The sequence below is a fragment of the Pantherophis guttatus genome, chromosome 2 (genome assembly GCF_059756535.1).
Source record: "Pantherophis guttatus breed Tessera chromosome 2, ASM5975653v1, whole genome shotgun sequence".
Taxonomy (NCBI): domain Eukaryota; kingdom Metazoa; phylum Chordata; class Lepidosauria; order Squamata; family Colubridae; genus Pantherophis; species Pantherophis guttatus.
Window position 1 is genome coordinate 149,939,329 of NC_142064.1, and position 69,026 is coordinate 150,008,354.

At 38.8% G+C, this 69,026-nt stretch overlaps 1 protein-coding gene across 1 annotated transcript; it reads right to left on the reverse strand.

Moving 5' to 3' along the window:
* Nucleotides 1-8,703: 8,703 nt before the first annotated feature.
* LOC117663131 (uncharacterized) lies at nucleotides 8,704-37,914 on the reverse strand. The gene is made up of 5 exons (XM_034413060.3): nucleotides 37,723-37,914; nucleotides 32,947-33,158; nucleotides 14,526-14,650; nucleotides 12,783-12,929; nucleotides 8,704-9,449 (listed from the first exon to the last, which is right to left on the reverse strand). Exons 1-5 carry the CDS (start codon nucleotides 37,863-37,865, stop codon nucleotides 9,135-9,137), a joined length of 942 nt encoding a protein of 313 aa, XP_034268951.2. The 5' UTR covers nucleotides 37,866-37,914; the 3' UTR covers nucleotides 8,704-9,134.
* Nucleotides 37,915-69,026: the final 31,112 nt, after the last annotated feature.

Sequence of the window (69,026 nt, forward strand, 5' to 3'; positions counted from 1 at the left end):
GGAGCCGAAAAGACTCAGCCTTGTCAATATTTGAGTCTTCCCGGTGAAATAAAGAACATTATCTGCCCTTTTAATGACAGTTGAATGTGCCAGTTTAGCTGTCATCCAGACGAGCTCCTGCGGTTACTACAAACAGTGCAAATTACCCAGTGTATTTATTGTTTTCCCAACATTATGAGCACACTAATTTTTCTCTTCAGCTCCCCACCTCCCCTGCTGATTCAACTTTTTGTCCTGACAAGCAAAGGCCCTAAGTGACAGCCAAGGTGCCCTTCAACTCTGGAGAGAGAGAGAGAGAGAATGAGAGAGAGAGAGAGAGAGAGAGAGAGAGGGAGGGAGGGAGGGAGGGAGGGAGGGAGAGAGAGAGGGAGGGAGGGAGGGAGGGAGGGAGGGAGAGAGAGAGAGAGAGAGAGAGAGAGAGAGAGAGAGAGAGAATTAGTTAATGAAAAACCGAGAGACATAATTTCCTTGAGTGCACTGCTTTTGCCTCCCCCTTTTTTCCTGCACTATCACAAAACATAATGAAAAGAACAAGAACAACCTTAGCAATAATTGAAAGGTGTATGTGTTTGTGTGTAGAATTGTGCTCACCTCCTGGATTAGCTCAACTTGCTTTCCCTGTCAGAAACCTGTTCTTTAGCAATGATGGCCACCAAGCACTGATTCCTATGTAAAGGTTTCCCCTGTCCAGTTGAATCTGAGTCTATGGGGTGGTGCTTATCATCTGCTCAATACCATCCCAATGGTGAAGCATAGTGGTGACAGCATCATGTTGTGGGGATGTTTTTCAGCAGCAGGGACTGGGAGAGTGGTTGGGGTTGAGGGAAAACTAAATGGAGCAAAGTACAGGGATATCCTCAATGAAAACCAGTGCTGAGGACCTTAGACTGGGCTAAAAGTTCATTTTTCAACATGACAACGATCCTAAGCACATAGCCAAGAGAACACAGGAATGGCTTAGGGACAACTCTGTGAATGTCCTAGAGCGGCCAAGCACTGACCTGAACCCTATTGAACATCTCTGAAGGGACCTGAAAATGGCTGTCCACCGACTGTCGCCATCCAACCTGACAATCTTGAGAGGATTTGCAAGGAAGAATGGCTGAAAATCCCCCAATCCAGGTGTGCAATGTTTGTCGCATCACACCCCAAAAGACTCAAGGCAGTAATTGCTGCCAAAGTGCATCAACAAAGTACTGAGGGAAGGGTCTGAATACTTGTGCCAATGTGATATTTCAATTTTTTTTCTTTTTAATAAATTTACAGACATTTGTAAAATTCTGTTTTCAGTTTATCATTATGGGGTACTGAGTATAGATCAACGAGAAATAAAAAGCACTTCAATAACTGTAGAATCAGGCTGCAGCATAACAAAATGGACAAAAGTGAAGGGGATCTGAATACTTTCCAAATGCACTGGATGTCAGATTCTGAGGATCCCAAGGCCATGTCTTTTAGAGGAAGATGAATCAAGAGTAATGGCCTTCACTATTTGTCCTATCAAGGACTAGTAGATAAAAGTCCTAATGCAGTCCCCATAACAACAGAAGCAAAACAGAAATTTTAAAGATGATGTCTGTCTCTATTTCTCAGATGGAATGTATCAGTTTGAGGCATATCAGTATTATGGATTTAAAATTAGCAGTTGTGCAAACCCTGTGATTTGTGGTTCTGAGAAGACATTCATCTCTTTAACAAGCCTCTCAGCAACTGGACAGAACTACAGTTCCAAGAACTTGTGTGTGCAAGACCCAGGGCAATTAAACTGTTACACAGCTTTTGTATAGATGTGCTGTTCACTATCATTCTTCTCTCTTGGGTTTCAACCTGGAATTCCATTCATGGTAGCTGCTAACTCTGCACTGCCTTCTAATATTATTATTATTATTATTATTATTTTAAAAAAATATATTTTAAACAAGATTTAAAAGGAATCTGGAATACAATGCGCAATATGCAACCGGAGTTTGCTCTGCATTGTACTGCTTATTTCCAAAAGAGAATTCTGTAATGTAGTATATGTACACATATATGTGATCAATATATTTGAGGTACTGAATCTTCTCTTGTTAAATCACATCTATTGTGATTTAAACATATACACATATAAGACAATCATTTTGTTGTTTTAATGGCAGCTCATAGCAAATAATATGGAGCCTCCAAATGGTAGTAGCCAACTGTCAGATATTGCCTGCATATGATGCACCAGAGACTAGAAGGGGTTAAGTCTTTACAGACATCACATGTGACTATATCAGCCAATGAACTCTCTTATTGGACTCTTACCTAGAAACCACTTGGATATCTTCCCTTTTTTTTTCTCTCTCTCTCATCTATCTCTCAGCGAGACAACACGTGAACTTCTCTCTCCTCTCAACGTCTGAATCATATAGTTAGGGTAAAAATATAACAGGACACCCTGTTCATTATCGTATGCATGTATATATTTGTAAATAATAAAAACAATCTTTTGAACCTGAAGCTGTATTGACCAAATAACTTCCTCATAGAACCAAATGAGCATGACCATCAATATACATCTGATACCAGCCATAACTAAAACCCATGTAAACCTATTAAAACTTAAATGTAGTTAATATTGTAATTTATAAATAACCTAAAAATTACCAAAAATCTTGATAAAGCCATTTCTTTGTTTGGCACCCACTTGGGTGAAACTTCCCAGCCTCTCCAATGGCATATTCTATAAGTGACTTATTTTTACCTTCATGACTAGCCATAGCTCCAGTCAAAATTCTTAACAATGCTTATAACATGTGACTGCCTCATTTTCTTTCATTTGTGTCGTGATTGATCAACAATTTTTATCCTATGCAACAAGGCTTTTTTCAGGAATTCAGATAGAGCTGGTTGGATTGTCTCTCACAAACGGAAGAAGCAATGTTTGTAGAAATATACAGTATCTTACATTCATTTACAATATTTGTAGACCAACAAATAGACCAATATTTGTAGACCAAAGCTGTGAGACTCTGGGTCATATGCAAGAAGATAGAAAAGCAAATTAAAACAAAGCATTACCTAATGCCATGATATCTGCACTATTAGTTCCAGACTGGTATTATAAATATAACCTTTTAATTGCTTTGATGAATGAAAGAAGGAAGACTGTTTTATGTTTACCTTTGGGTAAACCACATTCCAGAGCAGGGATGGATTGCTACACAAAAGGTTTTTTCCTAACTCAAGTCCTGTATATTTCCCTTGGTGGCTGGGAATGATGGGAGCGAGAGTTCTGCAGCCACAAGTTTTAAATGGAAACTTATGGATCTGGATTTAAAAAAAAAAATGATAAAGAAATGAATCCTGGATTTTGTGCTTGATGAGGATACATATCAGAGGTGGGTTTCAGCAGGTTCTGACCAGTTCTGGAGAACTGGTAGTGGAAATTTTGAGTAATTTGGAGAACCAGTAGTAAAAATTCTGACTGACCCCGCCCCCATCTATTCTCTGCCTCCCAAGTCCCAGCTGATCGGGAGGAAATGGGGATTTTGCAGTATCCTTCCCCTGCCACGCCCACCAAGCCATGCCATGCCACACCCACCAAGCCACACCTACAGAACCGGTAGTAAAAAATTTTGAAACCCACCACTGATACATATGCAGGACAAACATGCCCACTGCCTCGACTGTGTGATGCAGATTGCTTCTTTTGAAGCAAATCTTCCTTGACGTGTTTTTACATTAGTTCTTTTGCTTAGGGGCTGAAGGCTTCTTCCACAGCTTTTTTGCATGTAGCAGTTTCATCAGGTGCAAACTCTCTGGGGAAATTTGGAGATGTTGATTCAGTTTGATTTACAAGACACTTCCATTTAACTTCTGCCTTTTGCAAAGATTTGAATCCTAGCGCTGCTTTGATCATTAGTGCCCAGGACTGTCTCAAGGACCCAAATTATAAGTTGTCCTTGTTTGCAAAAGGCTCAGCATGTCTCAGCTTTCCATTTTTAATGTCTGAGTTGCCTCTCCCTAGTGTTCTTATCACAGTGGCATAGAGCCACTTGTCTATTAAAAAACAAACAAACAAAAAAAACACCTCTGGTTTTAAAAGAAACAATTCAACTGCAAAGCACCTTAGGAAGGAATGGAAGCTTGATTTTATCTTGCAAAAATAAAATTTTGTAATGGCATAACATTAGCATAACATAATAACATAGCACAACATTAGAAGGTTCGCATCTTGTCTGTTCTAGAAAATATGAAAGGTGGCTTATTTCACCTTTAGCACTCTCTAATTTATTCTTCATGGCTGTTAATTTCATATTTTTGCATCCGTTCAGCCACAGTTGGGAGGAGCTGTGAAGACTGAAAGGCAGGCACTCTGAATAATGCAATCAGAAAAGACAAGAAGGCCTTAATGGGTTTAGTTCTAGTGTGGATTTTAGTATACATGCACTTTAAATTAATCCCTGTAAATCTGTATTTGAGAACAATGGTGAAATAGACAAGAGTCCCCAGATTCTTTGAAAGCAGTGATGTTTGAATTAATATAAACCAGATACTGTTCATATCTCCAAGGAAGATGAAGAATAAGGCTTTTATTGACTCATAATCCATACACATGAAAAGCAACTTTTGTTGTTTTTTGTTTGCTTTTATGCAGTTTGGGACAAGGAACAACAACAAGAATCAACAACCAAGATGGTTACCAAGCATATAACATACTTTAATAAATCACATTATGCTACAGGCTAATTCTAAAACAATACCTGCTGGAAAGCTTCCATCATTTAAATACTCGTTGTTTCATATCAACAACTAGCTTAATCAACATTGGATATTATCTTTTAACATTTAAATTCTCCAGATCTTGAAAGTGTGTTTAACAAAATTTAGAACATTTCCTGTATTATTCCATCTGCATTTTCTCTGAAGTAGGAATACAAAACCTGAGAATACTGCAGGATTTCAATTAGGGTGTCAGCGTTCCAGAAAAACCCCAACTCCAAGTAAAGACACGGAAGCAAACATTTTTCCAAAGTTCTCTTTACTTGAATAGGTAAACTGGCACATCTGGGAAAACCCGAATCTGAAAAGCCCGGGTTTTCCTTCAGTAAGTCAAAGCTCCCAAAACTATCCCCTTTCCCTCCAGTCGATCACATGCTCCAATCAATGTCCGTTCCATCTCATTCCAGCCCCCTGACCACTCCTTCTCCAGATGCTGGATCGGCCTGACCTTGACTGACAGGAAGAATGCTATTATGTCGGCTTCCAAAGCTGACATAGGGTTGGTCACTAGGACCAGAGGTTTAGTCTTCCAAGCTTTCAGATTCGTCCTGGAGCCCATCCTCCACCCATCCATCATCTGCTGAACTGATTTATTCCATTGGGAATAAATTAGAGCGTGTAATCTTTACCTATTAGTAAAAAAGATTCATATTAAAATCTATTCAAAAGGCCAAGGATTTTATTAAAAAAACATGGGTCAGACTTAGATTTAATGAATGTTGAAGAGAAAGGAGTATATGAGCAGCAACAGGTTATTGACAGGAGTCACAGCTAAAGACTTTGACAGATTATTTTCTTGAGTATGGAAGAGAAAATTACAATGTGGAACATGCTTCTCAAAAAGGAAAGGTTATCCATTATTTTAAAAAGTTGAATCAAGATGCAATTTGCTTGTAGGAAACAGTATAAGGTCAAGAGATGTAAAATGTTTGATATATAAATCTTTAGTGAGGAATTTAGATCAGCAGGTGTGAAAAAGATTAATGGCATTGTTTTCTACATTAAATCACAACTTAAAGCAGCCTAGAATTGCCTTGGTGAGATGGGCAACGTAGAAGTTTAATAAATAAATAAATAAGCCACAGCTTTTATTGTCAGAAGAGCAAGGCTGATATGAAACTACTGTTGAAGTCAATTCAACAGTTGGATACAAAGCATTAAATCAATAATTGTTGGACTTTATGTGCCAAATGATAAAAAAAGGATTTTTTTTCAACATATGGAAACTTGTAAAAAGAAGTTACATAAACTTTTAATTTGAATTTGGATAAAGAAAATTGGGATGCCAATGAAGTTGTAATGTGAAGCTATTTTATTCCATATGGTTGGGAGTTAAACAGGAAATTCTAGAAAAAAATAAAAATCATACTAGATGAAATTAAAAGGAAAAAAAAAGGATTTATAGAAAGCATCTGAGTGCACTATTTTACATCAAATTAAACTTTTACATAAGCAAATATCCATGTTAATTGTAAAAAAATAGAAGCTAAGTTAGACAACATGAAACAGAAAAACTGGCAGTTGATTTATACATTAAGAAAGAAGGGAGAAAGGGAAATAATATTAGAGATTCAAGAAGGTAAAATTATATTAACCATGTGATTATTCAGAAATACTTTTATGATTTTTATTCAACTCTGTATAAAAACCACGAAGTTTCCGCTAGAAAAGTTTAATGAATATTTGAAAAAAAAACATAATTTACCCAAACTCTCTCGAGTTAAGAAACAAAATATGAATAGTACTATAACAACTTTTGAAAAAATCAGAGGCTATAAGAAAGATCAAAATAGGGTAGGCACCAGGCTCTGATGGATTACCAAGTTTATAAGTGTTTTGAAGATCATCTATCTACAACTATTTAAATATGTATGAACTTTTTATTACAAGGATCTCTTATGACAGAATCACGGAAAGAAATGAACATTTTACTCCCAAAGGAGGGGTAGGCCTTTACTTAAACTAAAAATTATAGACCAATTTCATTGCTCGATAATAAGATGAGTGCCATATAAATGTAATAAGCAAACAAACAAACAAGGATTATAACATATTTATAACAATACTGGCTCACAGGGTAAAGAGGACTTTACAAGATTTTATTCATGAGGACCAGACTTTTCCCTAAAAAACAATTAAGAGACAATTGTGAGAACTGTTCTGGATGTAATAGAATATTGCAACAACATAATAAGATGAAGGCAGCATTGATTTTTCTTGATGCAGAGAAAGCTTTTGATTGCTTGAATTGGACTTTCATGTTGAAAGTTTTGGAGGATATGGATTTTGGGGAGAATTTTATGTAAGGGATAAATCAATGTATACACCATAAAAGGAACATATTTATTGTCAATCATGAGTTAACTAAACCATGTGAAATTCAGAAGGGAGCAAGGCAAGGTATGGCCTGTCTGACCTCTACTTTTTATTTTAATCTTAGAAGTTTTGTGTAGAGGCATTAAACAGAATGAGAAAATAGCAGGCTTGAAAATTTAGAGAGACTTATAAATTGAGAGCTTTTGGTTTTGACCTAATTCTGATTTTACAAGAACCTCAGAATGGTATAGAACATTTAATAAACAAATTGAAACATTTTGAAGCATTAGATGGATTTAAAATAAACAAGCAAAAAAAAAAAAAGATGGTTACAAATATGAGCCCAGAAGTTTAAGAGATTCTGATGAAAAAGATAGCTTTTAATATTGAGAAGAAAGTTAAGTATTTGGGGATGATACGGACTAATATGAATGGTGTATGTTTCAGAAGGATTATGTTACTTTATGGAATTATGTAAACAAGAATTTGCTAAAGTGGGATACAAATCTCTCACTATTTTTGACAAACATTCATTTCTTGGAAACAGACTCATATTATCCACTACTTTTCCACCAGCTTTTGCACATCTCAAAATTGTTCCATTTCTCCTTTATTAAATTTTATACCAAATGATACAAATTAATAAATTTGCTCTATTTTTTTGCTTGTTGGTATAACCTTCAATTATTCACTCAATTTCCTTTTGAAAATTACTTTGGTCTTCAGTACACTTAATGTATTAATTTTCCAATCCATACTTAAATAATATGTTTGACACATACCCTGCCTGGCAATCCCCCCCACATAATAACACCCCCAGTTTTACTCTTTTTTCCAGAAAACATTCTATTATATATGTGTTTTTCTTATTCACAGTCTCTTCCACTTCAACATTCCCACAAGTGTCCCTTTTTGTACTTTCAATTAGCATAATTCCATACACTTCTGTGGTATACCCTACCACCTTTGCACTTTATTCCAATCAAGTTTCCTAATTCAATTTCCAACATTCTCTTTCCATTCATTCTTTTTGGAGATTAATCCATCTTCTAGCAATGTTTGTATAAATCACATACTTTCCCTTTCTATCATCATTCTACTTTCACTCTTATTTCTGCACATTTTCCTTGTATGTTCCCCAATCCATTTTCCTGTGATCCACTCTGTACACTATTGAATATCTGTGTCATAATTAGGACCATTCAACAGATTCATAATTATCCCTACACCTTCATTTACTTGCATGTAGTCATCATGGTCATCATCGTTCATGTACATTATATCCTTCTCTTCTCTCTTGTTTGACACATAGAATTCCTTATATAGTCAAGTTCTAATATTCTATATAATGTATCATTAGATGGCTCCATTAAAGTTCTTCCATTGGCTATCACAACTTTAACATGCAAAAGTTTTATATCCATTAACCAGCCTTAGTTATACTTGTATAACATGCCGTATTATTGCTAAATTTGTATTTTACAAGGTTTGCCCCAAGAGATGCTCGCACTATTCTATGCAACTTAGCTTACTAATCTATTAGACTACTTTGGAAGCCCATATCCTACCAACTGGGAAATCTATGAAGTGTATTGACACACATTCAAGAATCACACTCAGTGATTCTCCAATTTAATATTTTTAATATTTAATATGCCTTTAATATGCCTTTAATATTCCCAAGTCTATAAATAAAAAATAAACATATTAGTCAGAATGAATATTTGATTTTAAAATCAGCATCCTTGGGTTCTGTATGCTTCCTTCATAATATTGGAAATGTCAATTCAGCTGATGAATTTATCATTCCTAATAAAACATCTGGCTTTATTCCGATGGTACATACAACTGATTAAATTGGCTTGTGTTTGGCCCACTAAAGAAGCCATAGCATTTGTTTTAATTATTGAGAAGGTTTTGCATTGATGATTCAATGTATAGCAGCAGCATTCTTTTCTGGATCACTGAGACATCTGTGCAGTTCTCAGCTCCAGAATGTCTAAAAGTTCATGGACCATCCCAAGATCAGACCTCTTTGGGATAAACTAATTAAGCTTTTTAGCAAGGTTTTAGAATTTCCCCCACTTGAGCGATATTGATGCAGGGACAGTGGGGACCCTCGGAAGATGGCAGCCGGAGATCTTCTTATTTTCAGAGAGCTGGGATCTTGACATGTTAATTAACGGAGGCAAGGTGGACTTTTTGGCAGGACCAAATGGTTTCTTTCTATCTCTGGGGTGAGGCTTTTTTGCAGATTCTTCATCCCGTTCTGGGAATGTCAGCTGCATCGTTTTCAGCTCTGACTCGGTGGTGCACACGATGCCCCTGTTCATCATCCGTGGTGTCATGGGCAGATTGCTGGGGAAGGTTAGAGTCTCCATCTCCTAAGAGCAAATATAGAAAGGACCACCTAGATCAGGGGTCTCCAACCTTGGCAGGTTGATGGCTGAGGAATTCTGGGAGTTGAAGTCCACAAGTCTTAAAGTTGCCAAGGTTGGAGACTCCTGATCTAAGTCATCCATGAAAGATGCCATGTTAAGAATCTAGTAGTATTGTAATTTTTCTTGGAAAACTGATTACAATCGGCCACATCCCAATTAGAGTTTAAATTACAGGTAGTCCTTGATTTATAATCGTTTGTTTAGTGACCACACTAAACAGCACTAAAAAAGCGATTTGTGACCATTTTCACACTTATGACCATTGCAGCATCTCCATGTTCATGTGATCCAAAATTTCGATGCTTAGAAATTGGCTCATATTTGTGATACTTATAGTGTCCCGGGGTCACATCATCACCTTTTGAGACCTTCTGACAAGCAAAGTCAATGGGGAAACCGGATTCACCTAACAATTGTGTTACTAATTTGCAGTGAAGCATTTAAGAACTGTGGCAAGAAAGGTTGTAAAAGAAGGCAAAACCAGTGGTGGGCTGCTGCCAGTTCGGACTGGTACGGGCAAACCGGTAGTTCCGACCACGGCTGGCCCCACCCACATCCTATATCAGGAGTCCTCAAACTTTTTAAACAGGGGCCAATTCACGGTCCCTCAAACTGTTGGGGGGGCCAGATCGGCTGGGAGGGCGTGATTAGGTGGTCATGTGACTAGGTGGGTGTGGCTAGGTCATATGGCTGGGTGGGCCAATTTAACAGTCCATTGAACAATGCACACAAATTAAACTTTAATTTGTTTTGCTCCTGGGGGTGTTTTATTTGCTTTTGTTTGCATGTTGCTCTTTTGGTTGCCTTTTCTTTTTACTAGATCGTTTTTTCAGTTGTTTAGGAGTCTAGTGGTCCACTTCAGGAAACTCAGTTTTGCTGCAATTCCTCTCAGCCCCAAGGAGCTTGAAAAATCTCTCTCTCTCTCTCTCTCTCTCTTTGTCTCTCTCTCTCTCTCTTTCTCTCTCTCTCTCTTTTTCTTTCTTTCTCTCTCTCTCTTTCTCTTTCTCCTTCTCTCTCCCCCCTCTCTCTTTCTCTCTGTCTGTCTCTCTCTTTCTTTGTCTCTCTCCCTCTCTCCCCCCCTCCCTTTCTCTCTTTCTCTCTCTCCCTTTCTCTCTCTCTTTCTCTCTCTTTCTCTCCCTCTTTCTCTTTCATTCTTTTTTCTCTCTCTCTCTTTCTCTCTCTCTGTCTCTCTCCCTCTCTCTTTCTCTCCCCCCTCTCTCCTTCTCCCCCCTCTCTCTCCCTCTTTCTCTCTTTCATTCTTTCTCTCTCTCTCTCCCTCTTTCTTTCTCTCTCTCCTTCTCCCTCTCTCTCTTTCTCTCTCCCCCCTTTCTCTTTCATTCTCTTTTTCTCTTTCTCTCTCTCTCACATTGTCTTCTCCCCCCCCTCTCTCTTTCTCTCTTTCTGTCTCTTTCTGTCTCTCTCCCTCTCTCTTTCTCTCTCTCCTTCTCCCTCTCTCTCTTTCTCTCTCCCCCCTTTCTCTTTCATTCTCTTTTTCTCTTTCTCTCTCTCTCACACTGTCTCTCTCCCCCTCTCTCTTTTTCTTTGTCTCTCTCCCTCTCCTCTCTCTCCCTCTCTCTTTCGTTGTCTCTCTCTCTCTCTCCTTCTCTCTCTCTCCCTCTCTCTTTCCGTCTCTCTGTCTGTCTCTCTTTCTTTGTCTCTCTCCCTCTCTCTCTCCCTCTTTCTCCTTCTCTTTCCCTCTTTCTTTCTCTCTCTCTCCCCCTCTTCCTCTTTCATTTTTTTTCTCTTTCTTTTTCTTTCTCTCTTTCTCTCTCTCTCTTTCTCTCTCCCTCTCTTTCTTTCTCTTTTCCTCTCTTTCCTTCTCTCCCTCCCTCCCTCTCTCTTTCTGTCTGTCTCTCTCTCTATCTTGTGGAGGCGGTGAAGGTGAAAAAGGGGCCGTTTTTGCCTGTTTTTTTGCCTTTTCACCCCCCCCCCTCCACGAGCATTCTGCAGGCTAAAATTGTTGAGCTTACCTTTTGGTTCCAGCCCGCAGGTCTCCTGAAGGCAAGTCCTGTGCTCTGCTGAAGGGTGGGTGGGGTGATGTGGGCAAGGCAACCTTGTGGGGCTCTGCGGGGCAACCTTGTGGGGCTCTGCGGGCTGGATTAATTGGTTCAGCAGGCCGCATGCGGCCCGTGGGCTGTAGTTTGAGGACCCATGTCCTATATAATCACTGGTTATTTGATGCCGCACGCATGCGCGGAAGGCGCATGCACGCTCTCACATTTTCGGTTCCGGATGAACCGGTTGTTACAACCTGCAGCAGCCCACCCCTGGCCAAAGCTCACTTAACAACTGTCTTGCTCAGCAATGGAAATTTTGGCTCAGTTGTGACCATAAATCGAAGACTACCTGTAATTGCATGAATATAATTAACTAGAATGCCATACAGTGCTTTTTATTATGTAAAAGCAATAGCCAAGAAGCTTATTTTTCTTTTAAAATGTATATACTAGCTCTTGGGAGGTGATTTATGTTGAAACCCCAAAAGGCAAAATAAAAAAAAACCCAGTTAAATATTCCCTTCCTTCCTCTTTTCATTACCCCACAGCTGCTGAGTTTTCCCAAAGGCCATTCTTTACAATAACATAAAACAAACGCATACATTGCATTTGTGCTCCTAAGAAATCTAGTCTGGCCTTAGATAAGATTGTGTGTGTGAGTAAAGGAGAGAAGAGAGGGGTCATCGCAATGTATGTTCACATCTATTGGGACTGAACTCAAATATCCAGCAGTTGATTCACTAATGCAAATATGTGCAAAGAACAGTCTGTTTGTGAAAAGCAGTATAATAATATCTGCCATGAAAGGTATTATCCCTCCTCTGTATACTGTTTGGGCGGAAGTAGCAATTTTCCAGTTTTATGGAACCGGAACTGTAATTTAGTGTGAGTTTGCAAATACAATATTACTTTGTTTTCACAGCTATGTTTGATGAAGGCCTTGAAGTACAACATAATTCTGGTATCCTGGGATCTAGTGAGCTTCTAGCCAGTTAGCTATTTCTTAACAAACACTTTGTTTAGTGTGGGTTTGATTTGGTGTAACATCCTAAATAAGTTTGGTTCAAGCTTACTCATAAGCATAATGCAAGGGTAGAAATGCGCCAATTTGTGGTTATTAAATAACCACCGCTATGACTATGCATGTAATTTTACATTAATATGTAAGCTCAAACAGAAGGGTTAGGGTTAGGATCAAAGGAAAACTGAATTAATAAAAAATTGAAAACAGTTGAATAGATACTATAAGCGTTAGGTTGTCTGCCCATGTTTTACGCACAGTTGTAGTCAGCGCATGAAAAGGTGAACAGGCTGTTCCAAACTGATAAACCTTCTTGGTGTTAATTTCTCCAAAGACATGTCGGCGGACTTTTCGCTTTGCTATTCTTTTCAGGAACCCTTCTTCCAGATTGTGTTTGAAAATACTCTGTGTGTGGAAATTAAACAAATATGGAACGTTGATAAAAGGTGTATTCTGTTTAGCATGTTAGCTTCTAAGTGCCAGTAGCTGAAGGACACCGGCATTATAAATGAAGCAGGAGGAGGTGACAGATTATAAGGTAGTCTAAAGCAGTGGTCACCAATTGGTGGTCCGTGGACCATTGGTGGTCCGTGAGAAAATTTTGGTGGTCCCCAGAAAAATTATTTGCAATTTTTTATATTGCACTAAATACTATTTATCTTTTAAAAAATTCATATTAGTGGTCCGCGGGATTTACAATTATGAATTTAGTGGTCCCTGAGGTCTGAAAGGTTGGTGACCCCTGGTCTAAAGGACAACACAATAGTCCGGGTAAAATGTACCTGGACATCTTAGGCAGCAGATGCTGAAGGATGGGGACAAAGAGAGCTGGATGTGATAAAACCTAAAGTAGACTTCAGAATTCTGGTAGGGTAAAGAAGGAACGTTCAATTGCCCATCCAGTGCAAGAAGTATTTTGTCTCTTACTTCATATAGCAAAATATCTTAGGTGGGTTCTGGGGGATAATCCCATATTACAATTACAGTGGTCAAATGCCACTTTCAAATGTTTTTGTACATAAAGATGGGTATGAGTCAACCAACTCACAATTGTAACTCTGGATGGCGAATATATGTTTAAAAAAACAACCACTGGCAACTATTAATAAAAAAATAATGGTGCCTAAAGAAAAACCCAAGCCAACATTAGAAACTCACTCAATCTCCAGGCTTCAATGCCTTAGGGAACATCCAAATCTCTAAAGATTTATGAAATGCTATTGGGGTCAGGGATATGAATCTCAGGGATATGGTATTTCAGAGAGCAGTTGCTGTGAAAAAAAATGCTTCCTGGGTCCTGTTAGATCTGTGATGGGCTTGGGATAAGGGTACTACATCCATCTTGGCCCTTCTCTACCTCTTGGCAGTTTATGATATCATCAAATCATAGTATTTTTCTGGACTAACTCATCTCAAACTCTGATGCTTCCTCACCCTTCTCTCCCTTTCAGCCCACTAGATATACCAGATAAGGAAACAAACTCTACAGGAAAGTTAAAACTCTTTTAGTTGAGAATGGCCATAATAACAACATCATGCAGGTCTAATTGTGTTGTAGCTTCTCTCCCTTCCTATATTTCAGTGAATCAGGGAGGCATTTACCTGATCCTCTTCCAAAATTATCTCATTTTTTTGGATTGAAAAAAAAAAAAAACCTCAGCGCCCCCCCCCCCCCCCTTTGCCTGCATATTTTGGTTATTTTCTTTACTCCCTATAGTAGTGGCAATAAAAGTGGCACTTCTGCCCGTGATTTAAATGGCTAATGCATTTTCCAGATTTCCAGGGCTGGCTGGAGAAATTGAAAAAAAAAAAGAAAAACGGAGTAATTGTGCTGAAATAATTAAAATTGCTCTTTTTTGTTCTGCACTGTCAACAAATTTACAGCAGGCAGAGTATTTTGTTCTGAGTTCAGAAGAGTCAAATGGTTTATTCGAAGAACAGAAAGCTTTCTCCGTCCTTACCTGATGCTGCATCAACCCAATGTGGTGATAGTGTTATTACCTCATGTTTCCTTTGGGCTAAGATGCTGTTTAACTGGGGTGTCATCAGCCAACTTTGTACCACATCTGCAGAAGGAGCCTGACTAGGAACTTGTTGAGGCTGAGCAATTCTGGGTAATTGAAGCTCTGAGAACAAAAAATAAACTCAAATATTCCTATGAATATATCCACCAGATTTGAAGAACAGATCTTAAACAATTCTTGGGAGGAAAATGGCCATCAGCATTTCCTGAAAGCATGGTTCTGTCCTCATCACTTTTCAAGTGCCTGAAGCTGAGCTTATCCCCAACTATTTGATTTTTCTTCTACTTGTGGCAATAATTTGGTGAACATACTGTACTTTTCCAATTATTTTGATAGTTGACCCTCTTTTTTTTCACTACCATTATTTCAACAAGCAGTGCTTAATTTTTAATACAACATCCAGTTAAACCTTTTCTTAATTAGGTTTTCCTCAATACCCATTTTACATGCTTTCTTCCATAAATTTTTTGAATATCAAGTGTTGGATAGTTTACCTGTCCTTTGCTCTCCTACTTTGATAGAAATGTGGGATGGATGAAAACAACAGAAAGCCAGCACTAAAAATATAGTGCAAGTGCTGTTTTGTTTTTTAATCTAATCCTTTCTCTGAAATATGCCCATACAAACTAAAAAAGGCCGATAACTGCTGAATTGCACATCTTGAGCAAGGCATCTAGAATTCTAAAACTCAAGTTTGGAAATTTCCTAAGTGGAACTCTATGCAGCTGCAAAATCTATTTTGGAGAACATTTAAAGGAAGAAAATTCATGTTTAAATGGATCAGAAAGTGAATTATGTTGGGAGCAGCTGGTGTAATGAGTTTACTTGGGAAGTTACAAGGATGCCTCTCTTAGTTCAGGGCCTCTGATTGCTGCTTTGAGCAAGAACTACCTCCTCCTCAATACTCAGCTGATATTTAAGAACAAATATTCTTTTCAAAAGCTTTACATCTTCAGAAGCTTTGCCTCACTAAAGCCTGCCTCTACGATGCTGCTTTGATGCTTCAGTGCAAAATGGGTCAATGGAGCACCAGCACAAGAAAAAAAATAAAATAGTGCAGGGCTCTATCATTTAAATAATCCTTACAGGAAAGAAAATCATATCTAACTCGTGTAATGGCTTGGCTCCAATCTATGGAAAGTCATAGGCAGGATATTTTGTGCTTAATGTGTGTGGAGGATCACTTGTTTTGATTGATTAATCAATTATTAATTGATCTTTCTTGCCAGCCAAGGAACATTTCTTATGCCTGTTACCTTGTTGACTTTTGGGGGGGACTTCATTATATTGGCTTCAGGTGAGAAATTATTCACCAGGCTCTGGGTGTTGGTTAATATTGATTCAAGCTGTTAACAATCTAATTAAGGAAGGAAAAGATCTTCTGTAACCTGCGTGTAGAGAGGTTCAGCTTGGCCAATTCGTATTTTGTTTTGTGTCCACTGCCAATATCAATACAATCTGTATCCTCGTATGTTTGCTCCTCATGCGTCTCTGCTATCACTTATGCTAACTGGCATTAATTTGTAGCAGATATAATGGATCTCTTCTCTCATTCTTGGCCTTCCCTCTGCAAGAGGAAGATAAGAATCTGAAATTCTTGTCTAGAATCCAGGTCCATCGATGTTTTATTACCTACAATTATTTTTCCAGAGAGGCTTAATGTATGAAGCCACTATTTTAACAATAGCAATAGCAAAAGCACTTAGATTTGTAGCGCTTTACAGAACTCTCTGAGGGGTTTACAAATGTCAGTATTATTGCCCCCAACAATCCGGGTCCTCATTTTACTCACCTCAGAAGGATGGAAGGCTGAGTCAACCTGCAGCCCCATCAGGATCGAACTCCTGACAGTGGGCAGAGTTTGCCTGCAATATAGCATTCTAACCACCAGAACACTTAACCCTCATTGGCCTATGTTACACCATACTTACCACCATATGTATGTAACCATGCGTAATAATACCTAATAATTACGTATGGTTATACGTAACCATACCTAATAATTTAGGACTTATACCAGTCCTAAATTATTTAAGATGGGGAGACACCACCATATGGAGTTGCTTCTGCCATAAAATCCAAGGCTTTGAGCTGTAATATCACATATTAGGCATGTGGCAGATGTAATTTTTAATGCTCCTTGTTGACCATTGGCATAAAGAAATCTCTGGTATGGGTTTTTATTTTAGGTTACTCAAATGCCTAATTTACAGAAAACAGTCCTATGTATATTATAAACCAACATCTGTTTAAAGATACCAAAACATAAGCAGAAACAGCTGGGGTTTTAAAACTTTCCAACCATAGGGAGCATTTGGGCAGCAAACTGAAACATTCAAGACTGATGAAGACTCTCAAGAGGGGTTGAAATGCACTGATGGCACTGAAGATACCACTGTGGATTTAAGAGGTGCTCACATAATGTCTGTGAGACCATGAAAACAGAAATTTCAGAGTCATCCCAATTAATTTCAGACATTCTAAATTGCTAGGAGGTGTGGCTATATGCCTAGCTGAGTTGCTGATAAGATAATAAAAGACCTTGGTTTAGGTGAACTGAAATTACTACAGTTGTGAGAATTGGGGAGTGTGCATCCATGTTTTTCTTGTCTAAGGCTGGCTGATCCTATCCATTATAGAAGTCATTCTGGCCTGTTTGATTGGTCATAAAGTTTCCTGGCTTAATTATTCTTTTGTCATAGTTATTACTACTTTCACAGTTCATTTTATAAGGTAAAGGTAAAGGTTCCCCTTGCACCTATGTGCTAGTTGTTCCTGACTCTAGGGGGGTAATGCTCATCTCTGTTTCAAAGCCGAAGAGCCAGCGCTGTCCGAAGACTTCTCCATGGTCATGTGCCGGCATGACTAAATGCCAAAGATGCACAGAACACTGTTATCTTCCCACCAAAGGTGGTCCCTATTTTTCTACTTGCATTTTTTACATGCTTTCGAACTGCTAGGTTGGCAGAAACTGGGACAAGTAACGGGAGCTCACCCCATTACGCGGCACTAGGGATTCGAACCGCTAAACTGCCAACCTTTCGATCGACAAGCTCAGCGTCTTAGCCACTGAGCCACCATGTCCCACTGTTCATTTTATAGAAACCAATAAAAAGAAGTTGTGATTCTGTGAATTTTGGGAAGAGCTATTAATATCTGAAAAGCAGTGTGAGTTTCATTTATATCAGAGGTGTCCAAACTTGGCAACGTTAAGATTTGTGGACTTCAACTCCCAGAATGGCTGGCTGGGGAATTCAGAGAGTTGAAATCCACAAGTCTCAAAAAGTGTCAAAGTTGGATACTCCTGACCTATATCTTATTTTCTATTTTATGAATTTTAAATGGAATAAAAGGAACATTGGTACCAAACAGAGCTTCACACCTGGTATCCTGCAACATACAAGGCCTGCAAGAGGAAGCCTCACACAGGTAGAACTGTTCAATTAAGGCAGTGAGCTTTTTACTCAACAGCTTTGAGCAATTAGAATGGATTATGGATCAACCTATTTAAGGATATCCAGCACAGTGTTTTCAGGGAGACCCATAAGACTAAATCTATGGTCTGGATATTTGGCTAGCATTCAGATCAGTGGTGGGTTCCTCCCGGTTCGGTCCGGTTCAGCCGAGCCGGTAGCAGTGACGATATGACGTCACCGAACCGGTTCTTCCCCCCGCCCTCCCCCCCACCCACATTATTCTTCCTTTTATTTGGTCCCACCCCCAATCTGTTGCTGCCTCCTGAGTCCCAGCTGATGACTAGAGGGAAAAAAACTGTTTAAACTCTTGCCGCGGGGCTTCAAAGGGCCGTCCTACAGCTGATCAGTGTTAAAAGCAAACAAATGAGTCGGGTCGTAAGTGCGCGGACTGGTCGTAAGTGTGAGGACCTTCCAGAAATGACTCTGCCCAGCTAGCCACGCCCACCTAGTCACATGACCTCCAAGCCACACCCACAAAATAAGCCATGCCCACAGAACCGGTAATAAAAAAATTTAGAACCCACCCCTGATTCAGATTATTTGATGATTTTAGTCAAAAAAAAAAAAAAGCATCTTGGAAATGTCTGGCTGCCAAGATAGTCAAACTGTGAAGAGATGACTCATACTATCTTTTTTTTTTTTTTGGAAAGACAAGCAGCAACTCATTCCCTAAGTGATGTTTGAAGATGAGATTTTGAAAGAGAAAATTATGCAGTCTATCTGCTTGAACAAAATCATTAAATATATTCCTTTTCATTTTTCATTTCAGACGTTTCCAGTATGAAAGGAATATAAAATAGTGCGCTTAGTAGGGAGGAAAAGAACACATCTGTTTGCGCATGCTATTCACCAGCAACATCCAATATTGTTCATTAAAAATTTTGCCATACTATTTCTTTGAGCAGCATAGGTTTTGCTAATGTCATAATCAGAGGTGGGTTTCAGCAGGTTCTGACCAGTTCTGGAGAACCGGTAGCGGAAATTCTGACTGGCCCCACCCCCATCTATTCTCTGCCTCCCAAGTCCCAGCTGATTGGGAGGAAATGGGGATTTTGCAGTAACCTTCCCCTGGAGTGGGGTGGGAATGGAGATTTTACAGTATCCTTCCCCTGCCACGCCCACAAAGCCACACCCACCAAGCAATGCCATCCCCTCCAAGCCACACCCACAGAACCAGTAGTAAAAAATTTTGAAACCCACCACTGGTCGTAATTATGCCAACAACCCTGGATTTTGTTGCATTTAGCAGCTTGTTCAGCTGAGCCATTAAACTGATGATATTCACTCGCACACATTTGACATATGGAGCACAATATCGAGATTATAGAAGTTCCACAAAACACCAAAAGTCAAGACAGAGTCCTGTTCATACATGTTTTTAAATTGCAAATATGCACCAGCCTCAGATGCATGCCTTGATCCTTTTCCATTAACTTGCAAGAAACGGAAAGCTTTCGTCTCCCCGTTTTGAATAAAGCAATAGCGCTATGCAATGTTTTCCCTACATTCTGAAGACATGGCTCAGAATGCATTGCAGGAGGGCAGCTGTGTTAGTCTGTAGCAGTATGCAAGAGTAGCATGGATACAGTGCCTGCCAGGAACTTATGAAAGTAGCCCTATCATTTTCCATGATGCTTTCTATGGAACTTCCGAACTGAAACTGAAGAGGTATATAACATCTCTTCAGAATCAAAGAAGTTTCTAGACTATACAGGTAGTCCTTGACTTACGACACAATTGAGCCCAACATTTTTGTTGCTAAGTGCTTATTAAATGAGCTTTGCCCCATTTTACGACCTTTCTTCTCACCATTCTTAAGTGAATCACTGCAGTTGTTACGTTAATGTCATGGTTGTAAAATGAATCTGGCTTCCCCATTGACTTTGCTTGTCAGAGGGTCGCCCAAGGTGATCATTTGCCCCTGGGACACTGCAATGGTCATAAGTAAGAGCCAGTAACCAAGCATCCAATCTCTGATCCTGTGACCATAGGGAAGCTGCAACAAACATAAGTGTGAAAAATGGTCATAAGTCACTTTTTTTCAGTGCCGTTGTAACTTTGAACTGTCACTAAATGAAAGGTTTTAAGTTGAGGGCTTCCTTTGAGGCCTATATTGTGGGTGCTGTGATTTGTTTAAAGTATAGTTGGATTGTAGAATTTTAAAGCAAACGGCAGGTGTTCATGATGGAACATATTCAAATCTAATTATTTCATGCCAGTGGACAAAAAGTAATAGGAATTACTCTAGAAACAGTAATGGCTCGCTATTAACCTAGGAAGAAAATGTCCTCGGGCACCAAGAGAGGCTTCTCTTCTATTTTGAATTAATACCAGGAAGGTCAAACTGGTTTATCCATTCTGGTCATGATTGAAACCAGCTCCTTCAAATGTAATATTAATTAGTTTCTCTATGCTTGATATTAACCTACACAATATGTGCCAATTTTATGCACAATTTCATGAACCTCAAGTACTGCACTGAGTATTGTTACGTGTGGCTGGCAGCCATGTGAAGAGGACGCACAGCTGATTGGTCCACCAGCATGGCAACTGACTGGCGGGACATTGGAGTGTGCTGATTAGTCAAGCCGCTGACAGCTCTACTATAAAGAGCTGTCAGCGCTGAGGAGGTTGCTCGCTCACCCGTTAGCCATAAGAGCGAGTCATGGTTAGATGTTATTGTTAGCCAATAAAGAGCTGTTAATTGTTAATCTGCCTCACTTCTGTCATTGTTGTTCTAAGAATAGAACAAGTATTAATTTGGAAGTTGAGGGTCACATGCATACACTTTTGCTCATATATACACATCTACTATTCATATCCATTCACACTTAATGCAAAACTACAGTACCTTCATTGCCCTCTCATTTTGATATTGCCTTCCTTTTGCCTTCTAACTCTGTTATTCTGTTATTCTTTTCAGCAATCCCTAGTAAAGACTTACTGGAAAAGAAGAAACAAAAAAGTTCTTCCCCATGCTCCTAATCCTGCTTGTAGATTTTTAGGTTTCTGATAGTAATAACAATAGCATTTAGACTTATATACTGCTTCACAGTGCTTTACAGCCCTTTCTAAGCGGTTTACAGAGTCAGCATATTGCCCCCAACAATCTGAGTCCTCATTTTACCCACCTCGGAAGGATGGAAGGCTGAGTCAATCTTGAGCCGGTCAGGATCGAACTCCTGGCAGCAAGCAATGAGCAATACTGCATTCTAACCACTGCACTACCACAGCTCTAATGCAGGAAACTATGGTACCAGTTAGCTCACAGTAGAAAGTTACTTTGCCCTCCTAGCCACCCCAAATACACTGAAGGGTCAGCTTCCCACCCACCCCTGCCCCAAGTTCTAGGATAGGATGAAGGGATTGCCTGTTAGATGCTTGACTTGGTGCCAGATTCTGTTTTTTTTTTAATGCATTTGGCTTTTATAGTTTGAATACAATGTTTTACATTGTTTTAAGTTTTGATTGGGAGCTGCCTGGAGTTTGTTATAAGATAGGCAGCTATGTGAATATTTTAAAGAAATAATAAATAATAAATAATAAATAAATAATTCTCATGAGCTAACAAGGTTGATGGAAAAAGCACCTCTTGAAGGCTTTCCGGAAGGCAAAAAGCAATGGGGCTAATTTAGCCTCGGGGCAGAGGTGGTATTCAGCAGGTTCTGACCAGTTCTGGAGAACCAGTAGCGGAAATTTGGGGTAGTTTGAAGAACTGGTAAATACCACCTCTGACTGGCCCTGTCCCCATCTATTCTCTGTCTCCCGAGTCCCAGCTGATTGGGAGGGAATGGAGATTTTACAGTATCCTTCCCCTGGAGTGGGGTGGGAATGGAGATTTTACAGTACCCTTCCCCTGCCACGCCCACCAAGCCACGCTCACCAAACTACGCCCACCAAGCCACGCTCACAGAACCGGTAGTAAAATCCCATCACTGCTCAGGGGAACAATGTTCCATAGAGTGGGGCAACCCACCCCCATCCCTGATCTGATGGAATGAATGGATGTAACCAGGTTGTCCCTCATATAACCTGGTCATATTTGCGATGCTAAGCCATTGTCATGGATTGTTTAAATTTAACGTTTAACCCTGTACTCTTTACAATTTGGATAGATGACCTATTCATATTGCACCCCCCCTTCCCATCAAATATCTCCTCCCCCACCCATGAAAAAGATTATGATAAAGACTTCAAGATTACATTTTAGAAATTACCTTCTGCCTGCTACTTAGATGTCTTTTCTTGTTTCTTAAGTATACATTAAGGATTCTTTGACTTTCAAACCTGTATATACTTAAGGAACTTTGCAATTCCGTGTCCACCAAAATGAGTTGTTCTGGGATGAGTTTGTTCTCTTAATTGTTACCTTCTCACCGCTGTGGGTTTCACAAAAATGGCCACAAAGCATAATGCTTACGTTTTCCTCTCCTTTGAGGTCAAGCCCCAGAGCACTGTAATCAGTTTGGAAAATGAATGAAAGGTCTCTTCTGCTGGAGTGTCTTCTGAGCACTTGGTCAGCTAGGTTATGCTTGCTTAATTTGCTACCTTATATCTGAAATTTAAGGCCAAAGTGAGCCTGGCATTCATGATACAACGTAATCTTCCTGAATTCTCTTCCTTAGGGACTAATTAGAAACTTCATCTGGTTGCTTTGAAGGCCATAAAAGTAATAATCTGGGAAAGGATGTGCAAAGCTTCAATCTTTGCCTCTTCTCAGATTTAGATATACAGGTGGTCCTTGACTTATAGCCATAATTGACCCCAAAAGTTCTGTTCTTTGCACACACTTGCTGTTGTGGCCTGTCGGCTGCAGGGCCCTCCAGCAGCTGAATCAGAAGAGGAGGAGGCGTGGGAGTCAGGGTCAGCTTCAGGGCAACCTGGGAGCTCCGAGGGGGAAGAGGGAATGGAGCTGGCAGAGAGAGAGAGAGAGACAGAGGAGGAGCCTGGGCCATCCATCAGCCCTCAGATGGAGAGTCAACAGCTCCCAGTTCTGGAGGTGGTTGATGAAGAAGAGGAGGAACAGCTGGGTCCAGTGCCTGATGTGCGGCTGCGTAGAAGGCAGAGAAGAGGAGAGCAATGGAAAGATCCTGGGGAAGGAAGAGCCACTGCTGCTAGCGAAGCCCCACCCTAGCTCTTGGGATAAAAGGCAGGGGGCAGAGATGAATAGATGTGGCAGACAACTATTCATCTTCCAGCCGGATGGACTTGTTAGCCTGCGAAAGAAATTTTTTGCCAGGGCTGCCAGCATTCCTAATAAAAGAATCTTTTGAGTTCACGTCAGAGGGTTTGTCGTGTTTGGGGAACTGGGTCAGAACACTTGCACTGTTGAACCAACTGCTGGATATTGAGCTCACTCCCAATAAATATGAAAATACGTTTGCTTGTAATGACCCCTCTCTTCTCTGACTTTGTCGTGTACACAATCTGAGTCATCTTGTTAGTAACACGACTTTCTCGTTGACTTTGCTTGTCAAAAGGTTGCAAAAGGTGATCACATGACCCCAGGACATTGCAACCATCATAAATTTGTTACTAAGCATCTGAATTTTGATCACATGACTGGGAGGATGCTGCGGTATTTAAAAAAATTGTCATAAGTCACTTTTTTCAGTGCCATTGTAACTTTGAATGGTCACTAAACGAAGGTTTATAAGTCGAGAACTACCTGTATCAGCTCTCTCCTGAAACAGCATTTTCAACAGTGGTGTGTGTGTGTGTGTGTGTGTGTGTGTGTGTGTGTGTGTGTGTGATTTTCTTTTTATAAAAGAGAGAAGAACAGCACATTCCTCATGACGGAATTGCCAATGTTTTCTCTAGTCCTATTTTGTGTTGCAGCGGTTAAAAAATATGTTCTTCCAGCAATATCTATTTCTCCTCCAAACCAATATTTTATTCCAGTAAGAGTTCCCTTCAGAAACCAAAACCTAAAAGTTAATAACTTTTCATATCTTTTGTTTTGTTATGAAGTCATGACACCAATGGAAAAATGACTATCCATCTCAGTTTGACTGACATTCTTTCAAGGACAGGAGACATCTTTAAAAAAAACAAAAAAACCTCACACTGAATGTTTTGGAATAGTTTCTGTTAGGAAAACAAATTCAGACTTGGATCAGCCCTTTAATGTTCAAAATGACAAGAGAATGAACAGCTGAGCACAACAGAAAAATTTTACAACACAATTTGCCAACTCCCATCATGCAAACCTGGCAGAGGTGGGTTTCACATAAGGTTACCACCGGTTCGCCGCGCACCAAAAATGTGAGTGCACGCATGCACGCAGCTTAGAAAACATGGCAAAATAGGATGGTATAGTGCCGGTGTGTGTGTGTGTGTGTGTGGTATGGACAAGGTCTGTCATTTGTACAGCTGGCATATTTTGCTTCTGAGAGTAGCAGAGGGAAGACCTGGTTGATACCCCTCCAAACAGCACTGTGGATGTTACACTAATTTGTATTTTAAATATGTGTACGAGGGCTGTGTTTCTGGCCAGCATTCTAAATATGAACTACAGCCAGGTGACTCACAGGCTTGGAAAGTTTTAGCTAGGGAGTGGGTTGGAAAGGAGAAGAGAAAAGAAAAGAAAAGAAGAACTTGGCCTCTGCTTTTGTGTAAAATGTTGCATGCTTGCTAAAAATACCTCTCGCCTATTTCCTAGAACTCAGCATTAACATTTTAAAATTCTTGGACTGTCTCTTGCCTGTGAGATGGACAGCTACATAAATTAGACAAATAATAAACTCATTTAAACAGAGATCTGTTCTGCTAAGAATTGTGATTATAATTTGGAGAGTTTGAGAGGATGCTGGGATACAGGACCTGAAGTTTACCCTATCTGGGTATTCTCTGGATTAGGCACTTCATCTGTATCCCCCAGTGAATGGAAGACGATGGTGTTCTATTTATTTCTTATTTCGTTACATTTCTATGCTGTTCAGCAGCTAACATGCATTGGCACCAAATACACAGATCAACTACACAAAAGAATAAAAATTATAACGATCAAGCCCTTTCAAGCCAAAAGTGAGTGTCTCACTGCTGTTTCACCATTACCTTAGGCCAAACACCTCAGCTCATTAATCACTTTGAAGTTTCAGATTGTTCATCAGCCCCCAAACATTTATTCCATGAAAATAATTTAATAATTTAATTTAATAAATGCTATTTCAGCTAAAATTGCTATGAACAATAGCAGTACAACATTGACTTCTTGCCTGACTAGGTGGCTCAGTGCCTGATTAGGTGGCTCAGTGGCTAAGACACTGAGCTTGTCAGTCAGAAATGTCGGCAGTTCAGCGGTTCGAATCCCTAGTACAGGTATCCTGCGTGAGCAGGGGGTTGGGCTAGATGACCTTCAAGGTCCCTTCCAACTCTGTTACTGTTACTATATTCTCATCAACACTTGGGGTCCATGTTGGCCATTTTGGAGAATCCTGCCTTAAGAAAACCCAAGCAACTTTTATTTCCAGCTTATCAGCTATCCTGGGAATAAAACACTTATTTATTTATTTATTTTATTCAATTTGTATCCCGCCCTTCTCCTAGTGGACTCAGGGCGGTGCACAGCCAGAACTAAAACACATACCAATACAAAATTTAAAATTTTTAAAAGAATTATATGATTTTGGCCCAAAATTTAAAACGTTCAAACTAAAACCCATTGACAATTTAAAAGGCTAAAAAAAAAAAAAAAAAAAGGGCCACGCCAGCCCTGCTTGATGGAAAAGAAAAGTTTTTAGGGCACGGCGAAAGACCCGGAGATCCGATATCCTTCGTATCTCCGGGGGCAAATCGTTCCAGAGGGCAGGAGCTGCCACAGAGAAGGCCCTCCCCCTGGGGGTCGCCAGCCGACATTGCATGGCTGACGGCACCCTGAGGAGTCCCTCTCTGTGGGAGCTTACTGGTTGGTGGGAGGCTATCGGTGGCAGAAGGTGGTCCCACAAATACTTAACTTTTAAATAAAACTTTCAAGCTTCAACCATTTTCAACTGCAAAAAAAAAACTTTAAAACTAGTCGAATCCCTCTTAGCAGGGATTTTCTGCAGGAGAGTTTCTACAGAAAAGTTTCTAGGCTTTTTCAGCGGGAAGTCATTCTCTGAAATAAATAAATTGGCACAGAACTGATAAAAGCTGGTAGGACGTATTTATGCCCCATGTATCACTTTGGTCTGAGGCTCCTGCTTCCTTTGAATAGTCTGTACAGAAATACAATCCTCCTGTCATTCAGTGAGTTTTCATGAGCATCTTTTTAAGATTCTGAAAGCACTGGGTTTGAACACAGCTCTTCTTTTCTTTTTACTTAACTCACAAGCTCCCTCAACTCAGCTCTTTACTGTATATGAAAGATGTTCAATAGTTTGGGAATTCATTAATAATTCTCTTTGGATTTTATTTCCCTCTCATATTATAAGAGAATCACACTCAGAAGACATCTTAACAAAGAGACATTTTGAGGTTTCTAATTCCTTTACAACAACAACAACAACAACAACAACAACAACAACAACAACAATAACAATTATTATTATTTTATTTCTGTACCACCCTTCTCCAATGCAAGAATGGAGCTAGATTTCTTGGATTACAATTCCCATCATCCTTGGCCAGCATAACCAAAGGTCAGGAACAATAGATACTGCTATTTGATAACATTTGGAGAACCTTTGCACTATAATTACTTTGAGTCTGAGCATTTAATTCTTAATAACTCTAATGTATCACTCAAGTATACACTCCTTCATTATAAGCACAAAAGTGAATTGCCACATTAAGAATCGCCACATTAAGATTAAATACTTAGACAGAAATTTTTATTTGCATTTAGAACAGCTGTGTCCCCCATTATGTTCTATAATTATGACATATGCAAGTTCTAAATGGATGTATTACTTCCATTAAAAAAATCACACTGGGAAAAGGGGGAACGTACTTTCGTTTTCATGAATATCAAATGCAGATCACCATCTGTGCTGTTTGCTTCATGCCCATCTTCAAATAAACTGCTTAACTCTGCTCTTTTCTTTTCTCACCTAGATCTCCTTTTAATGCTCAATTTAGCTCTTCACCACTTCAGGCCCATCATTGTCTTAAAAATGATGGCTACATGACATGCCCACGTAGTATTCTTGGCAGTGACTTTCCTTTCTTCTGTATGTTTTTTCCAACTTCCCAATCTAGTCTATGGATCCTGATATCTCACATCCAAGTATTAAACAAGTCTTACTTCAGTTAGATTTTTTTTTGAAATTGAAGTGGCTAAGTGACATCATTGCTTACTTAGTAGCTGTATGATATAGCTTAAGGCACACATTATCTTCTCCAATGCATTGCAACCTTCACAATAATAATTTGGAGAAAGAAAAGAAAAACTAATAATCAGACAGACTACACAATATGGTGGGCCTGAGTGAGGAGAGATGCATTTCCCAACTGCTATAGCCCAATTAGCCTACAGTCCAGTGGTAAATATGGCTGCCTACTGGATCAATTGTGGTGCTCAAAAAGAGTCCCTTGGACTGCAAGGAGATTCAATCATCAACCCTAAAGGAAATCAACCCTGACTGTTGTTTTGAAGGACAGATACTGAAGCTGAAGCTCAAATACTTTGGCCACTTAATGAGAAGACAGGACTCATTGGAAAATGATGTTGGGAAAGATGGAAGGCTAAAGGAGAAGGAGACAGCGGAGGATGAGATGATTAGATAGTGTCATTGACACAATGAACATGAATTTGGGCAAACTCTGGGAGACAATGGAAGACAGTGGGGGTTGGCATACTATGGTCCATAGGCTCCTGAAAAGTCAGACATGACTTAGAAACTGAACAACTAGATCAATGCCAACATTTCTGTGGTATTTTACTAAGCAGTACTGCAGGCCATAGTATTCACTGGTGAATTTCAGTGACTTTGTGAGAAAGACTTTCCAATAAATCAGCAGTTTTGTGTGACTTTTTAAAATATCCAATGTTTAATTCCTTGTTTAATTTTATGCTTACTTTATTGATCTGATAATATGGTGGCCAGATGCCATGTGAGCATTTCTGAAGCCTACCTTTGCTCCATCAAACCCATGAAGAACTTCTCTGCTTCTGCTCTGTAGAGACCCCTTAATTAATCCAATAAAAATAATTGAAAATAGGGGTAGAGGTGAGTTTACTTCTAAGTCCTAGAACCGTGATGGTAAACCTATGGCACGCGTGCCACAGGTGGCACGCGGAGCCATATCTGTGGGCACGCGCATGTTGCCCTAGCTCAGCTCCAGTGTGCAAGCGTGCGCCAGCCAGCTGATTTTCGGGCCTTTTGGGCCCACTGGAAGTCGAGAAACGGGCCATTTCCGGCCTCCTGAGGGCCTCTGGGGAGGTGGGGAAGGCAGTTTTCACCCTCCCCAGGCTCCAAGAAAGCCTCTAGAGCCTTGGGAGGGTGAAAAACAGGCCTACCGGGCCCACCGGTAACCTTTTTGCCGTCGCGTGCCAAAAGCGGGGGAGGGCGGAGGGGTCGCATGTGCATTCGTGGGGCATTGAATTATGGTCCCGCTCATGCACAAACCCTCGTGCTCCCCCCACTTTTGGCACGTGACGGCAAAAAGGTTAGCCATCACTGTCCTAGAACCATTTGTGCATGTATGCACAGATGGCTACTCAATTACTAATTTATACACCTGAGGATTTGCCTAGAGGATTTGAGAATGCTGGATTCCTCTTTTCTCCTATCTACTATATAAAGATGAATATTTGCCCTCTACATCTCCTGGTTAGGAATTTTACTGAGCAGTTTTTCTTTATTCCTTGATGTTTGTTTAATTGGATTGGCCAGAAGGCTTTGGCAGCACACATGGAATTTTCGATTATGTATGAATACTATTAGTGGAGCTTCTCGTAATTGATGACTATGGTGCTTCACATGAAATTTGCATTTCTGGAGATTTCATTGTGCCAAATAACCCCTAACCTTTTCCCCTCCTGCAGCTGTGCATTCCTTAAGTGTAACTGGAAGTCCAGCTCCAGTTTGCCTTTTGATATTACCAATATGTCAGCGCTGTGCACTCCGCTGAAGGGTTTGGCATTAAGCATGAAGCTGACTGCCTGTTGGAACCATCTGTTGCTAACTCCCAACCTGGTGTGAAATCCAATCGTTTAACATTTCTAATATTTCAAATATTTGCCTGTTGGCTGGTGCAGATTTTGCATTCTTCACTCTTAAAGTCATTGGGAGCTGCCATTTCTTGGGGTTTTTTTAAAGGCTCTTGTCAGAACGGCTATTGTTCTAATGTGGAAAAAAATTGAAGCAACATTTAGGCTGGGCAACATTTATTTTTGTGTCTGAGAAATTTATTCGAAAGATTCAAATGAAATAATTATTCCTTTTGTTGTTCCTTTTGTTTTATAACTTTATTATATTGTATTTTTTTTTATTATGCTTGATTTTACTGTGCACTATTCAGAGTCAGTTTGAAGTTGGGTGGTGCTTCAAATGAAGAAATTGAACAAATTGTTTATGGAATTTGATCAATTTGTACACAACAGATTTTATTATATTGTTCATAAAGACTATATGTTATAAGGAATGCATGGTGACTATGGAAAACAAGTTCTCATCTAAACTGCAAAAATATAACAGATATGAAGAAAGCAGGATTCAACATAAACTTTTTAAAAGATGTAAACCTATTGTAGGTATTATGAACCCTTTGCTTATTATAATCCTGGTTTTTTTCTTCATGATATAGTCAGCTGGTGCCATCGCTGACTATTGGGGGTGAATCATTGGCCCCCATGGAAAGGGCTCGCAACTTGGGCGTCCTCCTGGATTCACGGCTGTCTCTAGAAGAGCACTTGACGGCCGTGACCGGGAGGATTTTTCATCAGGTTCGCCTGATCCGCCAGTTGCGTCCCTTTCTAGATCGGGACTCCCTACACACGGTCACTCATGCCCTCGTCACCTCTCGTCTGGACTATTGTAACGCTCTCTACATGGGGCTCCCCTTGAGGTGCACTCGGAGGCTCCAACTGGCGCAGAGTGCGGCCGCGCGGGTGGTTATGGGAGCAACGTGGAGCTTCCATGTAACACCTCTCCTGCGCGAGCTGCACTGGCTCCTGGTGGTCTTCCGAGTGCGCTTCAAGGTTTTTGTTACCACCTTTAAAGCGCTCCATAGCTTAGGAGCTGGTTATCTACGGGACCGCCTGCTACCACCAATAGCCTCCCACTGGCCAGTACGCTCCCATAGAGAGGGGCTCCTCCGGGTGCCGTCGGCCAAACAATGTCGACTGGCGGCCCCTAGGGGGAGAGCCTTCTCTGTGGGGGCACCTACAATCTGGAATGAGCTCCCCCCGGAGATACGGAGGATCCCGGATCTGCGCACCTTCCGTCGCGCGCTTAAAACGTTTTTATTTCATCAAGCTGGCCTGGCCTAAATCTTCTCCCTTTTAAAATTTTAAAATTTAAATTTTAAATACTAATTTTAATTTGTTTAATCATGGGATATTTTAAAATTTAGCCAAATTGTTTAATCTGTTTTAATCTATTTTAAATTTTGTATTTCTGTGTTTTATTTTTTGGCTGTTCACCGCTCTGAGTCCTTCGGGAGAAGGACGGTATAGAAATTTAATAAAATAAAATAAATAAAATAAATGCCGGAAGTCAACTTGCAAATTCTATTTGTAGTTTCAATGAATCATTGTTTCTTTGATATGAAGTTTCCAATCCTCTGATGAATTGAAATGTATATTGTCAAACACTTTTTTTTTTTTTTGCTTTCCTGTATCTCTGCAGCTTATTTTGCATTCACTGGTAGATACTTTCTTACTGTTTAGTAGGTGGAAGTGGAGGGCATTAAGGTTTGTAAAAATATATTGTAATAGTGCAGAGTCACACTTGTGAGTTGGGTACCCACATAAATGAAGGGTCCTTGATGTTCTGTGAGGTGGGTGGCTTCTTTGCAGATGTTCCATTACCAACCAAGGTAACATAGAGCCGAGGTGGCGCAGTGGTTAGAGTGCAGTACTGCAGCTACTTTAGCTGACTGCTAGTTCAGCAGATCAGCGGATCAAATCTCACCGGCTCAAGGTTGACTCAGCCTTCCATCCTTCCGAGGTGGGTAAAATGAGGACCAAGATTGTTGGGGGCAATATGCTATTTAGTATACTGTCTTTGGTGTAAGCCGCCCAGAGTCCTCGGAGAGTGGGTGGCATAGAAATATGACAAATAAATAAACAAACAAACATCATTAGTGCTAGACAGAAATGGAGTTTATTTTAATATACTAATGGCTTTCCCTGTCAGTGTTGGTAGAAGTGTTCTTGGTGGTTCCGTGATTACGTTGTTGTTTACTGTTAGCTTACAATACTAGCACTGATGATGTTACCTAGGATCGTAATGAAATGTCTGCAAGAAAACCATCAAGCTCAAAGAGCACCAAGGACCCCAATGTTCAATCCCAAGCCACTAATATTCTCTTCTATTGGTACCATATAAATGTATTTAATAACTAGATAAATTTGGTATAAGGCACAGGTGTCAAACTCGCAGCGTCACGTTGCCGTCACTTGACATATCACAATGTTTTCCCCCTTTGCGGAGCTGGGGTGGGCGTGGCCTGCGCATGATGCATCCGGCCCATGGGCTGCCAGTTTGACAGCCCTGGAAAGGACAGAAAGTCTGCCTTTAAACCTGTGCTTAAAAATAAGCCTACAAAACATCTGATGGGCATAGGTGGCTGAAGTTGAATGATGAAGAGAGGGGAACTTCCCTGCTATATTGTGCAAATGTCCTTCTAGGTGTTAGCTCTTCTTCAGGCTACTTTTAAACAGGGGTTCCAGTGCACTCTGAAAAAGTGGTAAAGTCATGTTCAAGACAGGGGCAGATTTCAAAACCCGTTGCTACTGGTTCGCTCGTGGGCACTTGTGTGCTTGCGTGCACATGCAATGCTTCTGTGCATGCATAGAAGTGTCCGGGCAGGTGGGCAGAGCCTCCCGCCACTGCTACCAGTTCGCCCGATCCAGGGTGAACCAGTAGCAACCCACCACTGGTTCAGAGGCAGCCTGAAAACCAATTTAGCACTATTTCCACACTTTAAAAATTTCTGCCTCTAATTAGTGGTGACCTGGAAAACAACTGAGGAGAGAAGTGATGGTTATGTTGTGGCAGGAGAGCTTCCCAATGTCCCCTTCCTCTTATTTGCTTTCTTTTGGGAGGGGATTGGTTGTCTACTTTTCAAGGGAACTGTCACAAACCCATAGATCAGGGGTCTCCAACCTTGGCAACTTTAAGACTTGTGGACTTCAACTCCCAAAACTCCTGGGAGTTGAAGTCCAGAAGTCTAAAAGTTGCCAAGTTTGGAGACCTCTGCCATAGATTAGCGCAGCTACTGATCTGTGGGGTGAGAAGGCTGATCAGTAAAACAAGAGAACCTTTCCTAGGCTTTACTTGCCAGTCTTCACACACCAAGCTGGTCAGCTGCCTCGGAGGTCCAGCCATCTGTCAAAGCTTGCCCCCTCTTTGAACTTCATTCCATGTTTAGATAAATGATTGGAGAATATTTTCCCACCAGCTGACGATATTTGGTAGGAGGGAAGGAATGCAAAGATGGGGAAATCCAATCATCCTTTTCTTTAACTTCATCCACACACAGGAAATAAGGAAAGCACCTTTTGCAGACATAGTGACTATGGCAGGGCAGGGTTTGGCAATGGGGACAGCAAAATTTATACTGATATAATTTGATGCTGACTCAACGATGGGTGGAGGGCAATGAATCTTATCTATGCTAAAGAGCCATAACTCAGTCTTCCTAAATCTGATGCTCCCCAGAGAACTTAAAATTAAACAACCATTGGCATGCTGACTGCAGATATGAAAGAAAACAAGTTGGTGAACAGTCTCAATCTCCTGGGGAAGATTCTAGACATGAGTTTTTACTTACCCTGTTGTGGCTGGTCCTTTGATTGCACAATGTTGTCTAGTATGCTGTCACCACTACTTTTGTGCTTTGCTGTCTCAATGGTCTCCTGCTTTGCAGTTTTGAGAGGTTCCCCGGGATTGAAGGGTTGCTCTTTCTCAACCCATGTCTGTTTGGCTGACACCTTCTTCTTTGCATTCTCTTTTCTTTCTCCTCGGATAGGATTCCTCGAGTTTCTAATTCAATGAGAAATATATCACAAATGGCAATGACAATTTTACAACATATGTAAAATGAGTTTTCGGAACTTGTTGTTCCTTAGCATCCATTCTCCAATTTAGTGATCTCTAAAAGTCATAGATTACAGCTCCTATGATTTACTTACCATACTAGCTGAATATTAGGAAATATAAAATAAAACATCTTGGAGAGTCTAAATAAGGAAAGGTGACACCAGAAATATATTCAAGCATTCCAGGAATGATTTGAAGACTAAAAGTCTGAAAACTACTGGTTTGTATGTATGAACTTTGATACAAAGAATTCAGCTAAACGTGAATGCCATGAAAGAAATGGGTTTTTATCTAGGAGACAGACATAAACTAATTGTAAAAGTGAAGGACCTAGTAAAAGCAACACAACAAAGGTTTTTTTTAAAAAATTTTTTTGTAACACTGCATTTTAAGAGAAGCAAAAAGTTAACAAAGTTGCCATAAGAACGATCCATTCTCTCATACCCCTAGTCAACAGGATGAAATTTTGAATCCTCAGGTAGATTTAGGGCTAACTAGACAACACCTGACCTGTTGGCTCACATTTCAGAGATATTTTCTTACCTAAACTGAGAAAAGAATGACCACAGGAGAGCAAAAAAGCATTGGGAGCGGGAGCGACTTCCAATTTCTGCTGGCTTCCCCATTGACTTTCCTTGTGGGAAGCTGGCAGGGAGCATTGGAAATAATAAACACAGGATCGTGGCTGACTATGGCAACATGGGGTATGGTAGCATGGTTGCATGACAGTGGCCATAACTTTGCCAAATTTCAATTCCATGGGAGTAATAGGGCCCAAATTTTGAGCGCATTCTGTAAAATAGCCCATTTGATGTGTGTTGATTCAAAAATAGTTCTTCTACGATAGCTTGTTTTGTTAATTGAAGATTACAAGCAGACAAACTGAAGAATTTTAGTAGCATGTAGATTTCAGCTATTTTGTGCTTCAGGATTCCACATTCCACTGTATTTAGCAGTTTTGTACTTTTCTGGGTTGTTGTTTGTTTTTTGCTTGTTATGCTTCTCTTTTTAACATGTCTCTCTCTATTATAGTTTTAGTTTAGTCTAATTTTTGTATATATAACTAAAATATTTGATTTGACTAGAGTTGGCATCAAAAAATTAAAACATTGATTGAGCCTTATATAATGTTATTCTGAGCACAACTTAAAAAAAAAAAAGAAGAGCAATGTTACTAGTCAATCCCTTTCCTTTTTAATCCCTTGGACAATCTTTGCATGTGTTTGAAATGTCAGCATTATTTATATCCTTTCTTCAGCCTCAAACAAATTCAGTTCCACCCAGTCAGTGGTTTTTCTTTCTTTTTTTCTTTTTTTCTTTCTTTGTTTCTGTAATGAAATCACTTAAGATGGAGTCAAACTGGCACAGTGCCACTGAATTCAGTTGGGGTTTAACAAACCATCCTCTCTTGGCGGTTAGTTTAGTTCCATGACACAATTATAAATTTTGGAGGAAATATGTGGTTTCTCTTTGGTACTTTATGATTTGACCTTTTGGCAGAAGATTAAAAATGAGGGTTTTTTTCCCCCTTTCCTATCATATAGTTTCTCCTAATTTATGTACACTAGGACCAGATGGTTCTCTTGTATTACAATCAGATATCACAGCCTGAGTATTGGGTTATTAAAAATAAGACAGACAAATTATAGACACTTTAACTGTGCAATTGCTCTGCCTCATTTAAGAAAATTTATAGAAGGTCCAGACTTCATATTCTGCTTATGCTCCTACCCTGGTTTTTCAACTTTTTCCTCAAATCTATTAATAGCAACAGCACTTAGACTTATATACAGCTTCATAGAGCTTTAAAGCCCTCTTTAAGTGGTTTACAGAGTCAGCATATTGCCCCCTAACAATCTGGGTCCTTCAAATCTATTAAGCAGGAAAAGATGGAATAACTGCACAATTCCTTTTGATGGCTAACACTAGGTGTTATAAATCGGTTTGGGGTTATTAATCTGTTTTATTGAATACTATCATATCTCCTTATGAAATTTGGCCGTTTAATAAACAAACAAATAAAAACATACATTTTGAGAGAAAAATTGTAATTTTAATAGAAATATGATATATGTGCTCTATAAAGAGGAAGGGTGATCTGTATGTTTGCTGCTGAGAAGGAACAACAGTGCCCTGCTTTCTTATGGCTCTTTTACTCATATTTTGTAAAGTTACAATTGAGCATAATTTAAAACAGAGCAGAGGTCAGAAACGTGTGGTCCTCAAGATATTCCCAAAATGGAGCTCTCATTTGCCCAATCAACACTGTCAGTGGCAAGAGATGTTAGACATATGATCTCAACAATATCTGAAGAACCATAATCATCCCCATTTTTTAAACTGAGGGTAGTTTTCCCTATAGAATGGCACATAGCCACTTCTTAAGATAACTCCTCCAGTTTTGTACGTCTTATAATATGGAAAAGTACTGAAATATGTATGTGGGTACTGTATGTTTCATAAGTTGAATTATGAATTATACATTGAAGTTTCCTAATTGAGTTTTGATCATGAAGAATGTAACACATGGAATAGGTTTCGTTTTATAAATAATTATTTCTGTACTCAATTCAACTCAAAATATTATTCAGGGAGAAAGTTGCTGTGAGCACAAATTGATAAATGCATTGGACAGCAGAGACTTGAGGTTAAATCCCAGTTCAATTACAGAGTCACTTGATAACGCTGCCCATGTCATCATTTTTCAGTCTCAATTACCAATCTATCAAATGGGAATAATTATGGTCTAGCTTAAAGGCATTTTGTGAAGATGAATTATACAGAGACATAGAGTGCTGGGCTCTATAGTGGATAATAACTGTCATGGAGTAAAATATGTAAAACATTAAACTCTTCCGTTTATAGTAACACTAGAGTATTGAGTAATGAAATAAATGACATTTGGAATTTGAATTTATTTCCTATTTAGTTTTTATATATGTGTTTAAGAGGAAATAATATCATAATTATTAGTGATCTAACATTATCCTAAAGTATAGAAAGATATTTGGGCAAATGAAAATGAAACATAAATTGTAACACCACAGAATGATATAAATCAGTGAAATAATCTCTGTATCTCTAAATTTCTTAAAGATGAATGTCTTGATTGCTTTCCTTGAAAAAAATTGAAAATATGATTAATGAACTGCAAACATGATGCAAGATTTATTAAGTTTATGTGACAGCAGATTCTTTTGAAATCATTATATCCAGAGAGAACTTGCTACCTATTTTATGGGCAGATTTAAAGAATTCAGATTGGCTTTGGACATGTCTGTGAAATGTATCTTCTTCTTATCCTCATATAAGGAAGGAATGGGAATTGAACAAAAGTTTAATTTGCCAAAGAAGCTTCACTGAAAAAAGGAATTGATTTCTCTCTGCCTTTCTGAAGGAAACATCTTCCTTCCTTCCTTCCTTCCTTCCTTCCTTCCTTCCTTCCTTCCTTCCTTCCTTCCTTCCTTCCTTCCTTTCTTCCTCCCTCCCTCCCTCCCTCCCTCCCTCCCTCCCTGGTTCTCTTCCTTATACTGACTTTTTACTATGTGAACATATAGTTTCTCCTCAATATTATTATTTTTTTTTGTAAAAGAACACAAAGATGGTAGAATAATAGGTCTTAGTTTACTGACACTACATATGTGACATTTTGTCACATATAATACTCATATGAATTCTGTCACAAACAGAATACTCTTATATAAATAAACAAGTAAAAATTGGAACTTGGGCTTAAACATCAGCAAAATACAGATGTTCAAAATGTTTCTGAAGCATCTTGATAGTCCATTTGGAACTTCCCCTCTGAGTCAAATGAAGTTAAGAAATGGAGGATTACTTCAGTTAAGAATTTAAAAAGCTATTCTTAGCACGTATACTTGGTTAAAATATTCTACAATATTCTACAAGCTAAATAATGTTATTTTGCTGGATTCAGCTGTATTTTTCTGTTAGATAGCTTGACTGGATTTATTCTTTATCATTTCCAGATACTAAACATGCATCTAGAGACAGAGGAGAACAGAATTAATTTAATATAAATGACCAATCACAGCTACATTGGAAAGGCAATTTAATTCTGCAGTTTTCTTATGCATTATGAATATAATAGTCATAAAATTTCATGATACTCATGAGAATTCTATCACTATCAAAATAGAAGAGTCATCCTCCTGTTATATAAGTCTTCACTGGGTCTGCCCTGTGATGGGAATATAGCAGCCATACTGTAAAAGGAATTTAACACAGAAGATGGTTGAATTTTGCTGAGAATTTTTTTAGCATGATGGGATTTCCTTGCAATTTTCTTTCTGGGACCTTCTCCTGCATTCTCCCAAAAGCTGCCCCTGAAGACTAATGGATGTAGCAGGATAGAGACACTAGTAATCTTACATAAGATGAAAAAACGTTTTTCTCCTCATGTCAAATACAGTATCTCTGGACCCAATCCAAGGCATGCAAGAGTGGAATTGATATCTGAAGAAAACTTCAGGGAAAGTAAACGTACTTGAAATGTGGAAATGCTGGTGGATGTTTTAAGTTCCATCTTTTTTCCTGCCCAAAGGTCCTCACCACTTTCGCTTCTGTGGTGCAGAGTTTGGCCTTTCGGTCAGATGGATCATTGAAGATGAAGGAATCCGACCCAAACATGAGGTGTTTGACACCAAAAGAACAAAGAAAAGGAAGCTTCACCTGTATTTCCTGGAAAGAAAAGCAGGGTATACAGATTAAGATATTTTAGGTAGTCACCTGGTTTTCAATATGAGAACAAATTTGCTTAGTCTCTTTTAAAATTGCTCTGTATGCCAAATGCAGTCTGAACATATGGCTGATTGTGCGACCAACCTTAATTAAGAATAATTTATTTATTATTATATTTCTATACCGCCTTTCTCCCGTAGGACTCAAGGCGGTGTACAGTCAAGAAAAATATAGACACACAAACATCATAAAATTGCTAATTAAAATTGTTATTTAGTTTAGTCAATTAAATAAAACCCAGAATTAGATAACATTTTAAAAAAATCATTTGCATGTTTGTATGTTTAGCCCTGCCTGTTGGAACATCAGGGTCTTGAGGGCACGGCGGAAAGCACGGAGATCAGGGATATTCCGTATCTCTGGGGGCAGTTCATTCCAAAGGGTTGGAGCCCCCACAGAGAAGGCCCTCCCCCTGGGAGTCACCAGTCGACATAATTTGACTGACGGTACCCTGAGTAGTCCCTCCCTGTGAGAACGAACTGGTCGGTGGGAGGCTATTGGTGGCAAAAGACGGTCTCGTAGGTAACCAGGTCCTAAGCCATGGAGCGCTTTAAAGGTGATAACTAACACCTTGAATCGCACCCGGAAGACCACCGGGAGCCAGTGCAGCTCGCGTAGGAGAGGTGTTACATGGGCGTAATGAGCTGCGCCCATAATCACCCGCGCGGCTACGTTCTGGACCAGTTGGAGCCTCCAATTAATAAGTAAATACTACTACTACTACTACTACTACTACTACTACTACTACTACTAATCCTAATAATAACAATGAATGTTGAAGTATCTGGAGACAGCAGAAGAGAAGAGAAAAAAAATCTGGATACAGTAGAATAAAAGAGAAAATCACAAAATATAAAGACTTGAAAATAGAAGTAGAATGACTGTGTCAAAAGAAAACAAAGATAGCATCAATAGTAATAGGCTTTTTGAGTGCAATCCCAAAATATCTGGGGCACCATTGAATATCACTGGCATACCATTGGCATTGAAAAAAAAATCACCATCAGTCAATTGCAAAAGGTAGCTTTACTTGGAACACATTATATCCTGTGCTAATAACCTTAATAAATAATAACATATACCTATCCCAGGTCCTTGGGAAGGACTTGGTAGATGGATAAAATTGCCAAATCTAATCTAAACATCTGGCTGACTAGGTGATGAACCCAATGGTGGGATTCAAATAATTTAACAACCGGTTCTCTGCCCTAATGACCGGCTCAGTAGGTATGGCTGGGTGGCCATGTGACTGAGTGGGCATGGCCAACTCGATGTCACTTACATCGAGGGGCACTTCACCTCACTCACCCTCTCATGACCATGGGGATGCTGCAACAGTTGTAAGTGTGAAAAACGGTCATAAGTCACTTTTTTCAGTGTCATTGTAACTTTGAATGGTCACTAAATGAACTGTTGTAAATCAAGGATTACCTGTACAAAAATACAAAAAGCTTCTTTGTTTTCAAAAAACTGCCCTAAATATCAGTCATTAGATTAGAAATGGGGAAATACACACTGAAGATCAATGAGTCACAGCTGTCATGGAAACCTAAGCCATTCTGTCTGAATTCCTTCCTTTTCCTCAGCAATACCTGCAACCCGGAGTTACAAATCAGGCAGGTTGCCAGAGCACATTGAGGAATTAAAATAGTTAAAATACAAGGATAACTATACGCAGCCAAGTTACTCTTGCTCCTAAAGTGAAACCCTTTAGCGGAGAAGTTATTTAAGCTCTCCAGAAAGTAGGTGGGCATTTTTGGACTAGAAAATGCCATGCTAAAGAGACAAATTAACAAATTAACATCTTGAGTGAGGGCTAATCCCATTCTGCCTTTGTTCAGATCTTGCTGCAGGGAATATAGCTATCTATCTCTTTATCTCTTAAGTGCTGACATCTTCCATGAGCTATTAAGGAAGGTGGGGGCTGCTTTCTCCCTCTAAGAAAACATGTTTCTCCATTTCTCATTCAGGGAGATATATTCTTCCTTTTTAATATTTCTCAAAATATTTCATTCTTCTAGGAAAGGGGTGGGTGCTAACTTTGTACAATTGGTGCCATGTTACTATGCCATATTATCATGAGAAAAAACTAAAACAAATTGGAAAGCAGATCTACTTATTATCAGTGAGCAATCATATGCCTTGCCCACTCCAAAGCAATGCAAGAGACTCCTGCCCAAAGGTGCTTTTTCAAGAAGCAACTGCACTTTCTGGAAACCAAGAAAGTCTAGTTGCCTCTTGAAAAAAGCATCTTTGGGACAACCCTGACCTGATGATTGAAGAATCCCCACAGACTGTGCTCAGTGAACTGACAAAGCAGAATTTCCCATCCAGGAGAAGCAATCATTAGATCCATTTGCACCATTTAAAGATACCAGCTGGTCTCACTCACCTCACAAGATATCCAATCATCCACATTTAAGGAACGATCACATGCCCCCAGAAAGGCAGTAAAAAAATCAGACAGAATGCCAAGCTTGCATCCTGTCTCTCAGCCATTTCTTCTATGGCTATGCCAACCCTTCTGTAAATAGCTGTTCCAGCCATGTTGGAAGTATACCAGGGGTGGGTTCTACTTACCTTTTCTACTGGTTTGCAGCAGGGGCCGCGCACATGCGCTTGCTTTGCTTGCACGTGCACATGCTCTTCTGCACAAGAGACATCATCATTTTGATGATATCGGGGTCAGTGGGCAGAGCCTCCCACCGGTTTTACTACCGGTTCTATAGAACTGGTGCAAACCGGGAGCAACCCACCACTGAAATATACTCCAAAAAGCTTAAAACAACCCTTTAACAATCTTCAAGTAATTCAAGCCTCAGGAATAAAAGTACCACAAAAAATTCCAGGGGAGTGTGGTGGGAGACACTCTGGAGAAGCTCAGTCTACAGACAGAAAGTTTGGGTGTAGTACCAAGAACCATTAAGGCTTACAATGTAACAATCTTAACCTAGAGCCAGTTTCTGAAAACACTTAAAGCAGCAGGGTAATTAAGATAAGGATTAGGCTAGAAATACAGGCATACCAGAATGTTTCCTTCCTGCCTCTCTTGCAGGATTAGCCCTGTAAAGTGGGAAAAGATTTCTTCCAACAACGGGTTCTCTGAACTGCCCAGAAAATTTAACATCTGGTTCAGGAGAACTGGTGCAAATCGGTAATAGCCCACCTCTGGATGAACCATAATAATAATATGTAGAATTAGATTGTTTCCACCATTCTATTCAAAATGCCTGTAACAGAACTTTAAAATAAAAGATAGTATAAATTTAGTAAGATATAAGGCAGTTTTAAATTTAAACTGTAACTATCAGCCAAAGACATTTCATTAATGACAACTGTTTTGGAAAAAAAGAGGGAGATGTTAGTCAAGAACCTCGAGAATTAATTAAATAAAAAAAAAACACTAAATCAAAAAGTTCCAAGTTGCCACAAAATTTAAAATGACAAAATAACACAGCAGAACTTTCAAAATCACTGGGTTTTTTACACAAGAGTTCATGAGTGTGCAGCAATTTTAATTCATTCATTTTATAGAAAAAAATATCAGGCTTGAACTGTGGGGTTCTTTGTGCTCTCTGAGCTTGGTTGGTTGCTTGCAGACATTTCATTATATAAGCAATATCATCATTGTGGAGTAAGATTGTTCGTCTTATTTTTTGGCCCCATGACATCGTATGAAATTGCATAATTGACTTAAAAATTCTGATTATGTTGCTCCAGAAAATATTGAAATAGAATTTTTGTTTTGGCAAATCTCTAAGAAAAAAAAGGAATCACAATGTGAGTATATATTATATATCTTCAATATGGAATTTGTTTAAGAACTGAAATGTATGGTGGAAATTTGAACTTGGCTTGGATCTTATTGATCCAATTCTGATCAATCAAAAGTCATTACAATTAAAGCAAACCAAACCTGAAATTAAATAAAACTGCAGTGCAACTGATGGCCAATTTATTTCCATGGGCTGATGTTTTTAAATGTCTAAAGTCAACATGAGTTGTTTCTTGTATCAACATTCCCTGGAGATCTAGTGTTCTCCAGATGTGTTTTGTTCCAGTTCCGGAATTCACATTTGTATTGTGAATCTCAAGACATCAAGGATCACGTTTGAAAGTTTCCTGAGGTGTAGTACAACTTTTCAAAATGGGTTCAAATAGAGAGCACTGTGTATTCATTTGTTGACTTATTTATCCAATGAAATTGAAAAATAGGCTTCAAAATAGCAATAACCACTTTTGGTAGAGGAAGATACAAACTTTCACACACTGCAGTATACTATGATTTGATATATAAAATATTTGATTAACACATCACAGTAAGTCATTAAACAGGACTGTTGTTTGTTTTTAATGGAAAAAATCAAGATCCATGGGGCAAAACTGCATTATGTCAGCATCTACCAGAGGAGAGGAAGAAGAAAATATTTTTAAAAAACTATTGTTTGTACAGCATGGGTGGCTCACGGTGAAATTGTCCTAGTAGAACTATTCTTTTTAAGGTGCAGCACTCGGAAAATACTTAGTCTTGATCAATATTTAATTGAAGTTGGAACTTTTCCTTTCAGGATTAATGGATAAAGAGCTAGAAAAGAGCTGTGGAAAATTATTTCAGAATTTCATTACAATAGCAAGATTACTATATGCCTGGAGATTAAAAGATCCAATCCTTCCCACTGGAATGGTGAAGTTGACAGATTTTGATTAGAGGAAAGACATTACCAGCATTTATTGCTGATTGGAAGCCTTTTATGTTTTTTTGTATAAAAATGAAGAAAATGAACTTGTGACTTATAGTTTTGATGATTAGACAGATTTTTAAAAAAAGAGTAATATGATGTTCTCTCTCTAGACAGGTTAAATATATTTATGTTTATAACTGGTATGATGCTTATCAGAAGCTATTTCTTTATACTTTTTTCTTTCTTTTGTTTTTTTCCCTTTCCCGTGCATCTTTTGCCTTTTTCTTTGCTTTCTTTTTTTCTTTCTATCTTTCTACTATTTGGTTTACTTTCTTGTGTTCAAATTTTAATTGTGGGGTGCTTGGTGCTCTCTTGAGCTTGGTAGTTTTCTTACAGATAGTTCATTACCAAAGTAGGTAGCTAATAGGGAGTGGGGTTTACTCTCATTTTATATTCTAAGACTAGAATATTAATATAAATATCAATAGAAATGTATATCTAGAATATACAATATGCAAACCCCACTCCCTATTAGCATTGATGATGGTACCTAGTTTGGTAACGAAATATCTGCAAGAAAACCACCAAGCTCAGAGAGCACCAAGGACTCTGCATTTCAATCTTGAGTTACAAATAGTCTCTTTTAAGTATTTAATTATGTGTATATATAATACCTAGTCCTAAGGAATGCAGAAACGCCAATCTCAGTGATAATTCTTTTTCTACAGTATATAATATCAAGAGCTCTGTCACTTCATCTCCACTGACAATGATTGACTTCCGTAAACTTTTCCCCTCCAAATTTAAGTTTTAAAACAATAGTAATTGAAATAATGAAACAAAAGTATGTTCTCTTCACTCATTTCCTATTTCCTCCCTCATGGCATTGTTGCAGGATCCGTATCCAAAGATTTAAAAAAATCCTGCTATTTACTGAGCTATTATTGTGCATTGGACTCACCAGGTTTTTTTCAACAATAACTGGATTCAGTTGAAAAGCTCCATAAGAGTAAGCAAGGTGCTCTGATGATTATTAATGGAAAACTACTGGAAAGATATATTAGTTTCTTTCCAGTTTTTACAAACTTGAGCCTCTGGACCAACGGACACTTCCTAGTCTATCAGACAACTGATTGGAACCTTCCGGAACCTTCCCAACAAGCTTCTGTGATGTAGCATATAAGCATGATGTATTCTTCTACCATGCTTCTATAATTTTGTAGTTCAGTGCAGATATGAACATACAACATAAATGTGGGTGCTAAAGCATATATTTTTTTAAAAAACCTTTTACTGCTGAAAAGCAATTTCTGTATATGGTCTATCTCTTTGTGCCAATTTTTTTGTTTATATTCCAGTTTGAAGTATCTAAATGTATGCTACACATCTCTTTTAACATGTCTGACAAGCCAAATGTACATTTGCTTTATTCAGAATATTATACTAACTATATCAACTTGCATTGACACATGACCTTGCAAAAATGGCATGGACAGTAATGGGATTCAGCTGGTTTTCTTCGGATCACGCGAACTGGTAGTGGCGACTGCGGGAGGCTCCACCCACCTGCCTGGACATAATGCGCGACTACTGCGCATGTGTGCACTCACACATGCATACTCATCTTTGCGAACCGGTAGGGAAGATAAGTAAATCCTACCTCTGGGTACGGAGAGGGTACGTAGGGTATGGAGCTCCTGAATATCTGTCTGTAGGGTATGAATAATATTGATTAATACGGTCCATATTAGCGAAATTTTATTACTAGATGCTGTAGAATAAAAAGCTGGTAGGTTTTTGGTTGGTAGTAAAATTCTGTACACTAATATCTATCTGGAACTTTCCCCAGAATGAAGGAAATTTTCAAAGCTATATTGTTACTGAGGTTAGTAGGGATGCTATTGACATGGAGTGTATTTCTGCTTGTCCCCAATTGTCACAGTCATAGGAACAATAGGTTGGAAAGCCCCACGAGCCTGACATATGACTCTGAGAAATAAAATTCTTAGATAATTATGAGGGTAAATTTACAAATGTTCATTTAGAAACCATGATGATGGAAAATATGTCATCATTGCTCAAATGATGTGAAATATATAATTTGTATCATTGGTACATATCCCCCCCACACACTATCAAAGTGGATCCTGGGTGCTGCGCTGCAATGGAAAAATGGGAAATGGAGTGGCCGGCATGAGGGAAGAAGGAGGAGCAGGGAGAAGAAAGAAGGAAAGTGGCCTCCTTCTTCTCTTGTGCTGGCCGCTCCATTGCCCATTTCTCCATTGCAGTGCCACCCCATGGAGCTTGCTCCACCCACCATCACCCAGATGCCCTTGCTTCCCCCAAGAAAGATGGTCAAAGAAAGAGGATTCCATGATGCATCCACTCACTCTGCCTCTTTCCACAGCGCCCCTCCCATGCCTGCGTTCAGGGAGTGAGTGAGCAACAGAAGAGGTGGCCATCTTGAGCTTCTTTGCCAGGGGTGTGTGGATGTGAGCAGCAGGGGGAGGGAGGCAAGCCAAGGCTGGAGTAAGGGAGTGACTTGCTCCTTTGTGGAAGTGGTGCCTTCACTCCCCCAGAGTGGAAGGAGGAGAAAGAGAGAGAGTCCCACGGTGTCATCGGCACCTTTCCTCAGCGGCATCTCAAAGCCATGGAGGATGATAGGGTGGCTCCTGGCCTGTGTGGTGGACTGTGGCACGGGGTGAACCCAGAGGCAGACATAGAGAGAAAAAGAGACAGACAGTGAGGGATGTATGGGTGACTGGATGTGTGGCTGACAGTTGGCTTCCAGCACCGGAGAGGGCGGGGAAGGAAAGCGGCTGGGCTGCTGCTGCCTTTCATTGGGGCACATGGAGAGAGACGGGGCTCCTCTTGCCATCTCTTCTCTCCCCCTCGCTGGGCATGGCAGGGCTTCCTGCCCCTCACTTAGCCACCTACCCCCTTTATCGATGTAAGTTGGGGGTGGCTGGTGGGGAGGGGTGGGGGAAGAAGCCGGTTCACTAAACTCCACAAAAAATTAGGTACCAGTTCTACTGAACCGGTGCAAACCAACTGAATCCCACCATTTACTTTTTCTCACCAACAACCATCTGGTCTGACTGAACTTTTTTTAAACTGGTAACCACATGGTCTTCTTTTGTTGCTCTGCACACAGGAGAATGGAACTGGAAAGTAGGTTAGTGAGGGAATGGTGGTTGCTCTGGGATAGGGTGGAAGTGAGGATTTTGCATTATCTTTGCTCTGGGATGGGGTGGAAGTGAGGATTTTGCATTATCTTTGCTCTGGGATAGGGTGGAAGTGAGGATTTTGCATTATGATTGCTTATAAGTAAGAACCAATAAAAGAGGAATGGAAAAATCCCTATCTGTAGATCAGCATTTTTCAGTCTTGGCAAGTTTAAGATGGGTGAACTTCATGCTGCCTTGGGAATTCTGGGAATTGAAGTCCATGCACCTTAAAGTTGCCAAAATTGAGAAGCAGGGGTCTACACTAGAGTTTAGGACTTTCCATTTCTCTTTTATTTAGAGTTTGGTGCAATTAAATAAATCAGTTGTGGTTTCCTTAACAAATAGTGATTAAAGCGATATGAACCATTATTGGACTTTTTGTGAAAAACTGAAATTAAAAATTGATCCGGGTTTTGATGATTAGCTATGGGATTATGGAAATAATGTAGTCATATGTTAATCTTAGAGTAAGAGTTTGATATAATTTTTACTTATATTTGTACCAAAGAAAGTTGGAAGTCATTCTTTTTCAATTTTCCTTCTTTTCTTCTTTCTTACGCTTTCACTCTTTTTCTTTCCTGAGCCTTTTCTTTTTTCAAATCTGTTTTTTATTTGTTTATCCCTTAGCTTTGTATTTTTTTTTTTTTTTTATGTATGAAGGATCAAATACTCATCCATTATAATTCTACATTTCGTATCAAAATTTAGAATGAAATCCACTGGGAGCCATCTCATATAAGGCAGGCTCTGAGTCCCTCTAACTAAAAAGTGTTTGTCAATAGAAGAGAATATTTGTAGCTCAGGGTTGAACTGTGAGGTCCTTGGTGGTCTCTGAGCTTGATGGTTTTCTTGCAGATGTTTCATTACCAAACTAGGTAATATCACCAGTACTAGAAGGGAGTGGAGTTTGCTCTTATTTTCAGATACCCTGTCAGTGTTGATCAGTTGCTTCACAAACAGTGTTTTGATTGGTGCCAGATCTCTACAGCCTCACGCAGAGAAGGACTATTTTGCACACCTCCCTCAAATGTTCTTTAAAATACAGAGTTTCCTTTAGGAACCTCCAACATGCAAACTGTGGTTACTCATCCTAAAACGAATCCTCTTTACCTGGAGCTTCAAAATTTGCTGTTTGCTGGAAAGATGTATAGCTAAATGTCAGTCTACATTTAGTATGTTAGATATAAATGCCTCTTTCCCTACTATGTAAATAATGTATATAAGGAATATCAAGGGTTAACTGACTCTCTGACTTATAATGTATTCATGACTCATCACTTGTACATATAGCTCCACCCATTGTGTATATAAGAAGCTGATCACCACTTTTACCTTGCTTCTATCTGTAAATATTCAGTGAATATAGAATGCCATCTGTGATTAAACAGAGCTTTATTTGAATATATAATTCTTATCTTAATTATTGAGTCTGATCCTGAAAATATTGCAACAATCTGGTAGCAGAGGATGGTTTGATAGACTCAATAAGGACTCGATAATGCCAAAAAGAGATAGACCCAACACCAGAGCATACAGTAAAGAGATGGAAGAAAATTCAGAAATAATAGATGAATCCACAAACGCTATTTCAAATGAACCTGAAGAATATACTACAGAAGATGAAGAAATAATAAATGAAGATGATGAACAAAGCGAAGTAGAAAACAACGAACTCAGGTCAGAAATATTAAAGATATTGAAAAGTCAAAAGAGTGATGAAAATCTCATCGCGAAACTCCAAGATGTAATAAAGAACAACGGAGCAGCGAAAGAGAAACACATCACCAATAAAAAGACTAAAGACCCAAAAACAGTAAGTGCTGAATTTGTAGACAAAAATACAACGAAGAGGGAGAACAGCGGTCCCGCGCGAAATTTTGAATGGCGGCCATCTTCATTGCAACTGACTCCCATAATGGATGAAGCTGAGCCAATCAGAAAGCCAGATTCAAAATGTCTGGCGCGAAAAACTCTGCACGACATGAAAAATGAGAAAGAAAAATCACACACCTCTGAAGAATCAGAGACGGAAAATGAAGAAGACTCAATAAATTTACAAATAGAGTCTGCCATGAAAACGCTGTTTGCTGCATTTGGACCGAAATTAAAAATATCCAGAAAGTCACCGGAGAAGCAAGCAAGCAAACCAGCAAATCGAAGACTGCCTGACACTACCCAGAACTCGAGGACAGCGACGCCCGAGCCCAGAGAACCTTGCCGATTCTACCCCACTCCGAAATCTGAAGCAAGCGACATTATCCGGGAGAGAAAGAGAGAAACGATCGCTGCAAGCAAAACACCAAAGACTGAGCCTGAGAACGAATCGTCTGAGGAAGAGCCGAACGATCGGGCGGCGATGGAGAGAACCTTCTACGACGAAGCCACGAGCAAAATGAGAACTGCGCATGCGCGAAAACTCGAAGACAGCCCGGGAAGATTTGAATTTCTGGAAGAGCCACACAGACTTGTTGCTGACATCCCCACACCTTTCTGCAACTTTAGACATTTACAAGATCACGGACTGCCTCAAGTTGTGAGTAACGGTCAAAACAATACAGGGAACTTGCCCAGCGATTTTCCAAAATTGAAGGTGGATGGAAATAACCTGCAAGAATGGTATCAACAGCTTCAGGTTATTTTCATGAAAGAGAATCTGCTATTTTTCATTACCAATCCCCCAAGAAGACCTTGGGCTTTAAAGATAGATAATCTACACCATAGAGCCTTTTTTATAATAATAGCTAGTATATCTCCTGCAATGTATTATAGCATCAAATCAAATTTGACTGTCTCAGAAATCATTCAATATATGTTTAATTTGTTTCACAGCAACAGTGTAGCCACTACAACAAGGATGTCTAAAGATTTCTTTTCATCCAGAGTAAAACCAGGGGTTTCTATAAGTGAACATTTAATATATTTGAACAGAGTAAGAGCTGAACTGCAGTTAAGAGGGGAAGTAATCTCTGACCAAACAATGAAAAGTGTTATTATCAATTCACTTGATTCATCATGGGACAATTTTATGTCACATTTAGATACCATTAACCTAGGATATCTATCAATAGAAAATCTATCCAATAAATTGATAACTGAGGATAACTACAGAAAAAGTCGCTCTAATAATCATACGGAACATAGAACTCTCAGGAAAGTAGCTTTCCAAGACAGACATAATGAATCATATAGATGTCATAATTGTGGATCCAGAGAACACAATAGAAGAGATTGTCCCAGATTTTCAAGAGAAAGGCGTAGACCAGAATACACAAACAGATATAATTATAGGCAATCTTCTATAGACAGACACAGATATAGAAGCCCACCAAACCACAGAGAAAATAGAGGGGGCAGAGAAAATTCAAGAGATAGAAAATCTGGTTCACTAAATGGATTAAATAAACATGACAATACAAAAACAATGCGAAATGATAATAATAATTGGCTTATAGATTCTGGGGCCACAAATCACACCACCAATAATAAAAGTATATTGTCTTCTTTCACAGAAGATAAGTTTATAATAAAAGTAGCTAACCAAGAAAAGGTTCAAGTATTAGGCAAAGGAAATGTAACTTTACCTGGTTTAGGAGAAATAGAGGGGGTATTGCTAGTACCCAAAATACCACATAATATATTGAGTGCTTTAAAACTTAGCAGAGAATCTAACATTAATATTACTTTCTCAAAGGGAGAAGCAATCCTTGAGAAAAATAAATGCAACATAGGTACTGTAATGATTAAAGGGGGACTACCTTACTTCATAGCAAAGGAAGAATGGTTACATAATGTTGATTCAAATGTTGAAGAATGTATAGAAACTGATGATGAAAATGTCAGCAATAGTGACAATGATGATTGTAAAATAACCCATGATCATAATGATACACATAATTTAAAAAAACCAAAGATAGGAAAGCCTATTCATGATGAATGTGCTCATATATTGCACAGAAAGTTAGGACATGCCAGTTTTCCTGTAGTACAAAAAATGACTGAACACGCAGAAGGTATCAAAATAAAAAATTGTGAAAACTATTTAGAATGCTCAGTATGTAAATCTACAAAGCTGAAAACTAGTTCCAAACCAAAAAAATCTACTAGAACAACCAATAAAGTTTTTGACTTAGTACACATGGATCTAGTAGGACCGCTTACCCCATCAATCACATATAAGAAACATTATTTTTTAACAATAGTGGATGATTATAGCCGCTATGGTTTTGTTTACACATTAAAACACAAAGATGAGACCTTTCAAAAATTTAAGGAATTTTATAAACGCATAGAGACACAACACAATATTAAAATAAAACAGATCATGACAGATAGAGGATGTGAATTCATGTCTCAAGAATTCTCTCAATGGTTAAAGGATAGAGGAATGCTACATTACACTTCCAGTCCATTTTCAGCATTCCAGAACGGAATTGCAGAAAGAAAGAATTCCACATTACAAACCATGATTAGATGTACATTAGAGGATGCTGGTTTAGGCAAACATTTTTGGTCAGAAGCCCTACACTATTCAAATTATACACAAAACAGGACATGGTCCAGCATCATAAATAAAACACCATACGAGGTGATGTATAATAGAAAACCAAAATTGGCACACATGCATATCTTTGGGGTCACCGCAGATGTACACATACCTAAACAATTGAGAAGGAAGGGAGAAAATGTGTCCAGAAGGCTTAAATTTATGGGATATGAAACTGGCACAAAAGGATATAGGTTCATTGATAGTAATAATAAGTTTATAGTTTCCAGATCAGCCGTGTTCCATGAACAGGCCAACTGGTCTAAATTACACCTTAATGAAATATTCCCAAACAAACACCTAGAAACAAAACACCATAAAGAAAGAACTGTAAACATACAAAATACTAACAAACATAAGAACAAAACAAAAACATGGACGAATAGCCAACACAAAATAAAAATTGATACATTAACAAAAAAGGAAGCAAGATATATGCATGACAACAATAGTAAACCAGAGAGAACTTTTAGAAGCAACAGAAATAAAATGCCAAACAAATATAAGGATTACATAATGAACACGAATAACGAACAAACAACTCCCAATACATATGAAGAAGTTCTAAAACTTCCCCAGGAAGAAAAAGAAAAATGGGAGCTTGCTATGAAAAAAGAAATGGAAAGTTTGCAAGGATTAAATGTGTTTACACCCATAACTGCTCCTAAAGATAAAACCATTATTGGCACCAGGTGGATATATAAAATTAAAAATTTGGAAGGAGGCAATTCATTATATAAAGCTAGATTAGTTGCTCAAGGCTACGCACAAAAATATCCAGAGGACTATACAGACACTTATTCCCCTACTGTAAGGACCGAGAGTGTCAAAACAGCTTTAGTGGTAGCATCAGCACTCAACCTTGATGTATTCCAATACGATATACAAACTGCGTACTTACACGCAAAATTAGATAAGGAAATATATGTAAGGGCCCCTCATAGTCAATACACTAATAGGAATGAGACTTGGTTGTTAAACAAAAGCTTATATGGATTAAAACAATCCGGTAAAAGATGGTATGATTGTTTAGTGAAAGTACTCAATACCATGGGTTTTAATGCAACCTCTGCTGATAACTGTTTCTTTATCAAAAAGAGTAATGATTGTATTGAATTTGTGTTAATTTACGTAGATGATATATTGTACATTGGTAAACACAAAGAAAAAAGAGAAATGTTTGTAAACAAATTAAATGAACATTTCTCACTAAAATCATTAGGTAAAGTAAACAAATATCTTGGTGTACAGATCAGTAAAACAAAGAAGGGTTTCCAACTCACACAAAAGGATAAGATTTTAGAACTCTTGAACAAATGTAATTTGATGGACGCTAAACCTTGTGATACACCTATGCAAACTGACTTTCTTAGAAATACTAATGAACCATCTTTGGAATTCAAAGATAACACGTTTTATAGGTCAATTATAGGTTCACTCCTTTATATATCTAATTGGACTAGACCAGATATTGCTTTACCACTCAATTTATTATCTAGGTATGTCAGTAAACCAACAATATATCATTGGGAAGCTATCAAAAGAATTTTAAAGTATTTAAAAGGCACAATAGATTTTTGTCTTGTATTAGAACCAAATTGTAACAAGGAACCGAGACTTGTATGTTATGCAGATGCGGATTGGGCAGGAGATACATCTTGCAGAAAAAGTACATCAGGATACATTTTCTTTCTAAATAACTGTCCAATTTATTGGTACACCGGCAAGCAAGAACTAGTAGCTACTTCAACGACTGAAGCAGAATACATTTGTTTGTCTAAAGCTGCAAATAACCTTGTATGGTTTAATGACTTGATCTCTGAAATTTGGAAGAAACCCGCTTTACCTTTCATCATGAATGAAGACAACAAAGCAGCTATTGAAATCTCTAGATCTGATGCTATTGGGCAGAGATCTAGACACATAGATATAAAGTTTAAACATGTGAGACAACTGTCTCACGATGGATTTATAAAAGCTGTGCACTGTGATACTTCAGAACAAATAGCTGATATATTAACAAAGCCTTTGCCCGGTAAACAACATAAATATCTAACTTCCAAACTGCATGTAATGTATAGTCCTGAACAAGAATGTAATTGGTGTCATACAACCAATCGGCATTTAGAGGGGGATTTGTTAGATATAAATGCCTCTTTCCCTACTATGTAAATAATGTATATAAGGAATATCAAGGGTTAACTGACTCTCTGACTTATAATGTATTCATGACTCATCACTTGTACATATAGCTCCACCCATTGTGTATATAAGAAGCTGATCACCACTTTTACCTTGCTTCTATCTGTAAATATTCAGTGAATATAGAATGCCATCTGTGATTAAACAGAGCTTTATTTGAATATATAATTCTTATCTTAATTATTGAGTCTGATCCTGAAAATATTGCAACATAGTATACATCTGACTTCGGGGATATTTGTTCATAACCAAACAAAACTGTATTTTCTGTACAGTTCACACCCCTTGCTCGCTGGATCTGGATGTCACAAAGCAAAGTCCACATTTTGTAATTAACCCCTGTGCCCAGTGGTGGGATTCAAGTAATTTAACAACCGGTTCTCTGCCCTAATGATTTTTTCCAACAACCAGTTTGCCAAACTGCTCAGAAAGTTAACAACTGGTTCTCCCGAAGTGGTGCGAACTGGCTGAATCCCACCACTGCCTGTGCCCCATTTTGACTGGCAGAGTCCTGCAGGAGGCTGAGTGCTGTCATGCCCCCGACCACGCCCATCCAGCCATGCCCAACCAGTCGGTCATTAGGGCAGAGAACTGGTTGTTAAATTATTTGAATTCCACCACTGGTTATTGCATGTGTACAAGTGTGCAGTAAAAAATATCGATCAACCGTGGATCTCCGTCAATTTTGGTAGGACTTGGATTCTAAGGCTGGGTGGTTGTAGAAATTTGCAACAGAGGTACACTTCATTTTGATACTCGGTATTTAAAAACATTAGTATATATTTCATGCAAAACTCAATACTTTGCACATATTATATTTAATATGTTCAAATACTATGATACTGTTAGGATTTATTCCCAATTTTTATTGCCACATTTGTAAAAGATGCATATCTTATGCTAAACAGTCTTTTCTTTTTCATTCTCAGACAGCATCTCAGCATGCAGGATAAATAGTAATTATTCTGCCAATGTATTTTCATCTTTTCAAACATAATGAATGTTTGTAAAATGCTTTGAAACTGAAAAGAAGACACATTTGAGGCTGTAGTTATTTCATGAAAGCAGCTTGCAATGCACTCTTATCCCTAAAACTAAGGAAAGCAGAATTTCTTCAATTCTGAACTTAAGTACCATGTTTTAAGGTTAATTCCATAAAACTCTTTTCAAGCAATCAAGTGGCTCTATTAAACATGTGATATGTAGGAGCCCGGAATCATATATTGGTACGTTGATGCCCACTTTTGCATTTCTTCTTGTATTTTGAAGGGGCCTTACAAATCTAAATCCAGTACTACCCATAGCTTCCCAGTTTCTCGTCCAGCTTCTTAACCATCACACCATTCTTTTTACACGTACTGATTTTTCTATGCAACACTCTTTATTAGAAAATACATCTGACAACCACTTTTGCCCAGTAAATTATCTTTCTCTATTTCTCTTGATAGATCATCATCATCATCATCATCATCATCATCATCATCATCATCATCATCATCACCACTACCACCACATTGTAGGATAACAGAATAACAGAGTTGGAAGGGACCTTGGAGGTCTTCTAATCCAACCTCCTACTCAAACAGGGCACCTTATATGAAGAGGATGAAGCCTTTTTAGTTGCTTTCCAGCTGTTTCAACACTTTACAACTCATTTCCATTTAATACGTGTTAACTGAGTTACATCACCTGCTCAGGATTTCTTCAGGCGTTTTCTGGATGTTTTAAGGTCAATTAATATCCAGTTGAAGACTGTTGTCCAACACTGATTCCACACACCACATATTTCTGCCTCTTTGTAAGTCTATACATTTATTTTCCTGTCATTTTACTGGCAATGTTTAAGGTATTACCATTTACTTTAATCTCTCTTTCAATTAATTCTCTCATTTGAATCTTTCCTCCAGGCTTATGATTCCTCCATATCTTGTCTCTGCAGGTGTGATGGAATGTAGTTAAGGAGGGGGATTCCCATGATGGCTGCATTCCAGAGGAGTAAGAGGCAACTCAGTTCAGATGCTATGTGTGAGAGAAAGAGGGTGAAGACAGCACCTCCCTGATGGTTCAAAAAGAATATCGTAGATGCAGACACAGATAGTAGAGTCTTAATCTGGCAAGATTTTATCTATGGATGTGAAGAAGTCATCTTGGATGAATCAACATGTGTCATTCTTGGTTTTGGACCTGAGAGTAGGACATCAAATATAATGTTCAATTTAACGGAGTCACTTTTTCAAAGGTGATGAAAGCTAGGAAAAGTGGTATCTTGTGTATTTTATGATGTTTGATAATTTGTTGAATGACTTTAATTTATTTGCCGCCCATCTCTCTATGAGGAGACTTATTTCCCCCTGTTCTTTTTTGTTTCTTGACAACCCCTTATACTTTTTTCCTTCTGTATGTCTTTTGTCACTCTCCTTCCTCTAACAAAAATAGCCTTCCCATAGAAAACAAAAATAAAAATTGAGGAACATGGGGACCAAAAGTCTGCATCCAGGCCAGTTGAATGTCCACATCAACCTCAAAAGCAATTTTAATCTGCTGTTGTCTTTGGCTGCTCTAGTGTGACCCATCCCATTGTGGAAGGTTTTCCCCCCAGCGTTGATGTTCTTAACATTTCAGAGAATAGATTGCAGCATTTATGTTTACATTGTATATTGAAGAATCAAATCCAGGAAAGCCAACAGGCCATAAAAACCTTTGACATCATGAAATTAAAGTGTATTCCCATTGCTGCCAGCGTTTTAAATATCAGTATGCTCCTATTCACTCTCCACATGCTTTCCATTGCTAATGGAAATCATGTGTTTGACTGTGGTAAAGAACCTTGACACTAAACAATTCTTTGGATGAATGTGAAAATGGAACAGTGAGTCAATGAATGGTCAGATCTGTTGGTGCAGAACATTATATTAAAATAAGCTTGATCTGCTCTGTTACAGCCATAGTATATGGATTGGCAAAGTAAGAGAGAGAGATGGAGGATTGTATTAAAATCTAATCTAAGAAAAGGAGATGGGAAAAAGAATAGTGACAATTAAGTGATCTAAACAGCAGGTTTTATATTTTGGCTAGGTGAGGGAGAGATCACCCCTGCCAGTTGCCACCTCACACTTTCACTTACAACCATTCAGTATTAGCTGCCATGAACCCAAGGCAGGGGTGGGATTGAAAAATTTTAGCAACTGGTTCTCTACCCAGTTGCTGGATGGGCATGGCCATGAGGCGGTGGCCTACTCAGCCTCCTGCACCATGGGGAGGGGGCATTTCCACCCTCCCCATGGTGGAGGAGGCAACTCCAGCTGAGTTGCCTGATTGTCAGAGAGATTTTTCAAAGCATTTTTTAAAACGATCAGGCAACTCAGCTGGGATCATCAGAGAGACTTTTAAAGCATTTTTTTCTGCAAGCTCTTCAGCGGAGGAGGTGGTTAAAAAAATGCTTTGAAAAGGCTCTGACGATCCCAGCTGTGTTCCTGATCGGCAGAGGCTTTTCAAAGCATTTTTTTGCATTTGAAGAAAAAATGCTTTGAAAAGTTAAAATAATAAAAAAAAAGTTGGCCACGCCCACCCAGTCACATTACCTCCCCCACCAAGCCACGCCCACAGAACCGATAGTAACAAATTTTACATTTCACCCCTGGTATCTCTCCAAGATGAGCTTCAAGGACAACTGGCTGGGATCGGAATGCAGCTGCATACCAAACCTACTCCTGAAGTGACTGTTCTGAAAACATCTTGTTTGAATTTGATTGGACATGGGGACCGAATAATGAGAGGCGATTAAGGGAGGGAAAAATTAGACTTGAGGGTTTTGATGCATGATTCTCTGTTCTGGCTATGCATTACTGTAATTCACTTGACTTCTAGTAAACTATATGTTTCTCAATAAATGGAGTTAAGGATTCTTCTTACTTAAGAGGTTTAAACTGAGGCAGGTCTGACATTGACTGAGGTAGAAGTGTTAATCTGTCCTAATTGTAGGTTATTGGCCTTGAAAGTTTCTGATGTTTTCATCATGACCTTGATGCAAAGTCATCCTTTCCCCACCCAATGAGAAATTTCCCCCTTGGACTTCTCAGAATCTCCTCAGTATTTCTTATCCTCTCGCCAACCCGCTAATCCCACATCCACAAAATAAGAAATGGGCGTGCCCAGTGGAGCCAAACATGACATGGTATAAAACCAAACCACAACTTGAACTCAGCAATCTGAAGAAAAAAAAAAAAAAGGAAGATTTTAATATAGTGCCCTAATTTGACATCTGGATGAATTGGCACCAAAGAAATGTTATGACTGCATTGAAAGGAAAGGATAGCTCCAAATCAAATGTCCTGCTTCTTGCCATAAAAGGTCAAATATATGTCAATAAATTTGAAATGTTTTGCCTTCTGAGGTAGATTTCAAAGGGATGATGGACTTCATTCAGCCAGGTGGGGGATGCATAAAAAATGAACAGACGCTAATTAAGATTGCGCAAGGACCACAAAATTAAACTGCAGCAAATAATGGCAGAAGGTCTAGCTCCCAGTCCTTGTAACGCCAGGTATTTGGGATTATAGAACAATATTATAATTTTGACAAACTGGACAAAGCACAAAATGTTTTGTTCATTGTTTCACTGATGAAAAACAAACATGATTTATTAATAGACATCATCATTCCATATTTCAGGCCAAAGTAAACAGAGTATCAGTAATTTGTCCCACTAATTAATTAAACAGGTGATCTCCAAGACTTCAGACATAAAAGAATGACAAATTTGTGACCTCCCAGGTCTTATGTTAAAATTTCATGATGTTTTAGAAATTTAGGTACATATAGTACATATGTTTTAGATGCATTCAGAAAGTGCCCTTACAATATAATCCCCCAATTCACTACAGGTAGTCCTTGAGTTATGACTTTTCTTTTCTAGTATTTTCTAATTGGCTATCCGTAAGTCCCAATATAAAAATCTGGTTTCATCTGAATATTAATATTTAAAATTCTTTGTACTGTATGTATTTGTAATCAATATTTTGTTGCTTTTTCTCAAGACCAACCTGCATGGTAAAATGATTCTTCAGTTTTTTCACATTTTCAATGATGATTATAAGTACCTTTATATATCTTAGATAGTTTCTCTGGGGTCATATGCCAATGGTCCTTAGGCCACATTCTTGAACTTTCATCCTAAATTATTACACAGGACCGTTGAGGATAAAATAATATCACCGTACATGCCTTCTAAGTATAGAATAAAGAAATAAAGTCATAAGTCTGAGTTTCACTGAGATTTATTAATCCTGTGATGGCAAACCTATGGAACTGGTGCCGGAAGTGGCATGCAGAGCCATCTCTCCGGGCACGCCAGCAGTTGCCCTTTGCACACGGGAGTGCTGGAAACCAGAAAAGCAGCTCCCCAGCATGCACATGCGTGCTGGGAAGCTGAGTTTCTGGTTTCCGGCATGCACATGCGCACCGGCCAGCTATCTTTGCAGGCGCATGCCTGTCAGAAACCAGGTAGCCAGTGCACATGCGCGTGCCGGAAACCGGAAGCTCAGCTTTCCAGAGTACACATGCGCACCGGGAGCTGCTCTTCCGGTTTCCAGCGCATGCGCGCTCCCGTTTCAGCACTTGGTCCAATAAATCCAGATCCAATAAATTTTTTACAGAGTTGTTTCACTCTTTTGAGACAGAATCTGCAAAACACTTGAGTGATCCTTGCTTTTTAAATGATGAGTCAGTGCAGTTCAGTGGTTGAGGTTTTGAACTAAGATAGGGAGAAACATGCGGAGAAAAATAATAAAAATGAATCATGTGTTTCATCCACACAGTGACGTTGACAGAGTCCACTTAACAAAGAACATTAGTGGGCATGGAATGTTGCAAGTAAACCAGCCAGTTGAAGAAGAAAAAGGGGCATTGGAAGGATGGCAGAAGTACCATGAAGAAGATGCATGGAAGCTAGTACACTATGCAGGTTTACTGGAGAGACCAAACTGGCCTACAAGGTCAACACAGTGGTTAGAGTGCAGTATTGCAGGCTACTTCTGCTGCCTGCTGGCTGCCTGCAATTTGGCAGATCGAATCTCACTAGGCTCAAGGTTGACTCAGCCTTCCATCCTTCTGAGATGGGTAAAATGAGGACCCAGATTGTTGGGGGCAATATGCTGTAAACAGTTTAGAGAGGACTGTAAAAGCACTGTGTAGCGGTATGTAAGTCTAAGTGCTATTGCTACAAGAAAGACCAATGAAGAATAGAAAAAAGACATTGCAAAGCAAAGTATTACATGATCAGTACATAACAAAATAGCAGACAAAGCAGAGAACAAGCAGCCCTGGCAATGGCTAAGAGTAGGAAAGTTTGAAGAAAGAGACAGAGGGGTTAATTCTGGCTGCACAAGACCAGGCTTTAAGAATAAATGCATAAAAAGCCAGAATTGAGAAGATAGTAACAGACAGCAAATGCTGTCTCTGCAAAGAAGCTGAAGAAACAGTGGACCACCTAGTAAACTGCTGCAAGAAGATTGCACAAGCTGAGTATAAACAATGGCATGACAAAGTAGCAACAATGGTGCATTGGAAGATCTGCAAAAAATTCCATTTCCCTGCAAACAAGAACAGGTGAGATCATAAAATAGAGAAAGGCATAGAAAATGAAGAAGCTAAATTGCTCTGGAACTTTAGAATTTAAACAGACAAGCATCTGCCATATAACACTTCCGACTTAACAATTGTCGATAACAACATCTGGATAGTGGAAATTGCATCTCTTTATAATTTCACAAAGGATATATTGGATATGTTATGTGTATCAAAGAGACAGCATATTGCTGGATTTCAGGCTGGCAAGAAAAGTTGATATGCAGAATATGCCTTTTTATAGTTCACTTTAAATAACTTCATAAAAATCTGATTGCATTTAGTTTTAAGAGGGCATCAAAAATACTTATAAACTGAAATGGGTTTATTGTGCTTTATTATGGTTAAAACATTTTAATTTGGATTTTACTTTTTTATTAAATTGGATTGGATCTGCACTATGCCTTACGTACTTGACATTTACTTGTTGACTGCATGTACTGTGGCAGGAACATATTTCATAACTTAAAGAGCCCCTGGTGTTCAGGGAAAAATATATATATATATTATAACCAGAAGAGGGAGCTCCAATATAAGGAATTACATTAAAATGTTAAAAGACAAAATAAACAAACAAACAAACCCAAATAAAAAAAAGTATATTGGAATATCTTAAACCTGACAATGAACAATGCCAACAGCAGATGGGAAGAAGCCACAGGAGACCAATAGTCCATTAGGTAACCAGTCACAATGCAAAGAAAGGCTTTACATACATCAGCACCTTGATTTGCTCCCAGAAGATCACACTGCATTGTGTGCAGCTCACACAGCAGAAAGGTCATATAGACTTACCAGGGCATTGTAACTGTAAGGCAACTGTTAACCAATGCAACTCACAAAGTGGAGGTGCCACGTTCTGGATCAACTGAAGATTCCAAGGGGCCTTCAAGGACAGCCCCACAGAGAATGCCTGACAAAAATCCGCAAAGTTCTCAAGGTGTGGATGACTGTTCAAACAAATAAGAACTACTGATGCCCAGGAAAAATCTGTGCAAAGCTTTCCTGGCCACAGCTGCCACTTGTTCCTCATTCAGAAGCTGAGAGTTCAGAAGGACCCTTGAATTGGGTTTTGGTTCCATAATAATAATAATAACTTTATTGTCATTGTACGTGTATACACAGTATACCCATACAACAAAATTCACTTAACACCCAAAGACCAGATCCAACACACATAACAATCCCCAAACACACTCCCACCCACCACAATTCTCCACCCATAAACCACCCAAACATCCACACAACAGACTAAGTAATACTGTCCAACAGGTCACTGATGGTGGCCCTTTCGTTCATTGTTGAGTGCAATTATAGCTCTGGGATAAAAACTATTCAGAAAACGTGTGGTCTGAGATTTAATTGTTCTGTATCTTCTGCCAGAAGGCAACAGTCCAAAAAGATTGTAAGCAGGATGGGAAGAATTTCTGAGCATGTTATGCAACTTTCTCAAACAGCGAGATTCGAAGATGTCGTCCAGGGCTGGTAGCTGGAGTCCGATGATATTCTGGGCAGTTTTAATGATTTTCTATAGAGCTTTTTTGTCTGCTACAGAGAATGAAGTGCAACTTCATTCAGAACTAAAGATGGATACGCCACTCCCTTCTAGCACTGATGATGTTACCTAACAGGATAATCAAACATCTACAAGAAAACAACCAAGCTCAGAATGTACTAAGGACCTTTGGCATGCCATTTACATCTAACCATTAATCATAATCTTTTAACGACCCCATAATCCCTTGCAGGGTGGAGTCTGGGCAATTGAATGGAGCTAGCAGAGTGTTTAATGACTGGATGACCTTCCTGTCGCCAATGCAGAGCTTTGTTCAGCAGATATATTTTCATTGTTCCCAGAGAGAGAAATATCTGCCTCTACCTAGGATCGAACTCACAGCCTCCTAATTGTGAGGTGAGAGCTCCACTTCTAGGCCATTGCACCACCTCACATCTAACCATCTAATATAGTTCAGTATTACTATCAGTGGTGGGATTCTACTGGTTTGCACCTATTCGCTAGAACCGGTAATTAATTTTCTAAGCAATTCGGAGAACCGATAGTTAGAAGAAATCTCCTTTTGCTTTTTCCATTTTATAGGGTTAATCCTGTAAGGAATTACAACATTCTGGTGTTGTTCCTAGTCTAATCTTTATTGCCCTGCTTACAGAAATTGCCTCTCTGTTAACCCTTATTACATTCTTGGCAGTACGCCTAGACTTACTGTCGCCTGAGCATCTCTGGAGGTTTCTTTTTCTTTGCTGGTACTTTTTTTCCCTTTGCTGGTACTTTGCTTGACTTTCTTAAAGGGGAAGGGTTGTTTCAAGCTTTACACTGCTGTTGTGAGAAAATACTCCCCTGTTGGAGTTCTTCCAGCCAGGATGCAACTATCAGCTCTTTGAAGAAATAAATAACGAAGCAGAGCTACCGGAAAAAAGCTTTTAATGACAAGGAACCAAAATGAGGGACAGTCAGCAAGGCTTCTTGGCTAGCTAGAAAGATTGACATTAAAATGTGAGTTTACATACCCTTTCTGACTTTTGGTCTAAAACTGGTTTTTGGTAAAGTTTAATTCTGTGCTTGGTGATGTTTAATCCTGTGTTTATTGATGGAATAATTTTCTCTATTCAACTTTGTTTGGAAGGAAAAATGTTAATCTCTGTTCCTGAAAAGAAGCAGCTTCAGAAATCTGGCTAGTTCCTGTGTCTATTTGTTCTGGTTTTGGTTTAATAAGCAACAGCTATTGTGTTTGCTCCTTTGCATCATTCTAGTGTTAATTGCTTTCTTTGTAGTTAGACTTATCTCAAGTGCTTTTTCTATCTGGGGAGGGGGTCTTCCTTCACTGCTTTAGTGGTTCGTGGCACTGTCCTTTTGGGGTGTACTTCTAAGAGGCAGGATGCAAGCTTGGCACTGATTTTTTTACTGCCTTTCTGGGGGGCATGTGATCTTTCTTTAAATCTGTATGATTTCCTTGGGATATCTTATGAGGTGAGTGAGACCAGCTGGTATCTTTAAGTGGTGCAAATGGATCTAAGGATTGCTTCTCCTGGGTGTGCTCTTTCTGGAGAGTTTAAATGGCCTCTCTGCTAAAGGGTTTCACTTTATGAGCAAGAGATGGCTGTTGATAGTTATCATTTCATTTTAACTATTTTAATTCCTCAAGGTGCTCTGGCACATTGCCTGATTTGTAACTCCGGCTTGCATGTATTTCTAATCTAATGATAGGTATTTAGGGCAGCTTTTTTCAAGCAAAGAAGCTTTTTGTATTTTTGTACAGGTAATCCTTGATTTACAACAGTTCATTTAGTGACCATTCAAAGTTACAATGCCACTGAAAAAAGTTACTTATGACCGTCATAAGAGGTTTTTCTTTCTCCAAGGACCTAATTATTCAGAATCCACTTGCATCCATAACTGTGCCTAAGAAAAAAGGGAGAAAAAAGATGGCTACCTATTTAACCTCTAATCCTGGAATTTGCTCCATTGAGAATAAGAAGAAAACAGATGAGTGCTAGTACAGTAGTATCTTGCTACTCAACTGCTTTGAAACTCATTGAATTAGGTACTCAACACGTTTTGACATAAAAATTTTGTCCCAGTACTCATTCTTTGTTTGATGCACAAGCTAGAACTTGTTGATGTCAGCTGCCTTGTGACTCACTACATTATTCCTTATGGGAAAAATGTGTTTGGTATTTATCATTTTTGGTGCTTCCTAGAACCAATTAACAATGAGTATCGAGGTACCACTGTATCCTACTGTTAGTGTTTTCATTCTGCACCATCTTGTTGATCAAAGGCAGTTTGGTATATGGGAGGAAATCTCTTTTGTGTCAATTGCATTTTTTAGAAATGTTAACTATGTTAAAGCTGATCCATTTAGAAAATCTGTATAACAGCCCTGCCCATTACAGAAAACTCAGAACACCCCTGAGTACAATTTTTTTAAAAATAAAATAAAATTGATAGGATGAAAAATTATATAAAAGTGCACGTGTTTTATTCAGGGATGTTATTTTTTCTTTAATCTTAATTGCTTTGGCAAACTTTGCTCAACCCTTCAAATAGGTTTCCAGTATGGCTTTTAAAATCACAAATACATCTATAAAGATACTTTATACACTGAAACCAACTGCACAATCTAAAGGCAACATGAAAAAGTTCAGCTGAGTGTTTTTATGTTATTTTCTTTTCATACTGCTGTAAATCATAAAAGAAAGGCCGGCTATAAATCATTTAATGGTACAAATAAACAGTTTTTTTCCATTCACTGTCCAGATGTCATCGGTAGGGGTCAGACTATGAAAAGCCTTTGAAAATGCAGCATTATTGTTCAGTTTTTATGAAGCTGTGCAAAACCCAGTAGCAAGAGCCAATTTTATATAATATTAGACATTATTCGTCTTCCAAGTAACTTAAGAAATGAACAAATCCCCTATGATTTTTCAGGGAAGTTTTGCCTTCAAAATTATAAATAAATGCAGTTTTTCCAAGAATGAATGTGTTATCCAAAGACAATTGAAGAAACACTGCTTTGTTCATGTATGTGCACTAGGGAATCGGTCTAAACTTCAGGACAGAACATTCTTTCTTCATGACCTTTCAGACAGTACAGCCAAACTGTAAAATTCATAACCCCATAATAAATTATTTTTCTGTTCCTTCTCTTCTTGACTTCCCTTTTTTGAAGAGAAATCATTCATCAGAAACCCTTTGCGTGAGTTCTGAATTGAACGAACAGTTCAGTAGTTTTACCTCCAAAAGCAGGAAAGGAAGAATAAAAAGCTAACGGAGAAGTCCTCCCCCCCCGCCCCCCCACACACATCAAAGTCATTTGGGATAAAACTCTGGTGAGACTGAGTTGCTCCAAAATAACACAATACATTGACTGTGCAGGAAGGCAGTTGCTTTTGTTACAACTTGTGTGAGGTTCAGCTCTTTCCTGAGCCAGATTTAAGCTCAGGTGGTCAATTCCAGGGATCCGTAAAGGAGATCTTTCTCCTTCGACTCAAGCATTCCTTTTCTCTTAAGGACAATGTGGATAACTATGACTCTGGGTTTTGGGCTCAAACCAAACTGACTGCAGAACACCACTTTGGACTTCCAAAGAGATGCACAGTCCATCTACAGGAAACCAATGGTGTCATGTCTTGAACCACATATATGTACAAACTTGCATAGGGCCCGGGCTTAGTTGTGCTTCATTGTGCCAACACTATATTTGAAAGTGTAGTTAAGAAATTACAAATAATGTAATTTAAAATATATAATCTTAAAGCAAAACTGGTACACGTTAAAGATTTACGACCATAATTGAGCCCAAATTTTATTTTGCTGAGACATTTGTTAAGTGAGTTTTATCCCATTTTATGACTTTTCTTCCTACTGTTGTTAAGTGAATCAATGGAATTGATGAATTAGTAACCTGGTTCTTAAGCGAATCTGACTTCCTCATTGGCTTTGCTTGTCGGAAGTTCGCAAAAGTTGATCACATGACCCTGGGATACTGCAACCGTCATTGCCAAATCCATTGCCAAGCACCTGAATTTTGATCACATGACCATGGGGATGCTGCTGTAAGTGTGAAAAATGGTCATAAGTCACTTTTCTCAGTGCTGTTTTAACTTTGAATAGTCAATAAACAAACTGTTGTAAGTCAAGGACTACCTGTACATATCAGCATTAAAACTGTTTTGAAGGGTAAATTTAAAGAGTGTGTCTTGATACTCTTTCTAAAAAGAAAGAAGAGCTCAGTTGCAATTCCAAAGGGGCTTGTACTTAGAAGCCAGGTATCAATTCTTTACCTACCTTCCTGGTCCCCCTCCACCCATCTTTTAAATTTCATATTATTGTACTTCCAGTTTTTATTTTTATTGTATTGTTAAATTTACATTTTTGATTTTTTTTTTCTGTTTTGTTGTAAGCCGCCTAGAGCAGCCCCATGGCGAGATGGGCGGTAAATAAATGTAACAAATAAATACATTAATTAATACATAAATAATTAAGGGTGACTATTATACTTCTGATCAACTTAGTATTATCTATATTTATCCACCCAGGGATGCCTTTTTCCAAGAGCAGGCAAACTACTCATCATGCATGCACAAATGCACTCTTAGATTCTTTGTATGCCTACTTTTTCAGTGGGCTTTATTGTACATTTGAAGTAAAGGATTCAGTGATTAGGTAGGGATGGGAAGAAAATGTTGGAGAAAAAAAAATGTAACACATGTATTTGCGAATATTCATTTTTTTTTTAGTTAATCCTACTTTGTGGCTTTCATATGTTTCAAAAGCAAGTGACTGACACATATTTTGTTGGCACTTGGTACTGATTCAAACTATCATATCAAAGTTATATTTCTTTCTTTGAAAGGCAATATATATATATTTGACTCACGCTTCATTCCTGGTGATTTTATGAACACATCTGTACAGCAACGTCCATTATAAATCAAAATTACATGTGGCTGGATGATGCAAGCTTGGCTGTTTGGTGCTTAAGCTCCCATTCCTAATGCAAGTTGCAGACTTTCAGGTTTTGTATCATGCAGGACAAGTAGTCATCACTTAACCATTCAAAGTTATGCCAAAGTTCCCCAGAGCTACTTATCACCTGGTTCTGGAGTTCTGACAGTCAAACCCCCAGTGGTTGTGTGATTGCATTTCGGGCACCTGGCAATTGATTCCTCCTTTATGGCCATTTACGACATTTTCACAATTTTCAGCAGTTTGGGCTGGTTTCCAGTGTTTACTTCCAGTTTCTGGCAAAGCACGCTAATTGAAGAAACTGTCTGTACTTAATGACTGCTGTGTTCCCTTAACAACCAGTGCATTCACTTAATGACCACTGCAAAATTGTTCTAAAATCGGGCGCAGTTATATGGTGATTGGCTTAATGACCAGCATAGTTTACAGCTACAGTTCACAGAGGCTCAATCATGGTTATAGCTCAAGAACTTATGTGCCCCTTGGGGGCACATAATCTTGTCATGGCAATGATTAAAAAAACAATAAATATCTAGCATGTGAATCTATGTACAATAGAGCCTTGGTTGCCCTTTCCTTCTCCCCAACTCTTTTTGGCAATCATTTAATGCCTTTTTTAGAGCGTGCCTTTAAATTTTGCCAAGTCCCAGCAGCTAGAAAGAGAAGACAAAGCCGAGAATAAAATGCTTCCATTATTCTCAACACAAGAGACTTTCAGTTCCCTTTAATACGGGAAGAGACAACTTTCAAAATAAAACACACAAGTAAGGAATGTAAATCAGGAATACTCTTGGAATTCTGTTTATTTTCCAGAATAGGCATGGTAGCCATGTTCAAAAACATACATACATACATACATACATACATACCTGTGGTGGCTCAGTGCTTAGAATGCAGTTCTGCAGACTACTTCTGCTGACTGTTGGCTGCCAGCAGTTCGGCAGTTTGAATTTCAATGTCAGGGTTCTAAGTAACACCCCCAACAAAAGAAAACTCCGAGGCCAGGAATTCCTCAACATTCCACTTTATTAGATATGTCATATTGGCACATCTGGGAAAACCTGCATCTGAGAGTGCCAGGTTTTCCCCATTCAAAAGAAAGTCAAAGTCCCTTTCCCTGCACCCACATGTCCATCACATGGTCCAATCCAGGGGTGGGTTCTAAATTTATTTTTACTACCGGTTCTGTGGGCATGGCTTATTTTGTGGGCGTGGCTTGATGGTCATGTGACAATTATTTAGGATTTAGCAGAGGTACTGGTCTACCAGGCTTTTAACTGCTTGCAGAGCTGTACCGATCTACCCATTTATTTTTGCAGGCACTGATCTATTCGTGTATTGTCATCTTCTCATCATATCGTCACCGCTACCGGCTCGGCGGAACCGGGCGGAACCAGGAGGAACCCATCACTGGTCCAATCATTTCTTCATCCCAACCGGAGATGATCCCCATCACTTCCCTCCAGGTGCAGGGCAAACATCCTTGACTCCCAGAGAAAGGAATGTTGTTATGGCTAATCTTCCACTGCTCCATGAAATCCCCCCCTCCCGCTTTCCCAGGCACTAAATGTTCCAAAGAAAAAAAAGGCTTCCAAGGCTGACACTCACCAGGCTGACCAGGTTGACTCAGCCTTCCATCTTTCCAAGTTCCGTAAAATGAAGAGCCAGACTGATGGGGGCAATATGCTGACTCTGTAAACTGCTTAGTGTGGGTTGTAAAGCATTGTGAAGCGGGACATAAGTCTAAGTGGTATTGCTATTGCTATATATATAATAGTGTCAACTTGCGAAACTTCTCTAACCTGTTCCCGAGTTGCCATAGGCAGGGGGATGGGGAATCGAGCCTCACAGCTGCATTGAAGAATTTGCACCTCAGTCAAAACAATGCACATCCTAGCTGGCCAAAGTCAAGGCCATCTCCACAGAAACCAGTAACGGCTGGAAGGAGTGACTTCTATGACCCGTGAAATTGCTTCATTGGGGAATGTAACTGATGACACACCTTGGGGGGAGGGGGAAACAGAGGCAGAGACAAGGTGCAAAATGAGTGGGGTCAGAGCTGGCTTCACTAGGTCCGTGCCGACATGGCGCTCCTAATAAACAACTGGAATATAGCAATTTAACATTTAAACATAGCTCTTAGTTCAAATAATGCTTTTTAACACAATTTCCCCATTATCCTAAATTCTATCTATCAAACCATACCATTTATATAACACAATTAAGTAATTTTTGTTTATAAATCATAATCATATATTGTTTCAGTTTTCTTTTCTTTTTCACTTAGGTAATAAATGTTCAAATTATCACAATTGTTATACATATTTAAACAATATCCCAAATTATTATAGCTATCAATTTTCTAATTTAACCTTTTCTTTTATCTTTCCACTGTTAATCCCAATGTACAAAATACATCTTTATTCCACCGTTAATCCCAGATTTATTTTTCTATTTTGCTAATCTCAGTGTAATCATTTTTATTCACTGTTAATCCCAGTGTAATCATCTTTATTTTTCTCACTGTTAATCTCAGTGTAATCATTTTATTTGCTGTTAATCCCAGTATAATTATCTTTATTTTTCTCACTGTTACTCCCAACATAATCATATTTTACTTTTGTAGTTATATTATTAAAAATATTCAAATTATAACAACTGTTATAGGTATTTAAACAATATCCCAGTTATTATAACCATCAATTTCCTCAAGTAGTATCTTTTAACATCGTAATAAAAAATTGGTTCATTATATCCATTGCTATATTTCTTTTAATGTAATCTATTTTCCATATATTTTAGCTTCAATCCCTATTTCATTTCTAAATATCTGTATCATAATTCTTCTCATATTTGTTTAATCTCAATATAGTCATTATATAAATCCAGATCCTGGACTTCTTTAAATTTCTTAATATTTTCCAACCTTTTATTCTTTTATCATTCAGTACTAATCTCCATATAATCATCATTATATCATTATTAATCTCAGTATAATCATCATTGTGTTATTGTTAATCTCAATATAATCTCTAGAGACCTCTTTATTATTAGTATTCACATGTTCAATTATTTGTTCATATTTAATCACAATATCTTTATCTTCTTTAGTTTCCCCTTCTATGTCTTATTTCTCCATCTTCATTTTCTTGTCCACACATGTATACTCCATTTCGATTTTTATATCCTCAAATTTTGTCCTCTGTGCAACATTATAGATATTTCTTTTATTTCCATTCTCCAAATCAAATAGTTGCTCCAATTATAAAAGTTCCATTGTATTCC

What these genes read in the sequence shown, in the direction of transcription:
- LOC117663131 (XM_034413060.3), bottom strand. Translation starts at nt 37,865, where the DNA reads ATGTTTGGGTCGGATTCCTTCATCTTCAATGATCCATCTGACCGAAAG. An exon ending in AAAGGACCAGCCACAACAGG is followed by an intron (nt 14,651 to 32,946) that starts GTAAGTAAAAAC and finishes TTTTGTTCTCAG; the next exon opens with AGCTTCAATTACCCAGAATT. An exon ending in TAGCCCAAAGGAAACATGAG is followed by an intron (nt 12,930 to 14,525) that starts GTAATAACACTA and finishes TTCCACACACAG; the next exon opens with AGTATTTTCAAACACAATCT.